Below are 65,950 nucleotides of genomic sequence, written 5' to 3'. Positions count from 1 at the left end.
TATATTCACACCAATTTGTGTCTTCATATATGTATTTTGGATAATGATGTATATCATATTCCACCACCCTTGTTAATTCCCTGCCCCATCCCTTTCCCTCCCACCCCCTGCCCTATCTAGAATTCATCAATTCCTCTGATGCTCCCCCTCCTTACTCCACTACGAGTCAGCCTCCTTATATCAGAGAAAACATTCAGCATTTTTTTTTGATTGGCTAACTTCCCTTAGCATTATCTTCTTCAATGCCATCCATTTACCTGAAAATGCCATGATTTTATTCTCTTTTATTGCTGAGTAAAATTCCATTGTGTATATATGCCACATTTTTTTATCCATTTATCCACTGAAGGACATCTATTTTGGCTCCACAGCTTAGCTATTGTGAATTGTGCTTCTATAAACATTGATGTGGCTGTGTCCCTGTAGTATGCTGTTTTTAAGTCTTTGGGGTATAGACTGAGAAGAGGGATAACTGGGTCAAATGGTTGCTCCATTCTCAGATTTCTAAGGTATCTCCATACCGCTTTCCATATTGGCTGCACCAATTTGCAGTTCCACCAGCAATGTATGAGTGTACCTTTTTTCCCACATCCTCATGAACATAAATAAGGTAATTTATTATGACATCAAAGAATGAATAATAGGTATTACAAGCTCATAGAGAAGGCCATAATATGCACATTTTCATGTGGTGAACAGGAGATATTTAAAAAACATGCCTCAGACACAAAAGTGATTCATGGATTTAAATGTTTTAAAAAAAATCTTAATGGCTTATTTTCTCAGGGTTAGCAGTGGAACCCAGTGCTTCATGAAGGATAAGCAAGCACTCTACCACTGTGATACACTCCTAGTTCTTGGGTTGAAATTTAATTGGGAAATAAGAACCATAGAATTATTTTGGTGAAATGATAATTTTAGAGATTGTAAAGGGTGACATGACTAAAAACATCTCAATAGAAACACTACAATTATAAAATGCTCCTACTTTTCTTTCCAGAAACGTTTTTTTCAACATCCACATGAATATGAATCAACGTGTCAATGTTATTGATGTAAAAATACCTTTTTTCACAGGCTTGCATTGAGATTTCAGCAAACACCTTTCTATTTTTGCCTCCAGACTTCCACTTGTGGGCACCAAGCCCAAGCTCACCGACCTCCCCATCACCCACTTGGCTCAACACACATCCTCATGCTCCTCCACAAAGGACTTCTGATGGTGACAAACATTTGGGAAATGCAGGATATTCCAAGTGACTTCAAATGCAAGGTACTTATCTTTCTGTAAAAGCTAATAAGAGGATGCTCCATTTGCACCATCTGCGTCCTGAGTGTGTTTCAGGAAGTCACCATCAACTCCAATGGCTCTGGAAAGGCCAACTTTACATTTACACCCACATATCCCATCCTAGGTTATTCCTCACTTTATGGGTCCTCACCATGTCCACCTACAGCAACCATTTTTTTTTGTTGTTGTTCTGTGGCCACAACAAATAAGACCCAGCCTGGTCATCTCTTCATCACTGAACACTGTTCTTTCTGCCCATTAGTTACATCTACAGGGGGACTCTTATTCACCCTGATGGCATGTAGAGATATCTTCTTTGTATGCATCGTGGTTCTTTCAATTGGATACATGGTGATTTTCTTGTATAGAAATAAAGAGTTGTCCATGTCTCTTCATAGTTTCAGGTTCTCCCCAAGCAGCTCCCCAGAACAAAAGGCCACTCACACTATTCTGAAGCTGATCTGCTGCTTTGCCATCCTGTACTCTGTAGACTTTATGCTTTCACTGGCCAGAGACATGACATGGAGAAATGTCCCCATCCTGGTGTGTCTCCAGATGCTTGTGGCCACTGGCTACAAGCAAGTGATAATTAGTGTTGACACTCAAAAAAATGATTTAAACCATATGGGGTAAGAAGCATCAGTTTGTGAGAAAACTTATCTAAAGCATTTTTCTACTCTAATTAGAACAATTCTACCTACTTTGCCAATTTTGATCTATGAAAGAAATTGTTAGTTTTAGGGTTTCTGTGATTGGGATTGGGGTCTCTGATAAACTTCATGATTATGGCATGTTTTCTTGCTAGGAAGTGTCTGTGCAAAGGCACAGAGTGCCTGGCTGCTAGGAAGTTTCTGTACAAAGATGCAGAATGCTTGGATGCTGACAAACATTTGTGTAAAGACATGGGATGCCTAGCCACTGTAGCAATGTCCTTCACAAGGAAGCTCTGTGAATCTTATCAGCCTCAACCTTGATTTTAGGCATATAACTCCTAGGAATAAAGAAACTTGCCTACTAGATAACTACAGTGTTTCACCAAGTTTCAGTGCTAGTGGATGTGCCTGCTTAATAGTAACTTTAGTCAATGGACTTTTTGAAGAGCTACACAAAGCTCCTGACATTGCATATTGTAACTGTGAATGTAACTGCAGAATAAGGAATCTTAATGATAGTCTAAACAGTAATGTAGTTATGGTACTAATGACTAATTTAATCCATTGGTATAAATAAACATGACCACTTGGACAAGCAGCCACTTTTTTCCTGCCTCTGCATCTTGTCTCTATGTCTCTTTTATAATTTTCCTTACAATTAGTTTGAAAATATTCTGTCATAACAAAGTAACTATTGAGCTAGAAAGAACCTTCTGGATAATTTTGTATTATATTTATGTCAAGGTCTTCATTTGCATGCTTATGAATTCTTCACTTCCTTTGTTTTTTATCTCACATCTTTATTCTTAGATTCTTCCTTTGTGCATTACATTTTTTGACAATAGTTTCACTGAAGTTCTATTACAGGTAGATTGTCGTTTTTTGTCTAAAAATGTTAATATTGTACTCTTTGTTAAAAAATTATTATAGTCATACATTTAGTCATTATTTAGTCATACATGGTGTCAGTCACTTGCAGTCCACAATTCTTGGGACTTTACGATAAGTTGATGGCAACTTTGAGGCCGAAAAAAAGAAGCTTAGTGAAACTCAAAAAAAAAAAAAAAAAAAAAAAAAACTAAAAAGGGCTGGGGGATCAAGCGTAGTAGTAGATTGTCTCAATTCAACTCACTATACCAAAAATTTAACTCAAAACTCCATGTAATAGGGTGGAAAAAGTAAAAAACAAAACAAGGAAAATAACAACTATACAAGATATAAATTGAAATTCTCATACATTTCTGGGAAGCTTGACTTTTAATTGACAGATGTGGGCTTTTTTCTTTGAGACTTTGTAGCCAGTTTTACATAAAAGAGTGAAAACCAATTGTGTCCCCTTCATGCAGTCTTTTCGGTTTTCCCCAGCCAACAGTAGATATCTACATATTGGAGCAATGGGTATCAACATCAGAGACCAGCATCATCATTTTGTAGAAAAGACTCTCAAATCAGAAGCCAGCACAGTTCTGAAGATTTTTGGTGAATTTTTGAAGCTCTGGGGCAGCCTTGTTCAGGAAAACTGGACTTCAGTTGGGGGCATTCATACTTCTAGTGGTCCCCTTGGTGGTAGTAGACATATTGACTTAGTCTCAGACTTGTCCCTAGATAAGGTGGTCCTTCCATATAGATATTCCTTTGGCCCTGCATCTGGCCCCAATTTTGATATTCGTTTTGATTTTGTCCTTGTGGGAACATCCTTTGGGTGACTTATGTGTTTGTAGCAAGGGCAGTTGAAAGAATATTCATTCTCTTCTTCACTTTTTGGTCTGCTTCTAACTGAGCCTTTTGGTTTCTGTTAATAAAAAATGTGGTGGCCACCTCAAGTCGCTAAGTGGCATTCATTTCAGCAAAGTCCATCAAAGTTTTTCCAGTTTTAGGTCAATGTTCCCCTGGATTGTTTCACCTTCTTGTTTTCTTGTGCTTCAGGATCAAAGAAAGTGAAGAATTGGAAGATTTGGCATAGTCATTTCTAGCTGGGGCTTTACTGCAGCTTTTGGAATACTTTTGATATCTTCTTCATGTTTAAGGCTCTCATCCCCACCCCCCCCCCCCCCCCCGTTTTTAGGCCACATATGAAGGCCTCTTGATATCTCTTTGTCTTTGGGAGGTCTTCCTTTTTTGTTGGGGGTCCCACCCTGGGTCTGTATTGGGGAACTGGGCCTGGGCATTGGCTTTAATGTTGCTTGGTGCATACGGAACATGTTTCTCTAGTAATTTTCAAGCTGCTTTGGTCATTTTTCTACATTCCTCCATCAACCCAATTTTTATAATTTTTATTCACTTTGTATCTTAGACATTTATATTGAGTCTATTTTTTTGTCTTCTTGCATTACAGTTCCTGATATTTCTTTTAGTGGATTTCTATTAGAGGAATATTGATGCTTTTTGTTCTTTTTTGTCTATTAATATAAGAATGCTCATATCAAAACTATTCAGGAGTCTGCAGGAGTATTGCAAGTTTGTGGAAACCTTGGGTGACTTAGTGAGATCCTGTGAACAAAACAGGTAGGAGATGTATCTCATTCTTGGACCACCTTAGTGTTCACTTTCCTTTACCAAAACTAGTACAACAACCACCTGAACAACAGAAATCCAACAAATACCATGAAAGAGTACTTCATGAACAAGAGAATGCCTGCATTTTTTAAAAAATAGAGTATTGGGCACCATATGAGAATTCAACTCAATAACACCAATAAGGAAAAAGTCTTGAAAACACTGAAGTCTATAGAATTATAGCTAGAGATGACAGAAACAATTGGAAGCCACACACACTTCTATTAAGAATATAAAATGGTAGAGTAGGTATAGAAAAGGATTTGATGATTGCTAAAATTTTAAACATAGAATTACCACATAACTTACCAATTTTATTAGCTATATTTCCAAATGAACTTAAAATACATATTCAAACACTTGAACATGAATATCAATGGCATCACCATTTACACTAGGAGATATATGAAAATCCAAATTTTCATCAGGAATAATAAACAAATGTGTCTATATATTTATATGTATCCATGTCTGAGTTAGCACATGTACATATAGATATATTCATGCAAACAAATATATATCTATATATAGCATCCATATATATGTTTGAATATTACTCTGCAATAAAAATGAAGTATTAATACAGGCCACCATGTAGACAAATGTCAAAAATATTAAGAAAAGTAAGCAAAATCAGACATGAAATTTAACCTGTGTTATAACTACATTTATATCAAATATCCAAAAATTGGAAATCATGGAGTTAGAAAGGAGAGAGTTAGTTGCTAGGGGCTTGGAAGCCATTTAAGTGAGTGGTTGCTTAACAGATTACATGGCTTATTTTCAGTAATTAAAATGTTTAAAACAAGGTGATTCTTGTAATTATACCACAACATTGTAAATGTCACTACATAACTCATTTTTGATGGGCACTTTTATGAGAATTCAACTCAATAACACCAATAAGGAAAAAGTCTTGAAAACACTGAAGTCTATAGAATTATAGCTAGAGATGACAGAAATGAACTATGGAATTGAACATAACTTTCTTATCCTTGTATTGAACACATGACAAGGGTAACTGCATTATGTAGAGCCACAAAAATAGAATCCTAAATACAATGAGTTATACTCCTTGTATGTATAATATGCCAAAATATATTCTATCATCATGCATATCTAAAAAGCACAAATAAATTAAAATTAAAAAAAGAAACATGGAGTTATAGTCTCACACATGTACTATGTATCACCAGCTAAATCACGGATGGTAACACTGGATACCAGAATTCAAGAGCCTTCTCTGTGTCAGGCAGTACTCTTGATTCATTATTTACTTTGTCCATATCTCTCCAGTATCTTGAGTCCTGATTGGAAGACTTCTGATCTTACAGATGAGTACACTAAGTTTGAGGTCACCATCACTGCAGACTAAGTCTCTGACAATTAATTTGTGTGATTTCCAATTTACTGAATCATGTATCACAATTAAAAGTCAGTCTTGTTCCCCCAACCCCCCACTCTCCCCCCCCCCATGGGAGGAGGAAGCAAGAGGTAGAAATTACAATAGGGCAACAAAGCCATCTGCATAAACTATTAATGTTAAAAACTTGATTGTGGTCATTGTTACACTGGTAAATATATATGTCCAAACATGAAAAAGTATGATATATATATATATATATACACACACACACATGCACATATATAGTTTATTGTATTTCAGTATTACCCTAATACAATTGTTTTAAGTTTGAATGAAAGAAATACATATATTCCTCAGAAAAACAAAGTATATATTTGGAAAGTATAGGAAAAGATGCTAAACATTATATGTCATAATAAATTACAAATTAAACACACCTATAAAAATTTACAAAATTTTAAACCTGACAATATCAAGAGCTGGCAAAGATGGGGAACAAGAAGAACTCTCATAAATTGCTGTAGGGATAACAAAATTGAACAGCCACTCTGAAAGACAGTTTGGTAGCTTCTTAAAAATTAAATATACACTTAGTATGACCCACTAATTGTATTTCTCAGGTTAATTTAATGAAATTGAAAGCTATGTCCACAGAAAACCCACATACAAATGTGCACAGATTCTTCATTCATGATTGCTAAGAGCAGGAAGCAGCTAAGAGAGACTTCAGTAGCTATTTACCTGTTATTAATGTAATTACTATGATATATCCATACACTGGAGGGTCATTCAGAAATTTTTAAAAAATGAAATTTACTATTAAACATGAAAACACTTGGAGGCATCATAGATAAATATTGTTGGAAAGAATATATTGTCTGAAATGCACACTTTTTGTGATTCCAAATCTGTGACATTCTGGAAAAGTCAAAAAATTAAAAATGTTTACCATTGCCAAGAAATCAGGGGGAGTAGAAGATGCTAAAGAGGGGAAGAACAGGGATTTCTGGTATGGTGAATCTACTCTATAAGACACCATCATGGTGAAAATTGACATTATTCTTTGCCAATGCTTAAAAAATTGTAAAATTAGTGTTTTAGTAAATAACTAAACTATGTATTAGCATTAATAATTATTGAATACCATCACTATTGACAAAAATATTTTGATTTTGTGCTTACATTAAATATTTCTCAGTAATATGCAAAACAAAAAATAGTGAAAACTCTGAATAAGGGAAGGCATATGGGAACATGGTACTATGTGCTTCATTTTCTTGTAAATCAACAACTCTCTTTAAATAAAGTCTGTTCATGTAAACAATCACAGAAGGCTTGGTAATCTTTCTAGCCTCAAACATGGCCTGCCCTAGGATTGGCCCTCAACAATAAAATTTGTACTGAGAATAAATAATTTTCAAATACCTTGTTTTTCTTCTTTCTTTCTTTCTTTTCTATTTTTACAATTTTCATTATCTTTTTAGAGAACAGTGAACATAAGACCTTAGTGAATAAACTAGTACCTTACATACAAAAGATGTTTATACATCAATAAAAAAGATTATTTATCACTCTGCTCCATAGTTAGTAATTCTTTAAATACTAAGGAAAAGATGTTCTAAACTTATTTCACTACACTCATATTCATGAGAAAATTTTCTGAGATTTTTTTTTTAATATTTATTTTTTAGTTTTCGGCGGATACAACATCTTTGTTTCTATGTGATGCTGAGGATCCAACCCAGGCCGCACGCATGCCAGGCGAGCACTCTACCGCTTGAGCCACATCCCTAGCCCCTCTGAGATTTTTTTAAGTCCATCTCACTTCCAATATGCTACCTATAAAATGAGAGTACTCTCTTTTACTCACTCAACAAATATCTGGTTGAAATAAATGAAGATAGTCCAAGTAAAGAGGTATGCTGATAGACATTAAGGGACAGATAAATTGTGGGTGATATTACTGAGAAACACGGTCCTATTGATCAGATAAATAGTAGGCATTTGGTGATACTTAGAGCTCTATATTCTTCTTCTTCTTTTTTTTAATATAATTTAACCCTTTCCACATGGGTCTTGTATTTCTGAGCTGTGGTAGTTACTAACACTAACCTACCAGAAACAGATAACAGGGTCTGTGAGCCATTTCTGTCCAGATCAAGTTCCATTATGCTCACAATGTTTAGTAGAGTTGGACATGACCAGGGCCAGTCAGGAGCTTCCCTTACATTTCTCAGCCAAGGTTAACAGAAAAGAGGTTCTTATTTTGGTTCCTAGAATGGGAAAGAGAAAATCCTGCATGATTGGCATCCACAGTTCTTTTTTTTTTTTTTTTTCCAGTTCTTAAACTACCTGCCATGACTAAGCTGGACTGTACAGTAGCTGAAGAAATTATCTTCAAGCACAAATTGGTTCATAATGACAATGTATATCTGCTAAATATTCAATATGATGAGGGTGAGAGAATGAGAAGATGGACTCCAATGGGAAGGGGTAATTGGAAGGAAAACTGGCTCCCTCAGGAAGAAGGTGCTTTAACCTGTCTTCATTCCCAAATGAGAAAAATCATTAGTAAAATTCGTTCCTTTCTTTCTCTCTTCTCTACTTTCTTCCTTCCTCATTTCATTGGTTATTTCCTTCTTATCTCTCACTCTCCATTCCTTCCTTGATTTCTTTCTAAGAGAAGATGTCTCAGTTCATTCTCCATATTTACTTCTCAGAAACTAGTCATTTGGAAAATAAAGGTCTATGGGAGGCATATCCATTTATACTGGGTGTCATTACTCTGAATTGTTGTCAATTGAAAAACCTGAAAAATATATTTTAAGAGTATACACATTCACATCAAACATTAGTTTGGATTATTTATTTGTTTATTTATTTTCTTACACAACAAGCTATACATATCTGGGGTCTAGTGAGAGGCCCTACATTGTTTTGCTAGGAAGAGAAGCAGAAAAAAAACACAACAGCAATAAAAACCAGATTATTTTTATCATATTATTGACTTTTCTATAATAAAAGAAGTTTATAATAATTTAGAGAAAGTTACTTTATCTTTTCCTGAAAAATATTTAAACTTTCAAAGGTATTTTCACTGATTTTTCACCAAAATATCAAAGGATAATTTTATTCCCTGAAAACTTTAAAGAAAAAATGTTTTTCAAAGGCAATTTAAATTCACTCAATGAATGACAATGGACTTTGGGTGTTCAGGTAAAGTAAGCATTTTCTATAGAAAATTTTGTAATTTTAAAGGAGAAAGGTAATTGGATCATCAGAGTACAGCTTTGCCCCAAATATCTGAATCCACATATTGATGTCAGGATGGTCAAAGCTTGGGAAAAAAGGACATTTTTATTGAAGAAGACCCAAAGCCCTAGGTACCTACTTCTTTTTACCCATGAGTCTTTCAGGCACTGAGTGACTATGAAGCCAGATTTAAAGTTAGGTCGTTAGTGTAGTTAGGTAAATCCAGTCTCATATCCAGTAAGATAAATGAAATGGAGGCCATTATAGAGAATGGAGTCCTGGAAACCAGAGCAGCCCTTGGGGAAACTGAAATGTCAATGTCCCCTAGGCCTGGAGCCCATCCTACGGAAAGGTTAATGAAACAGCTCCCAGCAAACAGCGGGGTGCTAATCCCAAAGCTGCCCCAAGCCCTTCCTGCCCAGATCACTCCTCCAGCCCACCTATCTCCCACCTTTTGGGCCTTTCCACCTGGGAAACAAAAGACGTGAGTGTGGGAAAACTGAAAGAAGACTTTAGCAATAAAAAAGGGATGACCTTGCCCTTCTACGGATTCCACCTTTTGGGTCCCCTTCTTTTCTACTTAATAAAGCTTCCACTTTCCACTCTACCCTTGCCTGGGCGTGCTTCTCTGGTGTTATACTTCAGCAACGGGGAAGCAAGGACTCCAGGTAATCAGCAGTAACGACTTTTCTGTGAGAGGCACCAGAGTTAACAAACATTGCAGCATTATTCAAAGTGTAGCCTGAGAAGACTTTCTGTTATTACTGAATTTATTCATGGGAAATAGTCATTTTTCCTTCTTGATCATAGATGTGTCACAAGTTGAACTTGACAGTTCCTTCTACCACAGCCTGGTGTATTCCTTTTCCTTGAAATGAAGCATTTTATTGAATTTATTAAAAATATGTGTGTAAATTATTGCCTTCTACTCTGTCCTCAGTAGCAAGAGAACTGATGATCTATATGCTTAACTTTGTTGCTTTCTACAAAACATCTCTAGGCTTTACATTTGGGTTTCCAGCTAAATTCAGCATGATGTTTATGATAGAGCTCCTCTTATTTCCCTGTTTCTTAACACTGTAACAGTATCTTATATTCTCCTACTCTACAAAAACCTAAGTATCTTAGTGTAGTAATTATCCCAGTACACACACATGAAAAATGTTGATTCCACCTTTCATGAAACTTACCTTTTAATTCAGAAGTGTAAGACGCCGCACCGCACTACGAATGGGAGACACCACATGACACAGATCACCGGAGAGGTTCCACTTTATTACAAAAGGCTGTGTGTTTATATAGATCTAAGGAGAGGTAGCAGGGCTGAGGTAGATAACGGGTCGCCCGTTTTTTGGCAAGCTCTTCCATATGTCAGTTCCGGAGCCCAAGAAGTTAATTCTTATTGGGGCTAAGGTCTCCCACCTGCAGGATTTGAACATTGGCGCCAGTGGGAACGTTTCGCGCCAGTGAAAGAAAAAAAAAGAGGAGAAAGAGGGTCGTTGGGCGCCATGTTGGGGTTTTTCTCTGGGGTGCTGCTGCCGTTATATGTTTTCCCAACAAGAAGTGTTTCATAATCTTCATCCTGCTCTCAGGGGTCTGTCACTTCCTTTGACTGATCCTCTTGAGTTTTATTTATTTCAAAGGTTTTTACATTTATTTAAGGAGCATTATGTCAAGAGTATGAATAACATTGAATTCCATTAGAAATAAATTTGATAATATTGGAGAGTTAGAGTGTTAAAATATTTTATCCCATCATTTCATACTTCCATATAGAGACTCTGATAGAAATCATAGCTACTTTAAGCGTTTTATAGATCAAAAATTTAAGATGTGAGCTAAAAAGCTTGAATAAAGTACCCAAAATGGAGTCATGGTTGTGTTATTTAATGCAATTTTACCAAGTGACCACAAAACTCTGGATACACACACACACACAAACGTTTAAAAAAAAGGAGTCTTGAAGGTGTTGATCCTCTCCTGGGGAAAACAAAAAAAAAAATTTTAAAAAATATTGTTATTTGAGGACTAACATTTGTCAAAGCAGGCTAATGTTAGGGTAGTCATTTCTCCTCTAAAGTATGAAGTCTTGAATGTACTACATTAATTCTCCCAAGCCAGGATTTATCACAAGCCCAACAACTAAGAAAAACCCAGTATCAGAGGAATTCTCCGCCCAGTTCTACAAGAAGTTGAAAAAAGAATGAACACCAATTCTTCTAAAATTAATTTATAAAATAGAAAATAGCAAAACCTTCTAACCTCATTCTATGAAAACTAATATCAACCGAATGCAAAAACCAGACAGACACATCGAGGAAAGAACATTTCAGGCCAGTATTCCTGATGAACAGAGATGTAATAATTCTCAATAAAATCATGACAAGCAGCATACAAAATCATGTTAAAAAGATAGTGCAATATGATCAGTGGGGTTTGTCCCAGGGATGCAGGGTTGGTTCAACACATGAAAATCAATAAACTTTTTTTAAGTAAATAGATGTAAAGATAAGAATCAGAAAATTATCTAAAAAAATGCAGGAAAATCATTTGACTACATAGATGATCAAAACACTAGAAAACTATGTATAGTAGAAATATATCTTAACACTACAAAAGCTGTCAAAGGTAAACACAAGGGAAACATTACTTTTTCTTTTCTTTGTATTATTATTTATTTATTATTTTTTTTGGCGTAAGGAGACTGTGAAAGCAGAAAACAGGGCGAACAAAGGATTACAAACAGGAATGTGGACTCCTGGCAAAACAAAAATAAAGACAAAAACAAAAGAACAAAAAAGGAGTGGTGGTCGGAAGGACAGAAGAGGGTAGCCAGAGCTAGGAAAAGGCGTAGTTTTTTTTTTTTTTTTTCCCATTTCTTTTTTTTTTTTTAATTTTTTATTGTTGGTTGTTCAAAACATTACAAATTTCTTGACATATCATATTCCACACTTTGATTCAAGTGGGTTATGAACTCCCACCTTCACCCCATACACAGATTGCAGAATCACATCAGTTACACATCCATTGATTTACATATTGCCATACTAGTGTCTGTTGTGCTCCGCTGCCTTTCCCATCCTCCACCATCCCCCCTCCCCTCCTCTCCCCTCCCCTCCCCTCCTCTCTCTCTACCCCCTCCACTGTATAACCCTGAGGGTCTCCTTCCATTTCCATGCAATTTCCCTTCTCTCTCCCTTTCCCTCCCACCTCTCATCCCTGTTTAATGTTAATCTTCTTCTCATGCTCTTTGTCCCTACTCTGTTCTTAGTTACTCTCCTTATATCAAAGAAGACATTTGGCATTTGTTTTTTAGGGATTGGCTAGCTTCACTTAGCATAATCTGCTCTAATGCCATCCATTTCCCTGCAAATTCTATGATTTTGTCATTTTTTAATGCAGAGTAATACTCCATTGTGTATAAATGCCACATTTTTTTTTATCCATACTATTGAAGGGCATCTAGGTTGGTTCCACAGTCTAGCTATTGTGAATTGTGCTGCTATGAACATCAATGTAGCAGTGTCCCTGTAGCATGCTCATTTTAGGTCTTTAGGGAATAGACCAAGAAGGGGAATAGCTGGGTCAAATGGTGGCTCCATTCCCAGCTTTCCAAGAAATCTCCATACTGCTTTCCAAACTGGCTGCACCAATTTGCAGTCCCACCAGCAATGTACAAGTGTACCCTTTTCCCCACATCCTCACCAGCACTTGTTGTTGTTTGACTTCATAATGGCTGCCAATCTTACTGAAGTGAGATGGTATCTTAGGGTGGTTTTGATTTGCATTTCTCTGACAGCTAGAGATGGTGAGCATTTTTTCATGTACTTGTTGATTGACTGTATGTCCTCCTCTGAGAAGTGTCTGTTCAGGTCCTTGGCCCATTTGTTGATTGGGTTGTTTGTTCTCTTATTGTCTAATTTTTTGAGTTCTTTGTATACTCTGGATATTAGGGCTCTATCTGAAGTGTGAGGAGTAAAGATTTGTTCCCAGGGTGTAGGCTCCCTATTTACCTCTCTTATTGTTTCTTTTGCTGAGAAAAAACTTTTTAGTTTGAGTAAGTCCCATTTGTTGATTCTAGTTATTAACTTTTGTGCTATGGGTGTCCTATTGAGGAATTTGGAGCCCGACCCCACCGAATGTAGATCGTAGCCAACTTTTTCTTCTATCAGACAGCGTGTCTCTGATTTGATATCAAGCTCCTTGATCCATTTTGAATTCACTTTTGTGCATGGCGAGAGAAAGGGATTCAGTTTCATTTTGTTGCATATGGATTTCCAGTTTTCCCAGCACCATTTGTTGAAGATGCTATCCTTCCTCCATTGCATGCTTTTAGCCCCTTTATCAAATATAAGATAGTTGTAGTTTTGTGGATTGGTTTCTGTGTCCTCTATTCTGTACCATTGGTCCACCCGCCTGTTTTGGTACCAGTACCATGCTGTTTTTGTTACTATTGCTCTGTAGTATAGTTTGAAGTCTGGTATCGCTATACCACCTGATTCACACTTCCTGCTTAGCATTGTTTTTGCTATTCTGGGTCTTTTATTTTTCCATATGAATTTCATGATTGCTTTCTCTATTTCTACAAGAAATGCAGTTGGGATTTTGATTGGCATTGCATTAAACCTATAGAGAACTTTTGGTAATATCACCATTTTGATGATGTTAGTTCTGCCTATCCATGAACAGGGTATATTTTTCCATCTTCTAAGATCTTCTTCTATTTCTCTCTTTAGGGTTCTGTAGTTTTCATTGTATAAGTCTTTCACCTCTTTTGTTAGGTTGATTCCCAAGTATTTTTTTTTTTTTTGAAGATATTGTGAATGGAGTGGTTGCCCTCATTTCCATTTCAGAGGATTTGTCGCTGATATACAGGAATGCCTTTGATTTATGCGTGTTGATTTTATATCCTGCCATTTTGCTGAATTCATTTATTAGCGCTAATAGTTTCTTTGTAGACCCTTTTGGGTCTGCTAGGTATAGAATCATGTCAACTGCAAATAGTGATAATTTAAGTTCTTCTTTTCCTATTTTTATGCCTTTAATTTCTTTCGTCTGTCTAATTGCTCTGGCCAGTGTTTCGAGAACTACGTTGAACAGAAGTGGAGAGAGAGGGCATCCCTGTCTTGTTCCAGATTTTAGAGGGAATGCCTTCAATTTTTCTCCATTCAGAATGATGCTAGCCTGAGGCTTAGCATAGATTGCTTTTACAATATTGAGGTATGTTCCTGTTATCCCTAGTTTTTCTAGAGTTTTGAACATAAAGGGATGCTGTACTTTGTCGAATGCTTTTTCCGCATCTATCGAGATGATCATATGGTTCTTATTTTTAAGTCTATTGATGTGGTGAATAACATTTATTGATTTCCGTATATTGAACCAGCCTTGCATCCCAGGGATGAATCCTACTTGATCATGGTGCACAATTTTTTTGATATGTTTTTGTATCCGATTCGCCAGAATTTTATTGAGGATTTCTGCATCTAGGTTCATTAGAGATATTGGTCTGTAGTTTTCTTTCTTTGAAGTGTCTTTGTCTGGTTTAGGTATCAGGGTGATGTTGGCCTCATAGAATGAATTTGGAAGTTCTCCCTCCTTTTCTATTTCCTGAAGTAGCTTGAAAAGTATTGGTATTAGTTCTTCTTTAAAGGTTTTGTAAAATTCTGCTGTATACCCATCCGGTCCTGGGCTTTTCTTAGTTGGTAGTCTTTTGATGGTTTCTTCTATTTCCTCAATTGATATTGGTCTGTTTAGGTTGTCTATATCCTCCTGACCCAATCTGGGCAGATCATATGACTTCAGAAATTTATCTATGCCTTCACTACCTTCTAATTTATTGGAGTATAAGGATTCAAAATAGTTTTTGATTATCTTCTGTATTTCTGTAGTGTCTGTTGTGATATTGCCTTTTTCATCCCGTATGCTAGTAATTTGAGTTCTCTCTCTTCTTCTCTTCGCTAGCATCGCTAAGGGTCTGTCGATTTTGTTTATTTTTTCAAAGAACCAACTTTTAGTTTTGTCAATTTTTTCAATTGTTTCTTTTGTTTCAATTTCATTAATTTCAGCTCTGATTTTAATTATTTCTTGCCTTCTACTTCTTTTGCTGTTGTTTTGCTCTTCTTTTTCTAGGATTTTGAGATGAAGTATGAGATCATTTATTTGTTGTTTTTTTCTTTTTTTAAGGAATGAACTCCAAGCAATGAATTTTCCTCTTAGAACTGCTTTCAATGTGTCCCATAGATTCCGATATGTTGTGTCTGTGTTTTCATTTATCTCTAAGATTTTTTTAATTTCCTCCTTGATGTCTTCTATAACCCATTGATCATTCAGTAACCTATTGTTCATTCTCCAAGTGATGTATGCTTTTTCCTTCCTTCTTTTATCGTTGATTTTCAGTTTCATTCCATTATGATCAGATAAGATGCATGGTATTATCTCTACTCCTTTATATTGTCTAAGAGTTGCCCTGTGACATAATATATGATCTATTTTTGAGAAGGATCCATGTGCTGCTGAGAAAAAAGTGTAACTGCTTGATGTTGGGTGGTATATTCTATATATGTCAATTAGGTCTAGGTTATTAATAGTGTTATTGAGTTCTATAGTTTCCTTATTCAACTTTTGTTTGGAAGATCTGTCCAGTGGTGAGAGAGGTGTGTTGAAGTCTCCCATGATTATTGTATGGTGGTCTATTAGACTCTTGAACTTGAGAAGAGTTTGTTTGATGAACATAGCTGCACCATTGTTTGGGGCATAAATATTTATGATTGTTATGTCTTGTTGGTGTATGGTTCCCTTAAGCAGTATGTAGTGTCCCTCTTTATCCCTTTTGATTAACTTTGGCTTGAAATCTATTTTATTTGAGATGAGTATGGACACTCCTGCTTGTTTCCGAAGTCCATATGAGTGATATGATTTTTCCCAACCTTTCACCTTCAGCCTATGTATGTCTTTTCCTATCAAATGCGTCTCCTGTAGGCAGCATATTGTTGGGTCTTGTTTTGTGATCCATTCTACTAGCCTGTGTCTCTTAATTGGTGAGTTTAAGCCACTAACATTTAGGGTTATTATTGAGATATGGGTTGTTCTTCCAGCCATATTTGTTTATTTCTGTTATTAAACATGTCCTCTTTGATTATTTTCCCCCCCTTTACTGTCCTACCTCCCACTGTTGGTTTTCATTGTTATTTTCCATTTCCTCTTCCTGTAATGTTTTGCCGAGGATGTTTTGAAGAGATGGTTTTCTAGCTGTGAATTCTTTAAACTTTTGTTTATCGTGGAAGGTTTTAATTTCATCTTCCATCCTGAAGCTTAATTTTGCTGGATACACAATTCTTGGTTGGAACCCATTTTCTTTCAGTGTTTGAAATATGTTATTCCAGGATCTTCTAGCTTTCAGAGTCTGTGTTGAAAGATCAGCTGTTATCCTGATTGGCTTACCCCTAAATGTAATCTGCTTCCTTTCTTTTGTAGCTTTTAAAATTCTGTCCTTATTCTGTATGTTGGGCATCTTCATTATAATGTGTCTAGGTGTGGATCTCTTAAAAAAAAAAAAAAAAAAAACAAGGAAACACACACGCACACACAACCATTTGTTCCCGAGTAGAAACATAAATAGGGCAGAATCGAACACTTTGTTCTTCTTTCTTCCAATGGCAAAAAAATAAGTAAAAGAAAAGGCAGGCTGGTGGTTGGTGGCTGCGCCCCACAGAGCCCCTTCCACAGTGGTGTGTACAAAGGGACAGCCCGGGCTCTGGGGTTTGTGCAACACGGGGGGGGGGGGGGGGGGGGCAGACAGAGGCAGCTCGAGGAAGGGCGGGGGTGTCATGCGCCCAGGGAGCAGGGGGTCCAGCTTATTGAAGTCCAGGGCGCCCTCTCTGAGTTCTGGGTACCCCCAGGGATATACCTGGGCACCCCCGGGGATATACCTGGGCACCCTCGGGGAGGGGGTCGCCAGGACCGCACGCTCTCCAAGTCTGGGGCACCCAGGCCCAGGTCCTCGTGAGCCCGCTCCTCAAGGAGGGAGGCGGCGCCCGAGCTCGGGCTCAGTATGTGGGCACCTGGTGCTGGGGCAGCAGCTGGCAGCCGCTGTTGACGTGGCTGATAACTTTCTGCTTGAGCTGCACCACTTGCTCGCTCAGCAGGCTCCTGATCTGGCTCTTGAGTGTCTTCAGTTTCTCCTCCACGTGCGAGATGCGCTCCAGCTTGCGCTTGTGTCACTTGGAAGCTGCCATGCATTTGGCCAGCCTCTTGTGATCTGGCTCCTGCGTGTCCACCTCGATGGGCCACAGGGTTGGGCTCTCGCAGAAGCTTGGCACATCGGCCACCATCTGTGGCTCGTCCTTGAGCGCTGCCAGGTGCAGTGGCCCCAGTGCTACGGGGGCAGCTGCAGTGGGAAGGGAATGGGATCGGCGGTGACGGCCACAGCACCCAGCACCCCTGCGAGCCACCCGCTAGCTGCTCAGGTTAGCTTAGAGCGGTGCCTCCTTGTGGCCAGCTCGCCGAGGTGGGGTGAATGGGGGGGCCAGGCGCTGGATGCCGTGCCAGAGGGTCTTCCTTCAGTGCCGCAGCAGAGGCTGCCCTACCTACCGGCGCCAAGCTGGTTCTGCTTGTGCAGATCTTCCAGGGCCTTCACAAAGCCCTCGGTGAACTCCTGCTCCTCCCTGGCTGTCACCCTGGGGTAGAGGAACTGCGTGCTTGTCCTGTGGTGGCGGCCAGCCCCTTGGAGTGGATTATGGGGCGCGCGAGCTCAGGAGAGGCGACCTTGAGCAGCTCCAGGCCGGTGAGGGTGAGGAGGGCAGAGGCCGGGCGCCACCGCACTGGGGGCGCCCATCCCACCAGGGAGGCTGAGGTGGCGCAGCTGCTGTCTGGAGCCGCAACACCTGCTTGCTCAGGCTCAGTGTCAGCGCCTGCTTCTGGGGCGCCCAGAGAACAAGCAGCCCTGGGACGCTAAGTTGTGGCCATGGCCACTGGTGCTACCGCCCGGGCTCCGGGCCTCATTGCCTTAGAGGGGTGTTTCCATCCTCTGGCTCCCCCCACCTCAAAGCACCGGTAGGAGGTGGGGGAGTGGCTGGGCCGCTGGGCCTGGCCCTCCTACAGCAGCTCCTCAGAAACCTTGTTCTTAAGGGAGAAAAATTTAAAGCATTCCCTCTAAAATTTAAAAAAAAAAAAAAAATGCCCTTTTTTTGCCACTTTTTTTTTTTTTTTGCCACTTCTATTCAACAACATCCTTGAAACTCTATTCAAAACAATTAGAAGAAAGAATTAAAGATAAACGAGTAGGAAAAGAGGAACTCAAACTATCACTATTTGCTAATGACATGCTTCTATATTTAGAAAATCCAAAAAATTCACCTGAAAACTTTCTTGACTAATAAATAAATTCAGCAAAATAAACACCCACAAACCAAATGCATTTCTATACTTTAACAATGAATCCATTGTAAAAAAAAAAAAAAAAAATCAGGAAAACCACCCCACTAACAATGGCCTCAAAAAAAAAAAAAGAATAAAACAAGATACTTGGGAATCAATCTAAAAAAGAGTTAAAATACCTCTACAATGAGAACTACAGAACACTAAAGATACAGATTGAAGATCTTAGAAGATGTAAAGATGTTCCAGGCACTTGGATAGGCAGAATGATCATAGTCAAAACAGCCATACTAACAAAGTAGTTATACAGATTCAATGCACTTCCTTTTAAACTTCCAATGACATTCTTCATAAAACTAGAAAAAGCAATCATTAACTTAATTTGAAAAAAAATAGGAGAGCCACAATAGCCAAAGCAATTCTCAACAAAATGAGTGAATCAGTAGGCATCACAATACTAGACCTAAAACTATACTACAGAGAAATAGTTTTAAAGAATTTTTAAAAAGGTACCAAGAGACATGTAGACCAATCTCCTACTAGAAAAAGATGCCAAAAACATAAATTGGAGAAAAGATAGCCTCTTCAACAATTGGTGCTGGGAAAACTGGAAATCCATATGTGGAAAGATGAAATTAAATCTCTATCTCTCACTGTGCTCAAAAATAAACTCAAAGTAGATCAAAGACTTAGACATGAGAATGGAAACCCTGTGACTAACAGAAAAAAAGAAGGTCCACATCCTCATCATGTTAGCTTAGGACCTGACTTCTTGAACAAGATTCCTAAAGCACAAACAATATAATTAGGAATCAATAAATGGGATGGATTCAAAGAAAGAAGCTTATTCTTCACAAAGGAAACAATCTATAACATGAAGAGAGAGCCTACAGAATGAGAAAATAAGTGTTACCACCACACCACAAATCTCCAAGATATATAAAGAACTCAACAAACAATGCCAAAAAAAAGATACATAACCCATCAGTAAATGGACTAAGAAACTGAACAGACACTTCACAGAAGAAGAAATATAATTGATCAACAAACACATAAAACAGACCATAATCTTTAGCAATTATAGAAATGAAAATCAAAGCTATTTCAATATTTAATTTCACTGTAGTCATAGTGGCAATTATCAAGAATACAAGCAATAATTCTTTTCATGAGGATGGGGAAGAAAAGGTACATTCATACATTGCTGGTGGCCACATCAATGTAGAGTAGGTCAATTCACAATAGCTAAACTATGGAAACAACCTAGGTACCCTTCAACAGATGAATGAATAAATAAAATGTGATATATATGTTTGTGTGTGTGTGTGTGTGTGTGTGTGTGTGTGTGTGATATTACTCAACCCTAAAAAGAATAAAGTTATGCCACTTGCTGGCAAATGGATGGAACTTGAGAATACCATGCTAAGCTAAATAAACCAATAGCAAACTTCCAAAGGCTGAATATTTTATCTCATGTGCAGATGCTAATTCACAATGGAAGGCACTAGGGAAGAATAAATGCACTTTGGATTAGAGAGAGGGAAGTGAAGGGAGGGAAAGAGGTATGAGATTTTGAAGGATTATGAAATGGATCAGATATTATTACCCTGCATGCTTATACAATTACATGACTGGTGCAATTCTACATCAAGAAAATTCTACAACAAGAAAAATGTGAAGGTATACTTCATTTATATATGCTGTGTCAATGCATTATACTGTTATATATAGCTAATTGTAACAAATGCAAAAAAAGATAGAATAAAACAAATTACAAACTATAAGAACTAAAAAACACTGTTGTACTGAAATAGAAGGCAACATACAAACCAATGCACAGAAAACAGAAGAAGGATACGCCCACACATTCACTTCACACTCATCTTTGAGAAGGGGGCCAATAATACAGAATGGATAAAGGATAGTCTCTTTAACAGATGGTGGTGAAGGATACTTAATATTTACATGGGGAAGAAAGAAAATACTGGGGTCCCATTTACCAATCTCTTCCCATCCTACTAAGGTGACAGATATGATCTTTCTCTGATTTGATCACTACACAGTGTTACATGTATTAAAATATCATGCTATACCACACAAGTAGATGAAGTCGCTATTTTTCAATCTAAAATTTAAAAAAAGAAAGAAGAGCATAAGTTTGTGAGCAATAAAAACAAAACACAGAAGAAACACTTTACAACATTGCTTTAGGAAATGGTCCTTTGGCTATGACAGTAAAAGGACAGGGGACAGAACCATAAACAGACAAATATAATTTCATTAAACCAAAAGCTTCTGCACAGCACAGTAAAGCACGAACAAGAAAAAAGACTCAACTGTTGGAATGAGAGAAATTACTTACACATCACCTGAGAAAAGTGTAAAGTCTAAAACACACAAGAAAATCCCTATGACTCTATTAAAATAAAAAACTTGAGAAAAAACCAGTCAGCGAGCTAGGCACAATGGGACATACTTTAATACCAGTGGTTTCAGAAGCTGGGGTGGGAGGATCACAAGTTAAAAACCAGCCTCATTAAATTAGCCAGGCCAAAAGAAACTGAGTCAAACCCTGTCTCTAAATTTAAAATAAATGAATAAATAAAACTCTGGGGATGTGGCTCAGTGGTTAAGTACTGTGGATTCAATCTCTAGTGGCAAAAAAAAATGTAAACAGAGAGTAGCATGTTGTTTTCAAAGAAATGTGGCTAGGGTAAAATGGGGTGCTGATCTTCAATGGATATAAAATTTCAATTGCATAAGATATACAACTTCTAGATATTTGCAGAATAATTCTGTACTTAAACTTTACAATACTATAATGTTCACTTATGTTTTCAGAGTACATATATCCTACTTAGTATTCTTACTATTGTGCAAGGGAGGAAGGAAGGAAGAAAGGGATGAAGGGAGAGAAGGATGATGGAGAGAGAGGAGGAGGCAGAAGGCAGGGAAAGGTGGACTAGCCCCATGATGCTCTTCCTACACAGTCAGGATTCCTGCTCAAAGTGGACCTGTTCTTGAATAAATATTCTGCTGTTGCTATCATAATTTTTATTGGTTTTATCTTACTACTTATTTTTCATAAGTAAATTCCAAGAAGGCAATGGACTACTGGTATGAACCCAGCACATAAATGTAACCTGCAGGTGTACTGCATTTGACCACCTCATGCACATTGAGTTTTCATTCCCATAATCACAGAAGTCCAGTGGGCCAAGGAAATATGGGAGCTATGAGAGAGTTCGGTAAAATATGACCATGTTCTAACCACAAATAAGTAAAAAAAGGGAGGGTGATGAAACCCAGGGAGGCCACACAGTAATGTCCACCAGAATTAGATTAAAATACAGAAAGAAGACAGCTTTGTCACTCAAGGTACTTCTCTGTGTTAGCCCACCTCTCCAGCTGAGGATGTGAAGGGAAAGGGAAAGCAGGGTGATCCACAGTCACTTTTCTTCCAGTTCTTTCAAACTCATTTACAAACCAGTTGGAGAAACTGTCCACAGTTTTCAAAGTGTAGTAAAAACTATTGCACTGATTCTGTGTAACATATTCACTGCTTTGGCATTAATGAAAACAACATGGATGTGCAAGCGCTACAATATGACTTACTTGTAAGTTTGCATTTAGAATTGATATGGCGATATCAATAAATGTTAGGAATATTGCTAATGATTTAAAATGCTGTAATAAGAAGGACAATTAAAAGACAGATAAAGTGTACCATGACATGTGAAGAGATCACAGAAGAAAGAAATAGATTTCTGTGGCATGCTATCAATGGCACAGGTCACCTGCTTTTAGACAGGGACTCTAAGTTTTCATTTTGCATTGGGCCTGACAAATTACACAAGTTGTCCTAACAGTACCAGTAAAAAGGAGCATATTTCACTGCAGAAGGTGCTGATTCTCTGATCTGGTAAGATAAACTAAAATATGAGCCTGAGCATAGAAGGAGGAAGAGAAGAAAGAGTAGGAGGAGAGTCTCCCAAGGTGTCCCACATGTGGATGCCTGACAAATGACATAAGAACTAAAGTAAAAGATCCTGAAAGAGTGAAAGCTGAAAAAAAAAGATGAGCAATAAAATAAAAACCTTTAACAGTAAAATATCAGTGAAAGCAACAAACTCATATGTATTTAGTGATAAAAATAATTGACTTCATAGACAAAAAGTGATGGGAACAGACAAATCTTTCATATAGAAGAGTTCAAAACAATACAGGAGAATAGCATCCCCTCCTTCATGTGGAGCTTAGCATCCTTGTCTTTTTAGGAGTGGGCAGACTCAGTGACTTAAATGCAACAAATAGTTAAGGAATAAGGGGAAAGTATTACATTCCCAAAGGATGAACCTGGCACAAACTACCTTGACAATGGATGGACTATAGCGCTTCAAATATTTCAGTGACCATCAGGTAACCTCATCATGCTGTGACAACAAGGCATTTCAAATCCATGCTATTCCTTCAAAAATTATTTAATCAGTTCTTTTTACAGGTAACTGACAATGACCATTTTCACATGCAGGGAACAAACCATAAGACTACGCTCTCCCTCAGTGTTGAGTGCCTACCTTTCAGTAATCAAACAGAATAATTAGTTTTAATTTGTTTATAATTAACAAATATTTATTGCACATGTTAATAGAATCAAGCATAATATTTCCAAATGCATGGTACACAGTGATTGTATCTAATTATCTATCTTCTACTTTTATCCCTTGTCCTGCCCCAGCACCCTTCCTACTCTCAAAAAACTACTATTGGGCTTCCATATTACTTTTAAAAAATCAACTCTAGGTTGTAGGTGGCAAACACGGTAATAGAAAAATTATTTCTGCAGCCACAAACAAGCATTTGCAGAAATGAACTCTCCCCACATCTCAGAGACTATAATTGTTAACATCTGGCTGAGTCTCCCTTTATCTCATTGTACACAATCCAAAAAACAATCTCCAGCTACTGCTTTCACTATGCTGACCTTAATTTTTCCATAAATCATCCAATTGTCTTCAGTTCTCACCACATGAGAACAGGGGCTCCACTGAGATCATCAGAAACCACTAGGGCACTACATCTCAAGGTCCCTCCTTTGTCACCCTGTAGTTCACTTTTTAGTGGTTTTTAGAACAAGAGGTTCTGCCTTACTTTTTACAATCATCTCTTCCAGAAATCCACGTCATTACATTTCCCTGGTTTTCTATCTCCTTAACTGGATGCCCTCACTCTCTGTCTCCTTCATAGACTTCTCTTTTCCATTGCTAAATATAGGTGTGTCCCCAGCTCAGAGAAATGCTCCCTGTACTTCTATGTCTTCACCCACACCCAGGATTATGCTAAGTCTCATGGCAGTATTTTCCACATTCCCCTGCCTCCAAATATCCATTTTCTTCCCACTCCTCTCCTCTCACCTTCAGACATGTTCATGTGGATATCTAAGAGAAATCACAAACATCAACGCAAAAGCCTTCCTCAAGACTAGCCTCATGCGGTCTTTCTGCCCCATACAGGATTGGGTATCAGCAAGTACCCTAGAGTGCTTAAGTTCAGCAATCGTCCTTGGTCCTTTCACCATTACACTCACCCCAATCCATCCCCCAAACCTGCTTATTCTAAAGACAATATTATAAACATATGTGTGAGTGAGTGTGTGTGTGTGTGTGAGAGAGAGAGAGAGAGAGAGAGAGACATATATTTAAAATTATAAATATATAAGTATACAATTATATGTATATTAAATATCTATAAAATATATAATTATAAATAAATCAATCAGATTAAACCACTTTTATTCCTGTTACCAAGTTATGCCATCATGCTATATAATGCATATTCTATTGAAAATCATATCCATGAAGACAAGTTCTGCTAAACGGCCACAAATCCTCTTCATATCAAGAGACTTAAAAGCTGCTTTTGCCAAAAAGCACCGATTAGTCTCTGATGCCTACAGATGCTCAATGGACAACCACAAATGAGATGACACTTGACATCTCTGAAATATATTTATTCTATTTATTGGCTTATAATAATCACAGCATAGAAAAGAGAAAGAAATATCTGCAATATTAGTAAGGACTCCTGAAACATCCCAGGCACAACAGGAGTAGGAAGAGGCCATGACTGAATTGAAACTCTTACCCCACTTCTGAATAAAATTTTGAAAAAAAAATGTATATAAATATATATGTTCACACACACACACACGCACGCACGCACGCACGCACACTGGATGGTGAGTGTAATCCTCCCTTCCATAGCTGGATGATTAATTTCATACATACAATTAATGAAGATTTGTATGAAAAAATTAAAAAGCTGCTTGTAAAACAAGTACTGGAGGGCTTTCTAAAATTATTAGTAACCAAGTCAGCCAATGAGTAGGCAGATACTCTGGTGGATGCCAGAAAAAAGTCAAAAGTATAGTTCGGGTGCCATCTAGTGTCTAATAAGGAGTTAGCACTTCTAACAATGAAAGTACCCACGTTAAGCAGAACCCTAAGTACAAGTAGAGATGAGACAGGAATTGTTGAAACCTAAATAAGGGGTGGGGAAATTCAACTGGAGAAGCAAGAAATGGAAGGCTTCCTAAGGAGGCCTTTATCTCACAGGTAGAAAAGGATTGGGGCAGGTAAATGACATGGCGAGGGGTGTCTTAGAATAATTGAGAAGGTAAAACATTCATGGATGGTAACCTTACATCAGATGCCTAAAAGAGGTCAGGACTCCATGTTTCCTTAGTGCTTGAATTCTTGGGTCAGACCAGGGGAATGGTAGTCCCCACAAGAATAGGAGTAGAGGTTCCTTGCTGTTTTGTTGATGCCTATGTCCTCTTTGCCTAGAACAAAGCCTGGTGTTAATAGTTTTATTTTAAAATGCAAGGGGTTCTGTTTCCAAATAAGGGTTGTGGTTATGCCTAGAGGTAGAGTGTTCACCTATTATGCATGAGGCACTGGGTTCAAGCCTCACCACCACATAAAAATAAAATAAATGTATTGTGTTCATCTACAACTAAAAAATAAATGTTTAAAAGAAAAAAAACCTAAATGATAACACTGTCAAAAACAGATCCCCTGCCCCATCCATGCCAAACTGCCTTTTAGAGAATCACGAAGCTGGGGCTTGGCCTTCCTCCAGTGTCCTACTTTACAGATGTAGGGAGTTTCCCAAAGTCGCTTCTGGAAAGGGTCGAGGCCTCCTCCCCCATCAATCTTTTTTTCATTGCCCAGGTGCTAGGAAACCCCTACCTGTGAGCCAGTGGAGTGGACTGTGCAATCCAGACCAGGCTCCAGCAAGTGGTGGCTGCATCACAGGCTTACCCTCTGGGGACCTCCAGGTCTCAGTATGTACACAGCAGGCACCAAGAGAAGTCTCTGTGAACATTCTGGAAAAAATGCTGTTCTCCCAAAACAAAGTGTCTCAGGCAATATCACCAGGAATCCTTCCAGAAACCCCATGGAACCCAACCAACCTGAAAATATGGAAAGTGCACAGCATCCCGTGAGAGGGAGGAGCCAAGAGAGGCTGTGCTGTGGCTTTTTCAGCCTCCCTCCATTGCCTCAGTATGTAGGTGGGAAAACTGAGGCCCCCTGTGGAGCAGACCCTGAGGTCACATTTCTATCTCAGAGCACAAAGACCCTTCTTCCTCACTGGGTCAACAGTGACTCCTGACAGAATTAACGGATGCCTCTCCCGACTCCCTTGGCCTCCTGTGGACGCACCCACCATGCCCTCTGCTCCCGCGCCACTGCACCTCCTGGTTCCTAGGCTTCACATAAGGGGTCCTGAGTGGGCTGCCTCCCACGTGCTTCCCCTGTCTTCTCGGCCCACTGTTCTTATGGGTTGGGCTCCACTCACTCAGCCTGACTCTGCCTCATCAGCTCTGCCAAACAATTAAGCCCCACTAGGTCCTCTCCACTTTTTTTCATAGGCTCCACCCAGCATCTGGCCTCTTACCTGCACTGTTCTGCAGAGCCACGCCCACTCTACCTATTTGATCCTCTGCATTCTGTCCACGTGGCTCATCCTCCGCTGACCTATTTAACTCTCTGGGATTGCAGGTTTTTTCCTCTAGCTGTGGAACCTTTGCTGTCTGGCTTGGCTCAATTCCACCAACATCCACTAGCATACCAAATGGCTCTGATTTTCTTCCTTAGCTATGCTTTTCCATCAAGTTCACTCCCACACCAGCCACCTGGGTCACCTGGCCTTTCCACTGCTCCTCGAAAACTTCACCTGAAATGAATGAAAGGAATCTTGCAGAGATGCCAATGATTGTGACACCACTGAGTCTAAGGGACAATTACATTTGGGCTCTGGTCACGTTTGGACCCCACATCTCCAATGGTTGACCTTGAACCACTTTGCTAACCTGAGTCAGACTATCTCCATTTACAAAATTTAGCTGATGATAATACTTTATTTGCATAAATGTGAGCATGTTTTCAGCACTGTCTGTGTATTATGGATGCAGAAGAGACACTGGCAAGCAACTAGCAAGGTCCCTGCCCTTTATGTGGAAGAGCCCAGCCAGAATTTAAAAAGCATGTTTGCAAAGGACATGGCCTTCTGCTTTTCTTTAGCTCTGTGGCCTTCAGCACCTTCTCTTACCCTTTCAGCCCAGGACGGGCACAGGTACTTGGCAAACAAGAGTCATCTGTGCTCTCTTCTCCAGCCAGCCTGGGGCATGTCAGAATGAGGTGTCTGATCATGGCCATCTTTCTCAAGGTTCAGTCTCAGAAGAAAAAGCCTCTTTGTAATGACTTATGTATAACTATGGTTTATTCTGACAGCCTGACTCAGTGCTGTAGAGACAGGGCAGCAGTTGGGGACTTGGGTTTCAAGCTGCAGAAACTGAACTGGGTGCTTTCAAAAATGCACCAGATGACACTGGGGAGGTCAAGGGAACCTGATGGCAAAGTTCAATAAAACTAGGGGCTGGGTTTTGCCAGGTGATCTCAGTGCCCCAAACCCCTATATAGTCCTTCCTGGAGCCTGCTGCTATATGAGCACACTGTAAGTCTTTCTGCTGTCACTTTGTCGCTGCTCAGATTCTAAATCTTCAGAGAAGGGGTCCGGTTGGCTGGGTATAGGTACTGGCTGGGAATATGAATTCTTGACATTCAACTAGGTATTGAAGGATGAGTAGAAATTTGCTAAAGAGCAAAGGAAAGGACATTTTAGGTAAGAACACCATTTGTGACCTCATAAAGAAATTTGTGTCCTCTCAGAATCACAAAACCACACTATGCCAGATGCTTTTCTCATCCTGTCATTCCCCCAACCTTTCAAAAATAGTGCCGTATGTTGGGAAACTGATTGCATTGTTTTATGAAAATGCTACAGGCTCTTATAAAGAATTCAAAGTATACAGAAGGATACTGCAAAACTGAGCAAGGGGTGGGAATCTTGCCAAAACCAAGTGCCTCAAACACCAGAATTAACATTAGGCAGTATCATTTTCTAGGCCTTTCTAGTCACATAGATTGGAGGGTGAATAAAAGGGGGGGGATGGGTAGAAAGAAAGAAAAAACTTTTATTAAAATAAGATTAAATGTGGGCTGGCTTTGTGGCTCAATGGGAAAATACTTGCCTAGCACATGCGAGGTGCTGGGTTATATTATCAATACCACATAGAAATAAAGAAATAGTCCAGCCCTGGGGGGCTCAGGGCCAGGGTCTATACCCGTACAGCCTCACTTAGCTGGCCCTCACTCTGGATACCAGTGGGAAGAACCTGACAGAGCAGAACAACTACAGCAGCATTCCTCACGAGGGGAAGCACACGCAGCTGTATGAGCGGTCCTCGCCCATCAATCCAGCCCAGAGTGGCAGCCCCAATCACGTGGATTCCACCTACTTCCCTGGCTCTTCTACATCATCATCGTCAGACAACGACGAGGGTAATGCAAAGGTAGAAGGTTCCCCCACTGCCTTTTCAGGAAGCCAGCTAGTAGAAGGCTAAGGGAGCCAGATAGGCACAGTCCAGCCAATCCCCTGCCTCCTGTCGATGCCCACCAGGAACCACATGGACATCACCACACCTCCCCTGCCCCCCCTCTGTCACACCTGAGGTGCTAAGAGTGGCAGAGCACAGGCACAAGAAGGGGCTTACATCTTGTTTTATTTCTTTATTTTTTATACTAAAAATAAAGAAATAAAACATCTTCCACATCCTGATGAAGGGTGAAATCAAAATTGCTGTTTCTATTGAAGATGAAGCCAACAAAGACCTGCTTCTGGCCGCCATGCTCTATAGGCCAGTCCGTCAGTATGTTTAGAGAGTCCTGTTTAGTTTGGCAGAAAGCAGAAAGAAAACAGAGAGACTTGCTTTTAGGGGGAAAAAAAAAAAAAAGACTTCCACCAGAATTCTCACCAGTGATCATGAAGGAATGGGCAGCTTACAAGGGGACATCTCCTCCAACCCGTCTCAGGGCAAGGGCAGAGGCTTGGCAGGAGTCTTGGCTTTGGGCCCTATGAGGAAAGGGTCGCAACAGGCCCTTCGGTGCCTTCTGGACGGCGGCAGCATCGGGACACTGTGGAGACTTCTCAGGCAGTGACAGCAGCAGGACTAGGAAGTCCCAGGGCAGAGTCCAGCCTATTCCTTCTCAGGGAGAGAAACTAGAAATCGCTGGCACTCTGGTGCCCACTGGGTGGGAAGCAGGCAGGGCATGGGGGCCGAGGGCCTTTCCCATTGCAAGTGGTCTCTGTGGGAGGACCAGCAAGAGGGCGTCCAAGAGGAGTTCTTTCCACCCCAGGGATGCGGAGGTTTGGTAGAGGTGGAAGGCACTATGCCCGAGGTCACAAAAGCCAGGGAGCAATTCAGGGCAGACCTCCTTATGCTGCTTCAGCGGAAGAAGTGGCCAAAGAGCTGAAGTCAAAATCCGGGGAACCAAACTCCTCTGCCGTCTTCACACGGGTTCCTGGCTGAAAACAGAGTGATGGCCTAGGAGAAGCCAGTGCCCCAGATGAATGGGAGTGCAGTGGACAACAGGGCCCCCAGCCATTCTGAGAGTGCCTTGAACAATGACTAAAATGTGCAATACAAATCCTCATTAAATGCACTAAGTACAGACAGCGCCTGCCGCAGTGAGGCTGCTCTGGAGTCCGCTGTCCTAAATAAAGAAGAGTCAACTTATTCTTTATAGAGAGTAAAGATTTAGGAATATCTGCAGAGAAAGAGAGCCTGCAGTTATGTACATTTTGTATTTTAGCATAAAAGAAAAATGAGGACTTTGGAAATTCAGATCCCTCTTTGATTTCAGAGATTTAAACAACACATTTTGTGTCTTAACCAGTTTTAATCAAAATGCTACAATAAAACAAAAAAGAGAGAACAAAAATGAAGAGCATTTGACTCCCCCATTTAAAATGAAGTACACACAATGTTTAAACTGGTTATGACAAAAGCCTATAGTTGTATTTCTTGAACTATAAAGAAAACAAATTTTGGCAGTCTTTATATATAGCTTAAAATATAATTTTTAGCATTTGGCACCATATGTATGCCATTATATTTGATTTTGCATTACTGTTTCACAATGAAGCTTTGTTTAAGGCTTTGATTTTCATGATTATGAAAGAAATAAGACACAACCACAGTTTTTCTTTCTTACTTAAATTTTATCATTGTTGATGTGGTTCTTTTGTGTTTAAAAAAAAGTGCAACTATGGAAACTAAAAAATTATAAAGTAATATTGCCATTCTGCTGATTTTAAATACACAGTACATCATAATACTTTACAAGCAAGTTAAATGGAGATAAAGTGTTGAGGGCCACAGCCGAGTCAGGATGATGCATGGCATTTTGCCAGAAGTAGTGGTTGAGAGGTGACGCCAGCGAGCCATTGAGATGATGATGGTTAAGTTAAGCTGTGTATTGAGTTGTATATAGACCTTTGCTGTCCAGCAATAGGGCGGCTCTTGCTGCCTCCGGTGCCTGCTACTTTGGAGTTCCTGTTGAGTTCTTGCGGGGTTTCAAGAGAGTGCGTGCGGAGCCTGGTGGAGGGGGAGAGTGTTCCCGGGGAGCATGTGTGGAGTGTGCTGATGGAGTTCGGGAATAAAGAGTTGCTGTTTGAACCTACAAGTGGCGGCTCGTTATTTGTGCCCAGCCAGACTGCGGCATTTGGTGGCCCATGTGGGGAACACCTGAAGCTTGGGGGTAAGTGAAATTGCTCACCCCTGAAGGAGAGCGAAAGAATGGGTGACCATTTCAAAAAACAATGTGTTTTTGTTTTGATTTGTTTTGTTTTTATTTCAAGTTGCCTGTCCCTAGAACTTTCTCAGGCAAACTGGGGAAAATGATTGGCTCAGGGTTTGAAGTTGTTCGGACCTGAGGAAGAGATAGAAGTAAACCATGGATACACATATCAAGAAAATAGAAAAACTGATACAATGAATTTTTGTTTTTTCCATTTTTGTTTCATTCTGTTTCGGTTTTGTTTTGTGTTATCTTGTTGGGTTGCATTATCTTTATAGTAGATCAGAAATTAGTAAAAAACAAACTGAAAGAGTGTTAAGTAAATTGTGCTCTAGATTTCAGAACAGTGAAGCAGCTAAAAGAGGCTGTAACAACCTATGGCCCTCAAGCACCCTTCACCATAAGCATGGTCGAATCCATTACCAACTTGGACATAATGCCAGAAGATTGGACTAGCATGTGTAAAGCTGTGCTAAATGGAGGTCAATACCTGTTATGGAAGGTTGCCAATCAGGAATTTTGCACGGAGACGGCTAGGAGAAAGACAGCAGCCGGTTATCCTCAGAGAAATCTAGATATATTGTTAGGAAAGGGACCTTATGATGATCAGCAGCAACAAATTAGATATGATCCTGCTATATACTCACAAATTGCTGTAGATGCAGTAAGGGCATGGAAGACTTTACAAGGACATGGAGATTTACAAGATCAATTATCTAAGGTAATACAAGGAGCTAATGAACCTTACACTGAAATTGTAGATAGGCTTATTCAAACAGCTACCAGAGTTTTGGGGGATACAGAACAAGCAATGCCATTAATAAAACAACTGGCTTATGAGCAAGCAAATAAATGGTGCAGGGAGGTCATTAGACCATGAAAACATGAAGATTTAAACACATATATTAAATTATGTAGAGACATTAATGAACAAGGGCAAGTCTAGGCAGCTGCAGTACAGCAGGCTTTGAATGCCAGGCCAAAAACATGTTACAATTGTGAACAAACAGGACATTTTAAAAGGAATTGCCCCATAGGAGGAGGGTTTAACAAAACTAGGTATCAAAGGGGTAGAATACCGGGTATTTGCCCACTATGCCATAAAGGGAGACATTGGGCTAATGAATGCCATTCTCAAACCACCATAGAGGGTGCTCTGTTATCAAAAAACAGACAAGGACCAGGCGTTTACCCATGATATCATGGAGAAAGGCATCGGGCTCCATTGCCAAAAAACGGACAGGGGGGCCTAATGCTCCGGGGCCCATGACCACAAATATACGGGGCACTAGAGGAACCCAGCAACACCATCAGGGTAGTGCCCAGGACACATTATCCATTAGATCTCTCATCAGACAAACCAGAGGGAACGCAGGGTTGGACATATGCGCCTCCGCCAGAACAGTACTAACTCCAGAGATGGGAGTTCAAATCATTCCCACAGGGGTAAAAGGACCTCTTCCCCAAGGAACAGTAGGCTTATTATTGGGACGCAGTTCTTCTACTCTAAAAGGACTTATGATAAGTCCTGGGGTAATTGATCTCGATTATGAAGGTGAAATAAAAATTATAGCCAGTTCTCCAAGGGGTATATCAGTAATTTCACCAGGAGATAGAATAGCACAGTTATTAATAATACCCAACCTACATGATAAATTTTCCAGTAGTACTATAGAAATAGGTTCCAGGGGATTAGGCTCCACAGGTGTAGATTGAGCTATTCTGTCTTTAAATTTAGATTCTCGCCCCATGCTAAAATTAAATATTCAAGGACATAAATTTAATGGGATACTGGACACAGGTGCAGACCTTAGCATCATCTCTCGTCAAGAATGGCCAAAACATTGGCCATTACAACAGGCCACTCAAACGCTTTGAGGCCTAGGAGTGGTGACTAATCCTCCTTGTAGAAGTGCAATGGTATTAGATTGGAAGGATCCTGAAGGATGTGAAGGAACTATACAGCCATATGTATTGGATCATCTTCCTATAAATTTATGGGGACGAGATGTCCTAGATCAATTAGGTTTGACATTAAGAAATAACATCAATCCAAATGTGCCCACTATTATGGCTAGACAAAGTTTTAGGAAAGAAAAAAGATTAGGAGAACAAGAACAAGGTATAGCAGCACCAATAAAAATACATCAAGGAACAGACAGACATGGATTGGGTTTTCAGAAGGGGTCACTGAGACAATAAAAATTACTTGGAAATCAGAAAGACCAGTATGGGTTCCTCAGTGGCCCCTGACTAAAGAAAAGATACAAGCAGCCCATGACCTGGTCAAACAACAATTAGCGGAGGGACATATACAACCTTCCGTATCTCCCCATAATACTCCCATTTTTATCATCAAAAAGAAATCTGGTAAATGGAGATTATTGCAAGATTTAAAAGCCATTAATCATGAGATGGTTATTATGGGACCTGCTCAATCGGGGATTCCTCAATTGTCTGCTTTGCCAAAAACCTGGTATGTTTTAGCTATAGATATTAAAGATTTTTTTTTCAATTCCAATTCATCCTAAGGATAGTCCACGTTTTGCATTTACTATCCCTGCACTAAATCATGAAGGTCCTGATCAGAGATATGAATGGAAATTACTCCCTCAAGGGATGGCTAACAGCCCAACTATGTGTCAAATTTATGTTAACAAAGCAATCCAGCCACTTAGAAATCAAAATCCTGAACTACAAATATTTTACTATATGGATGATGTATTATTAGCACACAAAGATAAAAACACATTGCTAGAATGTTATGCCACACTTACAAACTTATTAAAAAATTATAATCTAGAGATAGCAATAGATAAAGTACAATTAAATTTTCCAATTAATTATTTAGGAGTTCTATTATCCTCAACCATGGTCCGTCCACCAAAAACTCAAATACGAGTAGATCAACTCAAATCACTTAATGACTTTCAAAAGTTATTAGGAGACATAAATTGGGTAAGGCCTTATCTAGGCATACCAACAGGAGAGTTGGGACCTTTATTTGATATCCTAAAAGGTCCATCAGATCCAAATTCACCCCTAATGTTAACGCCTGAAGCAAGAAAGGCATTAAAAATTATTGAAACATATATGGAAAATATGCATTTGGATAGAATTGATATAAGTTTGCCTTTATTATTTATTGTACTACCAACAAAAAATATTCCTACAGGAGTATTTTGTCAAGAAGGTCCATTACTGTGGATACATTTATCTTATTCTCCTAACACTATTCTTACTAGGTATCCTGAGGCTGTAGGACAATTAATACTCAAAGGAATAAAAGCAGCAAAGGGAGTGTTTGGAATTTCTCCCAATAAAATTATTACTCCATATACTATGGATCAAATTGATGAGTTAGCTAATGAGTTAAATACTTGGGCAATAATCATGTGTAAATCTAATGTTTCATTTGATAACCACTTACCATCTAATCCTTTGCTGTCTTTTTGGTCTTCGCATCCTGTAGTTTTTCCAAAAATGACAAGAAAAACCCCTATCATGAATGCTCCAAATGTATTCACTGATGGGTCAAATAATGGTACAGCAGCAGTAGTTATACCTGATCAAACTTTTACATTTTTAGTACCCAAGCAATCAGCTCAAAAGGTAGAGCTTAATGCAGTATTACAAGCTTTTATGATGTTTAAAGATTCTGTATTTAATTTATTTTCCGATAGTCAGTATATAGTTAATGCTATAGTATCCCTTGAAGATGCTGGTAGGATTTCCCCTTCCTCTACTGTTTTCTCTTTGATTTCCACTATATAAAGTCTAATCTGGGACAGAAAAGATCCATTCTTTATAGGACATATCAGGGCACATACAGGATTGCCTGGAGCCCTTATTTTGGGCAATGATTTAGCAGATAAAACTACACATGACATACATAATGTCTCTACACTAGAAGAAGCTACAAATTTTCATAAAAGGTTCCATGTCAATGCTAATACTTTACAAAAGCATTTTAAAATAACTAAGGAACAAGCTAGACAAATAATAAAACAATGTCAAAATTGGGTGACCTTTTTACCACAAGTTAATCTTGGAGTCAATCCTAGAGGACTGATACCTAACCATATTTGGCAGATGGACGTCACACACTTGCCAGACTTTGGAAAATTAAAATATTTGCATGTTATAGTTGATACTTCTTCCAGATTTTTGATGGGCTCCCTTCATGCTGGAGAAAAATCTAAAGATATTATAGCTCATTGCTTACAAAATTTTGCCACTGTGGGCATTCCAAAACAGTTAAAAACAGATAATGGTCCTGGCTATACTTCTACCTCTTTTAAACAATTTTGCTCATCATTTGGCATTACTCATATAACAGGAATCCCAGACAATCCACAGGGACAAGGCATAGTTGAAAGAGCTCATCTAACTATTAAAATGTACTTATTAAAGCAAAAAGAAGGAATTGGGAAGGGGTATATATCCCCCAAAGATAAACTTAAAATAATCCTTTTTACTCTAAACTTTTAAAATTTGGATTCTTCAGGGCTTAGTGCTGTGGAAAGGCATATGTGCCCCAAAAATGTACATAAGCCCAAGGTACTTTGGAAGGATATTCTAACAGGACAATGGAAAGGTCCTGACCCAGTGATTGTCTGGAGTCGGGGGTCTGTTTGTGTGTTTCCACAGGGAGAACAGCAGCCAATTTGGATTCCAGAGAGATTAACTAAAGTGATTTCTACAGACCAAAAAGAAGATGACTTGGCTCAAATCCATAACAGCTGATATCCTTATATCTGCAACAGTGGTTCTCCCACACCTGGAGGCTAATGAATAATGAACACTATTAAGGCTTATTTCAAATGTAAAAAAAAAAAATAACCTTGGGGCTTGCTTGTGGGAATACCTTCAGACCCATTATGCAAGTTACAGGAAGAAGGATGGAATATCATAAGAAGAGTCAAACCTAGGTGGTAACCAAGATGCTTTTTTTCAATATCTATTTTATTATTGCCCTTTCTCACATCATGAAGTTCTATTTTATTTTTTGAGCTCATACAGACCTAGGTTAATGTTTTTCTGATCAGTTCTGTTTTTTGACTGTGGAGTTTTTAAACATTGCAATGGAGATTTCACCTGTGAAAAGCTACAAGGCCTTTACTATTATGTTATGTGTTGTATGTATTGTATTATGTGTGCACACTTGTATTTTGTGTTGTATGTCTGTATGTGCGTATGTCCATATATCATATATGAGGAGCGCTCATGAAAAAATGGATCCAAATATTTTTATTATTCATGTGATTTAAATGGTTTAATTTAAATTGGGTAAACTGCTGTTGAGCATTGTTTTAAAATGTGAACAAAAAAAGGAGATTAACAGATCTATTTGTTTACTTTCACCTTTTCTTTTCATTATATTTAATAATTCTGTTCAGGATAATGTAAATTGTTCAGAAAATTGTTTTCTTAGTGCCTGTTGGTATTTTACATAATTTTTTTTTTAGCCATCATTGCCAGAATTCCTATCTTCATCCCAGTGCCGGTGAAGACAAAGATAAAACCAAACTACAGCTTCTGCGATAGCTATCACAACAAATTGTATAAACTGATGCATCAATGAATAATGTAACTCAACAAGTGATGCTCGATCAAGGAGTTGATTTACTTTGGGAGGAAATGGACATATTAATGGATTCCTCTGCTTTGAACTGCTTGCAGAACTTGCCTGGACTATGTATCACTTGTATGCATTGTGAACTATCTGTTGGTGCAGCAAATTGTGGTAGTGCTGGGGTATCTTTGCTGATGGTGTCATCGGTGGCACAATTTTTCCAAAAAGAGCCGTCAATTGGCTTGGTGTTGTGGCATTTTGCATCCTCCTCCCTTCTGCTAGCAAAGGCCAAATTTAGGGGCCAACAGAGGTGAGGCAAAGAACCTCACCTACACACACACACTGGTATTTGGGGGCCAGCAGAGGTGAGGCAAAGAACCTCACCCCCCACTGGTATTTGGGGGCCAACAGAGGTGAGACAAAGAACCTCAATCCCCCACACACTGGTGCAAAGGCCTATCCACAAGTATGGCTGTATGCTGGACCGGTAGTCAATGACGAGTATGATCCAATTGCAATGGTACCAACCTAAGACAGGAGGCTGATGCCTGAAGGTCAGCTCATCTGATGACGGGTAAGGACTATATGTAGTATTGGACAACCTAAGACAGGCACGGTCCCTAAGCCACATGCTTGTTGTTTAATTAAACAGAAGGGAGGAGATGTTGAGGGCCACAGCCAAGTTCGGATGATGCATGGCATTTTGCCAGAAGGGAGTGGTTGAGAGGTGATGCCTGTGAGCCATTGAGATGATGATGGTTAAGTTAAGCTGTGTATTGAGTTGTATATAGACCTTTGCTGTCTGGCAATAGGGTGGCTCTTGCTGCCTTGGGCACCCACTACTTTGGAGTTCCCAACTGTGCCACACCAGATGCTGTGGTGCAGCTGAGCACCTCTGGGCTGGGCTCATTTGCCGCACAGGTGCTGTTGCAGGAATACTGGTACAAGCAGCAGCATCACTTCTTTGCAGATTTCCTCCAGACCCAACTTTGCAACATGGACTCAGAGCACCATGCCATCTTCACAGAGGTGACTGCTTCCACAGCCTTTCCCTCTTCTCTTTTACCCAAGAGCCCTGATTCCTGGGGCCAGGCGGTCTCGACTCTGTTCAAGCCAGTGTGCAGTCTGGGAAATGGGTGTGTCCCCTCCATGTTAGGCACAAGGAAGATAAGTTCAGTTAGGCTTCTCTTGCCTGTTTGTGAACAGAGCTCATTCTGAGAGCAGCACTGAGCACAATGTTCACTTCCCCAGAGTGCTAGTGGGCCCCAGGTGTAAGTGAATTGGCCTGCTTCTCATCCTTGGACGACATAAGAGTAATGGATGAGGATGCCTTCCAAGCAGGTGCCCTTAGTGTCACAGGCAAAAGCTGTACAGCCAGGTAGGGGCACCAATCACAGGTGGTGTTAGCACAAAAGAACCTGGCTGGTTGCAAACTTTGCAGATCAGATCACCTCTTTATTCTGGAATAAAGTTTCATGCAGGAACCGGGCAATGCCTCTGATGGATCCACTCTCCTGGTGGAAAATGAGCCTCCAGCCAAAGAGGAAGCTTGTGCTTATATAGGTTATAATGAGAGGTAACCTAATTATTGCCAGAATGTGCCTAATGGAGGGTCCAGGGTTTGCAGTCAGTGGACCGGATGGAGGGTTGGATGTGAGTGGTCAGTATTTATCTCTTTCCCTCTGTGGTCTCATTGTACTATCCCTGAGGAAAGACTTATTTTGGGCAGGGTCAGTACTTTGGCCTCTTCCCAGAGACTACCAGTCTAGGCTTGGATGAATATATTCTCCCCAGGGCTTGTCTTGTCACTGGGAAAGAATGTATTGGGAACATATCAGTGCTATCAATGTATGGCTTTCTTTTTTATTCCCTTTTCCCAGGCCACACTATTTTGAGGTTTTTAATTTTCCATATCCAACAGGCAGTTCTTCTTAAGAGAGGCCCCTTGGGCTAGATGTGAGGGCTAGCTGGATAGGCATCAGAGCAGAGGGCTTCATGGGGCACAGGTGTTGAGTCTGAATCTGAATCTGTGCAGGAGACCAGAAGGGGACCACTGACAGAGTGTGAAGTTCAGGCTGTGAGTGCTGGGTTGTGGGGATGGCATACGTGGAGAGACATGTGGAGGGCCTTGTCATCAGCCTTGAGCTTGGTCTTGCTTGCACAGAGAGGACCAATGGAGGACAGTGTATGTGGACATTCCCCACTGCACGGGCAGTAGAAAGATAGTGGAGCAAGAGACTGACATTGAGAGGATAGACCTGTCAGGAAGCTGCTGACATGGTGCAAACTGCAAATGGTTACAGGCAGTATGGCTGGGCAGACTACTGACTCCATGGAGGGTGTCAGGAGGTGGAGGACAGCCTTTCTGAGCTCACTGCAACTTTGTGCAATCATTAGGGAGACCCCAGCAATGGGTTTGGGGTCCAGTGGTGACATCTGTTTGGGATAGGTCTGGATGTCTGCTGTGTGGTCGGATGTGAGAATTGGAAGCTTGTCAGTAAGGACAAGCCCAGAGAAGTGGTCTGGAGCCAAGCGTAGTGATACAAGCCCATAATCCCAGTGACTGGGGAGATTGAGGCAGGAGGACTGAGAGTTTAAAGCCAGACTCAGCAACTTATGAAGGCCTTAAGTAACTTAGTGAGACCCTGTCTCAAAATAAAAGTTAAAAGGACTGGGGATGTCGCTCAGTGGTTACACACCTCTGCATTCAGTCCCTGGTGAAGAAGAAGAAGAAGAAGAAGAAGAAGGAGGAGGAGGAGGAGGAGGAGGAGGAGGAGGAGGAGGAGGAGGAGGAGGAGGAGGGGAAAGAAGAAAGAAGAAATAAGATGATGATGATGATTTCTGGAGACCTGAGATCCTACATATCCTACATGCCTGGAACATCTGTGTTTGCACTGTGGGATGTGGTCCATAGCAGAGAATGGAGAACTCCTGAGGGGAGGGAGAGTTGCCAGTGGCTAACTATATCTGATAGCATAAAGCCATATTATGAGAAGAAATGGCATTTGTGCTGAGTCTTAAAGGATCAGCAGGCTCTCAGGTAGAAACCAAAGCAGGAAGACAGACATTGGCATCTCAGAAGGAGTCTGAGGCATCTTCAGATCAGGGCAAGTCTTCTCTCTGCCATCTGATGACCCTGGAGGTTCTGCTTACCTCAGCCACTCTATGTAAAGCTGTCCAAGTGCCCACTAACCCTGAGTACTAATTAGTGCTCGTGCCCTTGCTTGTGTAACCATGTTGCAGGTCACCACCTTCTCCAGACTGCTAAAAAGCCATGACTTCAGGTGCAGAGGTGAAGGGCTTGGCCCTGAAGCCTGTGAACCTGTCACTGCAGCAGTTCAACACTGAGTACTCATTCCTCAAATAAGTCCGGTGAGGTGCCCTGCCTGTCCATCACCCTCAGCCCCCAACCTGGGTGCATGGTGTCACATCCTGGGGCATGGTAACCACTTGTAAGGAACTCTGAGCACTGCGAGAGGGTCAGCTCAACCTCCTGGTATGCCCCTCTGGCACCAGTTGTAAGTGGCCTTCTCCACATCCATATCCATCTGTCCTGAGAATTGCATGGCCCTTTCCTTCTCCAGTGGATTACCTCCTCATCTTGTGGATGCTGGGTTCCACATGGCCTTTGTTTCCTTTCACTTTGTGGAATGTTGTTATCCACATTTTGTTTCATTTGTGGGGATTGAACCCAGAGCTGCTCTACCACTGAGCCACATCCCCAGCCCTAATTTTTATTATTATTAATTTTGAGACAGGGTCTTGCTGAGTTGCTGAGACTAGCCTGGCACTTGCAGCTCTCCTACCATAGCCTCCTGAGCTGTGGCTGCCCATGTTTTAGGACAGCAGACTCAGTTGGGTGATTCCCTTTTTCTTTCAGAAGCAGCTTAATGAAGACAGTCAGATGTAAAATCCTAATTGTCCAGATGGATTTTGATGATGGTGCTCATAGCACTTGACTCATTGCATCAGCTAAATATGTTCTTATTTTCTCAGAAAAAAAACATAGGAAGCCAAAGCTACAGGACATCTGAAGAATTTCCTCTCTGAAAACAGTGAAAATAAGAAAGACTCTCCCTCCCAGCTCCTGACATGTGCTAGAGAAACTAGAGAGGAAAAGATGAAGGAAAAGGCTAATAATGGCACAGAAGTTATGAAATGCAAGAAGTGTCAATAATGGAATATTTTTAGCATTTTAGAAGAACGCGTTAAAGCTTGTGTTTGCAGTCATCTTTTTGGTCATTTTGACTGTGAATTGCACAATTAGAATGAAAGTTCAGTCTGGGGTGTAGCCTGGTGGTAGAGCACTCACCTAGCATGTCTGAGGCCCTGGGTTTGATTCCCAGCACTGCATAAAAAGAAAATCACTTATAGATTTAAGGGCAGTAAGACAATATAAATAAATTAATATTTATTGGACATTTTTGTGGTGTCTATAAATCTGATAGTTTCAGAATTAGCTATGTTCTGTTACCTCATGTAATGTAATGTACCTCATATGCCCCTTTAAAGCACTGGGAGGTGATCTTCGATCACTGGGTGTGCAAAGGGCACTATACCACACCACCCTCTCTTAAAATGGGAAGGCCAGCAAGCCCCACCCTCCAACAGGGCCCCTGATAAGTGCAGGGTAGTGGAGGGACAGATGAAGCAAATCACTGAAAAGGGAAACAGGAAGCAGGTTTATTTATTTGTTGGTTGGAACCAGGTTCACAGGGGAAAGCTTTCACTGTAATCAATCAATCAATCCCCCCTGAACTCCAAGTTCAGAAAGTTCTAGAACTTTATATCCAGTGTATAGCGGGAGGAACTCAGAGGTTCACAGCCTACAGAGGTTCCCACACAACAGGTTTTTCTTTCACAGATCTGGGCAAATTAACCACTGGGGCTGTTTCCATGGAACCCAATTAGCAACATCTCCTCTTATCTTTGAAATGTAAATATCCCCGTGAAGCTTGCTGATCTAAGGACAGAGACCTGGTAAAAAGAATCTGTCTTCCTTATCACACTCTGCAATTGTAAACACACTTTTGGCTCAAAAACCTTTACAAACTATCATGTATGTTTTGGACTGGAGAATCTACAACACTAGATAGCCCATAAATGTTGTGAAAAACTAAAGGGGTGCTTAGTGTTCATCTGCTTCAGGCCAATTTTAGTTATTGTAAGATAGAGCAACAGGAAATAGGAAGCTTAACTACATTGAACTCTTTTGCACGGATTCTTTTGCTGATAGCTTAGGATCAATTATGGTGAGGATTTCTGGAGAAGCTTGATTAAGGTTTTCAGTGGAAGAGGAGGTGCCACTATAGTAGGGATTCTGGTAAGCAGTGAGAGGTAGAAACTGAGCCTGCCAACAGGAAGCCACCCTCCTCCTCTCACAAGAAATGTGGTGGCCCCTGGCATTATGTGGACAGCCATTTCATGCCTTGGCTTTTGATCAGTTGCTTGCTTTGTTTTGCTTTTTGTTTTATCAAAAGGTATTCTGCTATCAATGAAATCAACAAAATACAAGGAACTCAGGACTGTTTCTTTGTCTATTTCATCACAAAACTGTCCCAGATGAGGAGTGGAGCATCCTATGTGGGATTCCATGGAGGTAGGGCCAAAAGATGAGTGACCATCTTTAAGTATGTCTGGGCTGCTTCTCGGGGTTCCCTGCTGCCATGTCTAGGTCAGTCACCAACCCCAGTTGTCTCTGGGCTCACCGTTTACAGCCTGGGGTTTGCTGCTGTGTCCAGCATGGCCTGGCCTCTCTCAGGAGTGCACAGGATGTGCTCCCGCTCCCACTATTCATTGTACAAAGGACTCAGAGCTCTTCCCCTTGCACACCAGCCCTAGTGCTGACATCTTGTGCCTGTTCCTCGGGGAAATGCTATCTTCAAATCAGTCCAACTCTTTTTCTGTGGAATGGTCACCAGCTGGATTATGAAATAAAATTGGTATTCTAGAAAGAGGGAAATAAGTTTAATAATTTCACAGATGGAAAGTCAACCTGTTCGCATCTTCAGCACTTTTAGTCAGGATCCATGTGGCCTTTTCACGCCAGTTAATCAGCCTTAACACCCACATTGATGGTGAGCGTGCTGATGTGATATAGTGGGTCTGATGGGTTTTGGTGTGTTCAGGGGTGTAGACTTTGAAGAACTGATCATCCCTCGGACAGTAGTATGATTAAACATCTGGACAAAGGTGTGTTCCTGCTCATGAGTGACAAGAAGAAAGCAGAAAAGACTTGAGAAGACTTGGTAGCTTTGTTCTTCACAGGGCTGTGGCGGACTCTGCACATTGATGACCTCCAGAAGTCCACAATCATGTCCTCTGATGTGACTAAGCTGCAGAGTGTCACCATCAGCCAGCTTTTTATGCCAGGAAACAGCCCTGAGAATGAGTTGTGAGGTGGCAGTCTGGGAATGTTCGGGCACAGAGGCAGGTGGAAGATGCTGACTTAGGCAGCCTCCTATGGGGCTAGAGTCAGGGCTGCCACACTTGAGTCACCTTTATGTCTCAGCACCTGCCCTCAGCAGGAACTCAGGATATGGCACTGAATGCCTGGGTCATGGTCAAGATCACCAGGGCCATGGGAAGACCAAGGAGCAGCACCCAGTGTATCAGCTGGTATGCTGTGGGTCATGTGCCATCCCTCAGCCCAGGCTGTGGGGGCACCTGACCAGTGGATTTTGTGCTGATTTGGATGACAGATGTCCTCTTGACTGGAACTGCCCCTGAAGCTTGGGACAGGAAACCCTGGCAAGATACAGATTAGGCACAGACCTGGTGCCACTCACCCCTTTCTTCTCCAAGTGTTTCCTTTCTTTCAGCGAAAGACAACCAGGAGGAGGCATTGAAGGCAGAGACCAGCAAGTCGGGGGAGATGGCCAAAGCAGAATTGGAAGAGGAAGGTCCCTAGGAGATGGAGCAGGAGGCCATGGTCCTGAGGGTAGTGATGTGAGTCCCCTGCTCTCTCGTTGGCTGCAGGTGGCTGAGCTGGAGGAGGCCAGGCAGCTGTGCCAGGGTCAGGCTGAGCCCTGCCTTCTCTCTATGCTGGAAGTGTGAGGGATTTACCAGAACAAGATCTGCCATTTCCTTCTTTATGAAGGCTCCTAATTAGTTCTTCCCCTTCCCTTGACCACTGGCCAGATCCCTGTTGTAAACCACCACCATGCCAGTGGTCGACTGGGGGTTGGACAGCACACAGGGACCAGCCGGGGGAGGTCAGTAGGTCAGCTTCACCATGGAGACTGGCCACTGTTGCTTTGTGCATGTAGACCTGAGGTCATCTTCTCCTATATGTAATGTAGCTTTTACCCACCCTAGACATGGCAGCAGCAGATGACGTGCTGTCTCCCTTGGCAGGCACAAGTTCTGGACACCACCAGACTGCTGAGGAGCTGTGTGCAAAGTGCCGTGGGGATGCTCAGGGACCAGGAGAGCAGCTCACGCACCATGAGGAGAGTCACCATCCTCCTCAGCCTCTTGAATGGGGACAGAGTGTGTAGTGGTATGAGTCATGTCCCTGCTTCTCATCCTACCCCAGAAGGCCCGTCCTGAGCAGTGGGAATCAGGTGGCTGAGTGTGGCGAACTGCCCTTCTGGGTTTCTGTGGCTTGGCAGATGCAGCTGGCATAGCGGGAATCTATGGACATCTCTTGAGAGTTGGCCTGGCCAGAGGACCTGTGGCTTCCCTCTGTGTGGGAACTGGTCAAGCAGCACAGCAGAGCCTCCAAATTGGTGCCCACAGGTGGACCAAATTATGTCCCTTCTGCCTTTTCAGAGCCTCATTCTTGTGAATATCCAAGATGCACCTTTCTGTCCTTCTAAAGAAGCAAGAGACCAGCTCTGCAGTCTGAAGGAGTGGGTGGGTGAGAAGCTGTGAACCAGGATGTGCTCCGGGAGGCCGGCACCTTCAGGTACTGCCAGCAGTGTAGGGACCTACCACACCGTCCCAGAGGAAGGAGCACACCAGGCGTTTCTTTCTCCACCTCTGAGGAGGGCAGAGCCAAGTTTTTGCTCCAGGAGCCCAAAACAGACCTGGATGGTGATTGTGTGTGGTTGTTGGCCATGCGGGTGGTGGTCCGGGGGTGTTTATTGGCCACCTGGATGTTGGTCACAGGGGTTAGCCAACTGAATGGTGGTCATGGGGATTGTTGGCTTCTTTTCTCTGCTTTTGTGTGCTTAACTTTTTTATAATAGAAAACTTTTTAAAAATTGTTCTTGTAGGATGTTTGCCAGCATGTCATAAACCACAGCCAGGGTTGCCATTCAGGGTTATTAAAATTGAGATGGTGATGTGCAGGGAAGTGACAAATTATCTTCCCAGGCCTACTGTTCGAAGTAACAGCAAGTACAAAAATAAGATCCAGGAGTGTCATTCATTATCTGTGATCATTTTTCTACAAAACCCTAACCATTTTCTTTAGACTTGAGACAACCTTTGAAGAGTGTGTGCTATGGGAACAGGAGAGGGTCTGAGATGGCCTGTTGACAGGTTGATCTCAGGCCCCTGAGGTCATCCATGGTCCCTCCAAGTCTGCCCTTCTCCTGACTCCATGGCTGAAGGCCTACTGCCCTGTGTGGTCCACAGGGGGAATATGGGTGATGGCAGATTCCTGGGGTACCAGGGACTGTGGGTACTGGCTTCCTTGCTGCCATAGCTTTTCTCTTTCAAGTTGTCTCTCCCATGCTCCTTGAATTCTTTCCTATTCACACCTTCTGAAGGGAGTTTGCTGGACCAGAAGTTGAACATGCTTTTGTTTCTCTGGATGGTCCCATTTCCTAGCACAAGTCCAAGCCATGTTCCGATGCTCCTTTGCCACTGGTTTTCTGGCCTTGCTGGGCTTGCTGGCCTCCCTTTTCACTATCCCATTACCTCCACAGCACGTGGGGCCGGCTTCTTCCCCATGGTCACCAACAAAGTTCAGGAGCAACTGGACCTGCTGCTTGCCCGTTTCTGGGGCTGTCAGGACCTCAGGAGCCTGCTGGCCTGTCACAGGATGTCGTGCCACTTCCCCAGTTCTGTTTTGCTGGAACTTGACATCACATCCCCTTAGGGTAGATAGCCGGCCTCCTGGGAGTTCTGTACATCAGGAGTCCTCTGCTTGTTTTCTTTTCCCACTGCGTTAAGTAGCCTGTTGACTCTGATGTTCTTTTTGATTCTCAATCTGTTTCAGATTCGGTCTCCTGGAGGCCCTCTGAGGTGACGGCATTGGTCATGAGCACTTCCCAGGCTCTCAGCTGCCCCTGGCCCAGGCCCCTTTCACGTCCCTGCTCCCACCCTCTCTGCGTGTTCTAGTGTGAGGTCTGAAGTCAGTGGTGTCCTGGTCTAAGGGGATGTTTGCTTTCTCAGTAGGTGTTTTTGAATTCTCTCTAGAATCCTGTGTATATATAATTTAAATATATATATATACACTTCACTTTTCTTCCCGACACAATTACTTAGGTTAGCCCATCCCCCCCTCAAAAAAAATGCCGAATGTTTTCTCTGATATAAGGAGGCTGACTCATCGTGGGGTAGGGAGGGGAAGCCTGGGAGGATTAGATGGATTCTAGATAGGGCAGAGGGGTGGGAGGGGAAGGGAGGGGGCAGGGGGTTAGCAAGGGTGGTGGAATGTGATGGACATCATTATCCAAAGTACGTGTATGAAGACTTGAATTGAATGTCAACAGACTTTATATATAAATAGAGATATGAAAAATGTGATATATATGTGGTATATAATAAGAACTGTAATGCAAAAAAAGTACATGTATAAAGGCATGAATTGGCATGAACATACTCTATATACAATGATATGAAAAATTGTACTCTATATGTGTAATAAGAATTGTAATGCATTCCACCGTCGTGTATTTAAAAAAAATAAAAATCAATAGAACTAAAAAAAAAATTACTTAGCAATTTTTGTCCTTTGCCACAAGAAATTGTAGAATGTTGTTATTATATAAACATATATCATTTTAACATGAAAGTGAGATGTAGTTAATTCAACCAATTAACCACTGTCAGCCTAAAGTTCTCAGGGTTACTTACAGAAACACCAACAACAAAAGCTGAACTCTAGATAGACATGTGATTTTTTTTAGCAGATGCAATACTTTTTATACCTTTATTTTACTTATTCCTTTTTATGTGGTGCCAAGTATGGAACCCAGTGCCTTGCACATGCTATGCAAGTGCTTGACCACTGAGCCAAAACCACAGCCCCATAAATAAACATGATTTTTTATTTAACTTCATCTAGATCCAATTTACTTTTGTCTCTTCATCTTTATTATATTGTATCTACAGCTGATTTTTTTTCTTGCAATATTTATTTATTTATTTACTTATTTATTTATTTTAGTGAAGTTTTGGTCATTATTTGATTTGTTCCTAGAATCTAGATGGCTTTTTCTGAAAAGAAAAAAAAAACATTTATATACAAAACAGTAAATATTTCTTCACCTTTTCAAGGCACTAGTTACTGTTACTAGATGTAGAATTAAGTTCCATCCATTCCCGCTAACTGATCTTATGACAATTGCATTTGTGAGTCTCTTGTACTTAAAAGTGATGGAAACTTCAATTGACAGCACTGGCTGGTAGGCTAGAAGGCTCTTTGACACAGAGGAAGGAGGTGTCGAGATCTTGGGGTACTGGCTATCGTGCTGAGCCACTGTCTTCTGTCCCCTGTTCCTTGTCCCACCCCTTGTCCCGTCCGGCAGGACACATCAACGTGGGCAGCGAACCTAGATGGGGAGGAATGAAGGGACAAGAGACACGAAAGGTGACAGCAAGACAAAAATTCTGATCAAGCTGCCAACTTTTATTGTTCACACAGGGGTATTTATATGCTGGGGATGGGGAAGCTCTCTAATCAACAACTGCTGGATGTGGGTGGTAAAACTGCCAGGTGCAAGATGTCTGATGATCCTGATAACCGCAGGATGTTCCAGGGAGATAGGTAGCTGCAGGATGCCTCCCAGGCAGGATGTCTCCCAGGGGGCTGTCAGGCTAATCTTTGAAGGAGAATTTCCTTCTAGTCCCTGACAACCCCTGCTTCAGGCACACTATTTGGAAGCAGGTCCAAGGTGCTGTCACCCCTCTGCTGGCCAGCATGATATCTCTCATGGATAGAGATGGCAACCTTGAGCTTCTGATCAGACCAGACTCACCAGCCTGGGCCCAGGACATGTCAATATTTATTTTCAGTGACACCAAGTTGGTGAACATTCCACTTGTGATGAATAACCTAAGGTAAATGAAAATCCACACGGCACCCTTAGTACCTCTCCTGTGCTTGAGAAATAGACTCTCTGCTTTCCAAGGAATGTTTGCGCCACCTCCTTCTATAGCCTAGAGGACATGGCATCCTGGCAGGTCTTTGTTCTGCCTCCTTTCTCCTCATTTCCTTCTCTCAGGGCATCTGTTATAGTTCAGAAAGCCAGGTTGGACTCCATGTGCAGTGGGAACACTGCCCTTTGGAGAGAACATGTCCTTAAGCATTCTCAGATTCCCTGATGCTGTTCCCAGTTCTGTGGGGGCCTCCCCAGGCTTCCTGGGCAGATTGAGGGACTTCAATTCTGGAACATAGGCCAATAAGGGGCAGGTGCGAGCACTGGACACTTGGTTCTGTGTAAGACTTTGGGCCCTCCAGTTCTTATACAGGAGCCCTAGCCAGGAAGGCAGACAGCAGCTGACTGCAGCCTCAGCACCTTGTCTTCATCCTTTTTTTCTTTGTTCTAATCAGTTATGCATGACAACAGATTGCTCTTCTATTCATTGTACACAATGGAGCACAATTTTTCCACTTCTCTGGTTGTACACAAAGTAGGGTCACACCATTCATGTAATCATACATTTATCTAGGGTAATGAAGTACATCTCATTCCACCATCTTTCCTACTCCCAAGCCCCCTGCCCTCTCCTCCTTCTCCTTTGCCCAATCCAAAGTTCCTCCACTCATTCTATGCCCCTGCATTATGGATTAGCATCCACTTATCAGAGAGAACTTTCAGCCTTTGGTTTTTTTGGCTGAGCTTACTTCACTTAGCATAACATTCTCCAACTCCATCCATCTACAAATGCCATAATTTTACTCTCTTTTAATGCTGTGTAGTATTCCGTTGTGTACATGTACCACAGTTTCTTTATGATTTCATCTATTGAAGGGCATCTAAGTTGCTTCCACAGTTTGGCTATTGTGAATTGTGCTGCTATAAACACTGATGTGGTGCAGGTGATGGAACCCAGGGCCTCACACAAGTCAGGCAAGCACCCTACTGCAGAGCCACTCCTGGCCCACAGCACCTTCTAAGCACATGTTCTCTGGTTTCAGAGCACCATATCAGGAACTGATTCTCAGTTCACCTCACCTCACTTCAGATCCAAGAGTGAGATGTCCTCCATCATGGTGAAGAACCATATGAGCCTTCCTGAGGGTGCTTACAACAGTGTCCCCTTCATCTGGAGAATCAGGGACTATGTGGAAGAGCTCTGGGTCCATGCCCAGTACATCACAAATACAAAAGGTGAGCCCTGCTCAAGATAGGCCTGATGCAGCCCTGGTGAAGCAGCCTTTACCCACAAAGACACCGCATACCATCAGTGGGCTGAAAGCAGCTAGCACCTGGTAAATTCTGGGACTTGTAGTTTTTACACTTTGCTGTGAATAAGCTCAAACCATATCCTGCCTTCATTTTGAAATTTCCACTGAAGAAGTGATAATCTCCAGTAGGTCAGAAGCCTTTAAGTTACACCATGAAGGGAGCCTATGAGGTGATTTCTGGTGTCACACTGGCCAGCAGGCTGGTGAACTGGAGCATATTCCAGGAGGGACAGAGATTGCTATCTGCTGCAAGTTGACCATTCATATCCTGAGGCTCACACCCAGGAAACATCCCCTTTAAGCTTTCTCAGCAAATGCTAGCAATGAAAGGAGCATGTCCCCTTTTTCCACACTGAGCTGTTGGTCCCTCCTGAGTCACACAAGCTAGACAGTGTGTGCTCTGCTGTCATATGCTAGGGGTGGGGTTTAGACATAGTCATTCCAGAAAAGCTAGTGGCAGTGCTGTGTTTTGGAAGTCATCTTTCACATACATGTGGAATCATCCATTAAACAATTACTTAGAGAACCAGTATGTTCAAAGTAAACCTGCTTTCCTGGCTCTGCTTTCTGCCACTTGTCCTAAACCAAAGTGAAGCAGTCTGTCTCCTGCTGAGAGGGTGTTTCTTCACCCTGCCAGGCCTGCTTGTCCAGCAGAATATGCAGCTAGGAGCCAACTCCCCATCTGCGGGTAGGTGAATCTCTCTGGTTGACGTAGTCTCTGACCCCAGCCCTAAAGAGCAGCCCACTCAGTCCTGACTCCCTGGGAACCCAGGGTTATATATATAGTATAGCACAAAACTCATGCTACCTTACAAGTTTTTTCCTTTTGGGTGAGTGTGGCTTTTGTGACCTAAATTGAATGCTGATCCTGTCTTCCTTTCTGTGTCCACTAGTCTATACATCCACCATTCTCTATTCCCATAAGGCAGCCAATGGCGTTTTGTCTCGGAGTCACCCTAGCGTGCTGCACTAGCCTATGGCTCCTTCCAAAGAAGTGAGCTTCTTTCAGTTTGGCTTCACAGGTCTCAAGCCACTCTGGCTTATTCCCTGCAGGATGGTCAGAGAAGTTAGTGCTCATCTTCCAGCAAACTCCCCTGGGCTCTTCCCAGCTCCCTGGAGATCAGCAGCATGAGCTGGTTCAGTGCTACTTGAGGGAATTCCTGCTCTTGACCATGAAAGTGTCCACCTGGGAGGAGCTGAAAGTAGGTTTCCACTCAAGGTCAAATGTGGAAATTGCCCAGTATGAACTGGGGGCAAACATGGGAACTCAGGTTCAAAGAGCTGGTGCTGCTGTGGGGAACAGAATGAGGCCACAAAAGACACTAGGCTGAGAACATCCTCCAAGCTGCTTAGAACACAGGGCCAATCCTCTGTACTCCCCAGGGCCTCCTTGAGTGGGACATTTCTACTATCTTGAGAAGCTCTCCATGTTCCTTGTAGCACCCTCTAAGTTGTTGAGTTTCTCTTGACAACATTAAGGTAAATATGTAACTGACCTCTTAAGGTAAGAATAATAAGTGAAATTCAGTGGAAAGGTTGATACTTTTTGTTTCTGGAGCTGGGGAGAAAACCAAGAGTCTCAGGCACCCTAGGCTAGTATTGTCAATAGAGCTGCAGCCCAGCCCAAGATGGAAACTCACCTGCCCAGTAGTCAAACACGGCACAGAAAAAGAAGGTGAAAATGTGTGAGAACATGCTCTAGCCAGCATAATGGAAGGTTAGAGAAGTGTTTTTAGAAAAGAGCAGAATTTACCCTGAGTTTTAAAGTGAGTAGAAATTATAAGCCAGCTACACAGGGCATAATTGTGTGGGCATCTAGAAAACTTTGCTCACATGCTCAGCGCCCCCAGTAAGTCAAGAGAATGTAAACAGTCTTCAGATGCCACTTGTATCTGCTCATCTGGCAAAACCAAGTTTTCAAAAAGAAGGGCAGGCTCATAGGCTTCCTGGGCAGGTGTTGAGCAGCGGTCACATGGCAGGGTGGTTGAAGAGCCTGCCCCCATAGCTGCTGACCATACTATGAGTGCTGGGCAGATGCTCACAGCAAGGCTTTCCAGCTTTGATCCTGATCATAAAGAATTAGAAACAATTTAAGTGTCCAAATAAATGAAGAAGGGACAAAGTATGACTATTTTAAAATGGTTGTTTGCAACCATTGAAAACAATATTTTCACAGATAATGAGTGATAAAGGAATATTCATAATCTAATCTTGAGTGGAAAAAATCAGGAACACAGTGATCCTGATTTGAGGATGATTCTGAGGAAAGGCATGGCTAGGAAAATGTCTAGAGGCTCTACTGAAAAGCAGTTGGGAGATGTGAAGTCTAATTTGTATTTTTTTGTGAGTGGTTTTTGAATAGTTTTGAATTCCCATAGGAAAAAAATCTCTTTATGATTCAAAAATACAAACTGAAAACCCCAGTTTCTGCAGATGGCCCTGTGGTCCTGTATCTGAGCTGCAAGCAGCCTCAGGGAGCCCTGAGGATGGGCTCTGCTTGCCGTGGGTGCACCTGGCCTATCAGCATTTCAGGACCAGCTGCAAACTTCGCCAGAATCTTGACCATCCACCTGCAGTTTCTGCAGAGCCTCACCGAAGCTTTACAGAAGCATGACATGGCTGGCAGTGAGATGGTACAGCCCTTTGGGAGGCCCAGGCCCTGGTCTGCCCCCAGAGGAGAGACCCTTCAGGGGGATGGGAGCCAGCATAGCCCAGAGGTATTGGGAACAGCTGGCTAGTGTTTCCTATATCCCAAGACCCAAAGGAGCAGGTTACATGCCCGGAATAAAAGGACACCGTGCCTCTGCCAGGGCCTCTGGCCTAAGGGAGCCATAGCCAATGAAGAGGTTGGGTGGAAGGGCAGAGAACCTATGGGGTTCACTCTCCCATCCCCAGATACTAGATGTGTTGGCTGCAATGGCCTGTGCTGAAATGCTGACAAGAGACAACCTGAAGCCAAGTCCTCAGGCCTGGCTGCAGCTGGTTAACAAGCTGTGTATACCACTGGAGCTTGTATGCTCAGATGGGTACTTGCAAGATAGCAGGAGCACAGTCAGAGCTGTCTGCAGAGGTCAGATGAGGCCCAGAGCCTGGCTCTCCCTGGCATGCTCGGCTTGTGCTCATCAGTGGACTATGGGTCGTGGCACACCTGGCAGCAGGACAAGCAGCTGCTCCTGCCATGGGAGGGGCTCTTTGTGCACTCACTCTGCACTTGATGAACCCTGTCAAGTGCCAGGCAACTCATTAGATGCGGGAGAAAGAGGAAAACCACATGCAGGGAGGCCATGGTGCCCCAGGGCCACAGAAAGGCAGGCAGCACCATGAGAATCACTGTGGTGGCATGGAGCCACTAGAAAGGATGGGCGTGGTCAGAGAAAGCAGGCCTTCAGGATTGGGGAGGCTATGAGAGTCAAGAGGGACTCTCTGTGTGCAGGACTGTGAGAGTGGGCACAGCGGCAGAGTGGGCACAGCGGCTGAGGTAGCAAAGTAAGACCCTGAGTCCTACCTGCATGGAGAGCTGGGGGAGTGCCGAGGGCAGAGCTGGTGGATAACTCCTTCTGTCACCTCACCTTCCCATGCTGCCTTGCACATGCCCTCTTCATCCCCTCTTCCTGTCTCAGACTCCTCTGTCAAAACTAAGTTCCTGACACCCTCTTTTGACAGAATCCAGTGGAATTGTTTTTTTTCCATTGCGTTCTTTATGGAGCACGTATTCCTGGGGACCAAGAGCCAGAATCTTGAGCTGTGCCAGCTGGTGACCAAGTACGTCTTCTCACTAGACAAGATAAGCACTGGGACGCAGAGTCCAGGAGCCCAGTCCACCCTCACCTGCAGGTCAGTGCTGGGCTTTCACAGAGTCACACAGGGAGATGTGGCTCATTGGCCAGCCATAGCATGGATAAGCTCAGTTGTTTAAGCGTTGGCCCTCCCTGATTGCTAAGTCAGGGCATGTCACTTAGGGATAGTAATGACTGTGCACAACAAGACTTCTGCAGGGAACTTGCTTATGGATGCTTTTCAAGGGCTGGAGGAGTGGGCTCCACCCACCTCCAGGATGACCTAGAACAGGCCTAGCCTAGCCCTCAGAGGCAAAGTCACCTCCACCCTAGGCAGGATGGTAGTGATGCAGGAGAGTGCCATTGAAGCTGGGGACTTCAAAATACATGCTGTAGCAGGACCACAGGAACAGAAAACCACTGAGCCTCTGCTGTCAACACCAGATAAAGCTGATGACAGTGCTACTAGTCCCCTCAGAGAAAGCCACTATCTCTGTGGCCAGGCTGTCCAGCAAAAATAACCACTCAGCACAACACCATTCCCACCCATTTTACCCTGTGATCTTGGGCTAGCGTGACTATCACATAAGCACATCCCATGGGTAGAAGGCCATTGGCCTCCAAAGTGCCCACTGTCAGGGTATCTGAGAAAGGCCACTGTAGACAGGTGTGCAGCCTTTGAAATGCAGGCAGGAACACCAGACAGAGATTAGCATAGATACCAGATGCCAGTGTATCCAGACTTGACTAGAATATCAGAGGCCTTGTGCAGGATGGTCTATACAGGCCAGGGCTTGCTCACAGCTCCCAGGTGCCTGGTACCCATACTGCTTCTCACTTGACCTTCTGTCCTCTTCAACAACCACCTTCCAGCTACTTGTCTTCCCTGCTGTCACAAACTATGGAGCAAAAGAAGGGGGTGGCAGTGCCAGGGATCGACCCCAGGGCCTCATGCATGCTAGGCTGGCACTCTGCCATTGAGCCACACCTCAGCCCCTGCATACAATACCTTTAAGAACACATCCCAGGCTGGTGGCACTTGCCTGTAATCCCAGTAGCTTGAGAGGCTGAGGCAGAAGGATTGCAAATGTAAAATCAGCCTCAATAATAGCAAAGCACTGAGCAACTCAGTGAGACCCTGTCACTAAATAAAATACAAAATAGGGTTGGGGATTAGGCTTAGTGGTTGAATGCTCGTGAGTTCAGTTCCTAGTACAAAAAAAAAGAACATAGCCCCCCCCCCACACACACACACACGCACCAGCTCATATTTCATTGCCCTAAACTAAGTCCCTTGACCTCATCTAATTGAAAGGCAGTGGGAAAACTTTCACAGAGTGTGCTTATGTGCCATGGAACTTAAGAAAGGTTTTGTTGTTGTTGTTTAGAAAAGGGAAAACGAAGTTTTTTGCTTTGCTAGCAAAAGAGAAACACAAGGGACTCTGTCCCAGAGGCTGTGATTCCCCTATAAAGGGGGAACAGAGGGGTTTTTAAGGAGGCAATTCAGGGGAATACTATTTTCCCAGAGATTAGGAAGGAGAGATCAGGGAGATCAGGGAGGAGAGAAAAACAGGTCTGCTTTAGAGCAGCAAAGCTATGTTCAAAGCATGAAGTGAACTGCTGCTACAGAGGTTCTCTAAGGAAAAGTAGAGAGAAAATGGTGGAAAGTAGTGTGTGTCTGTCCCTGTGGCCACAGGCATCCTGGACCATCTTCCCACATGGCCTGGACACAGCTCTCTCCAAGTCTTTCCTGTCCCATCCAGGACCCTCAGACCTCTGGGGATACACTGGCCACTCAGCCAGGTCCAGTGTGGCCTCCAGTGGTCAAGTAGCTTGCTAGCTGAGAGATGGGTTTTCTAGCCCTGCAAGATGTCATGGGCATATTTGTAGGTGGTGGGAGACTTTCCTCAATCTAATGACCTCAAAACTTTACAGGTTTCTGGTTCATTTCCTTTTAATCAGATCCCTGTGAAAGTAGCCACAGCCATAGATGCTACCCAGTTAGTTCCCAGACTTGAAGCCTGTGCTGTACACTGGTCTCTGTTCTGTGCGCCCCTTCCAGCTCCAGAGAGCCCCAGGGCCATTCATTGGCTATGTGATGCCTGGGAAGGTTGCTGCCCTACATTGATCTTTGCTGCTCTCCTCCTGTGGTTGGGAGCTTAAGTGCAACTTTAGGGGATGCCAGGGACCTCAAGTCTTACCTCCTGCAGGCTGCCACTTCAGAGCTGCCTTCTACAGTTAGCCTACACTCCCTGGATATTGGTAAAAGATGAAAGTAGTCAGTACATGATGGGTATTCAAGTCTTCTTGTCAGGTCTGACAGGAGGGTTAGACATGGCAACCAGAGGTGTTAAGCAGGTAGAGAAGCTACAGAGAAAGATGCTAGGGAGGCCAATTCTTTTGGCTCATATCTGTCATGCATGTTTTTCCACAGGTCACAGGGAATTGGCTTTCCTTTCTGTCCTATCCCTAATGTCCCCAACCAGCACCCCACTACTGGCCCACTGCTGCTTTTTTTAAAATGTGCTAAAATATACATAACACAAAATGCACTGTGTAACCACTTTTAAGTGTGTAGTTTTCGCCATCAAACACTGGGTGTTGCGCCACCACCAGATCCTGCTCCAGAGTGTCCTCACCTTCCCCACCTAACACAGACTCCCCAGCCCCTCCTCAGCTCTGGGAGACCCCCACTCTACTTTCTGTCTGTCACCATGACTGCCACAGGTACCTCACATAAGTGGAATTGTTCAGCATTTGTCTTTGTTTTCTGGCTTGTGTAGATTTGACCCACATAAACAAAAAGGTCTCTTCAGTTCTCAATAAGTTTTAAGCCTGCTAATAGGTCCTGAAACCAAAATGTTTGAGAACAGCTGGTCTGTAATATGGAATTTCATATTCCTCCAAGATTATGCAAACATAGTTTTAATGAAAAGTGTTGAATCTATATACCTACATATGTTTGTATTATACCTTATTACACACAGAGGAATATATGTGCAGATGATTGGTTAATAGATGTTCTTTTGTGTAGGGTGATTCTGCCATCCTGACATCACCAGGAATAATATTTCTCTTTCCACAGCTTCCATGCAGTGAAAGATTACATCCAGGCCTACTTGTCCCTGTTAGAGAAGAAGGTGTTCATCATTAAAGATAAGACCAAACTCTACATGCTCTTCATCAATTGCCTAGAAGTAAGCTGGCTGCCTCTTTGTTGATTTCTTCTGCAAACCATCGGAACCATAAGGTTTAGGCAGTGGCAGAGTTTCTGAAAACTGACAGAATGCAGCTTTATTCAGTAAAATTAACAGATGCTTCTTTTCCATGTGGAAAATAAAGAAGTTTCAAAGACATTGCTTTGCCCTTATATGTCACACACACACAGTCACAAGCCACTTGGTGATGTTTCCATCACTGCGTGTCTGGTGGTGGTCTCATGGATACTCACCTAGCATCCGAAGCTGCCTGATATTTGCATGAAAGTGAAATTCCCTAAGGATGCATTCTTGCAGGAGTCCCTGTTGTTAAGCAGTGTGTGACTATCTTGACAGTCATGTGCATGTACGTGCAAAGCATAAAAACCCACAGCCTGGATGAGCACACCACAGGCTTAGCAATGGTCATTCCCAGCTGGCAAGATGATGAATCCTTTTTATTTTCAATGTCTTCATATTTTTACTTCAAAAAATGTTAAGGTTATACCCATTTTTTCCTTATAGGTTTGTTTTTTCCAGTTGTTTTCTATGATTCAAAAAATTTATAATCAGATCTACAATGATGGCCTTTATTTTCCCTTTAATTCTCACTGGAAATTTTAGAAGGTCGGGGATTTGTTACAAACAATAATATTCTTTTCTTTCTTGTTCTTTGTTCCTTAGGATTCAATTCATGAGAAGACCAGTGCTTATTGCACAAGGAGTGAACTCGACTGCCTCAGGGAGGAAGGCCATTTCCTACAGACCTGCTCCCCAGGAAGTCGAGGCCCAGGACCTGGCCAGGACCCACCTGTGTCTTGACAGAGCTTCTGACCTCCTCTTGGAGCTTCAGGAGGGCTCAGGCAGGTCTTCTCTACCTTGGAGAAGTCAGCTGCAGGTTCAGAAGGACAGGAACTGTCATGGGTCTTGCTGGCCCTTACCGTGTCCCCCTCTTGTGGATGTTCTTTACTGAGTCCCCCAGAAGCAGGCCCTCAGTCCCCAGTCACTGACCAGCTTTCTCCTGCACTCTCAGAGCTGCGATGCGTAGAGCAGTTCTGCACCCAGGCAGGGATGGACTGGCACCGTGTGGACCTGGTCCAGAGGCTCGCGAAACTGCACAGGATGGGGATTTGTGCCGAGCCTCTCCAAGCAGGGCCATTGGTGTCAGTGGGTGTTTCCCAAGGGGATCACTGCACAGGTGAGATGCAAGTCCCTGGAAGAGCAGGCAAGCAGGGGGCACCACTCCTCACCCTCCCAGCCCTCACAACAGGCAGGACACAGGCAGGCATCTGGTCCTTGGTCTCTGCTTAGGGTAGGGTTTGGCCACCTGCTGTAGGGCAAAGGTAGGCATGGACACATGTGTGTGCACACTCACATGTGTTTCTGGTTTGTTGTTTACCTGCATTTTATTTAGGCTTCACTTCTAATTGACTTGGATACAGGGAAAGTGAATGAGTATTATTTCTTTCAATATTTGCTTCCAGCAAAGTAAATGGTAACAGTCTGCAGGCTGTGTCTTGGTGTCTCTGCCAGGCAGAGGGGGGTAAGAATTGAGACAAGTGCAATGAGTTTGGCTTTCAGGCTTCTAGATTCCCAGTACCCTGAAACTGGTAAATTCTTACTGTCCTGAAGTTTAGAAAATGGCACTGAAAATCCTGGCATTTTTAAGATGACCAACTGGGACTCAGAGATGACATGCTTTTGTCTCCTTGCATGGTATGGCACCATGTGTAGAGAAAGCAAGCAAATCCAGGGTCGGCCTCCCTCCTCCTCGGGCTCTCCATCCCTGTTGAGGCCATATTCCTGAAGGCCCCCAGGATTGTCATGCCTGGGCCCCACAGGGAGTCCCAGCTCAGTTGCCTCTAGTCTTCAATGGTGCCTGCCATCTTTCTTCACCTATGGAGAAGGGTCTTTGCAGAACACCCCACCTCACCCCACTAACCCTCTTCTCCTGGGCTGCAGAAGGACCACACAGGCCAGATGGACTGATACCTGGTGCATGGGGACAAGAACAAGGCACTTTGTGATGCAGTGGGCAAAGCCATGCTCCAGTGAAAGGCCTCTAGCCTCGAGACTGCTCTGATGGTAGAATGGGCTCAAAGATTCTCCCTGATGCCAGGTGGTGCCCCTCACATCTGTATCTTCCCTGATGTGTCAAAGGATGCAGGTATTGTGGAGAAAGCCTCTGAACAGCTCCTAGAGTGACACTATGTGCCAGGAGGCAGATGCCCATGGCCTCCCTAGTGAATGAAATATGACAGCACAATTAGCAAAATTCATAGCTATGTAATTCACAATCCACATATATGCTTATGAGTCTATTTTGATGCTGATACACAGTTTTAGGATTCTAATCTTTTTAAAAAATATTTTTAGTTGTAGAGGGACATAATACCTTAATTTAATTAATTACTTTTTATGTGGTTCTGAGGATCAAACCCAGTGCCTCACATATGCTAGGCAAGCACTCTACCACTGAGCTACAGCCCCAGCCCCAGGATTCTAATCTTTAAATTGTACTGGTCTTGCTTCCTTTTTGAGTCCCTATTTATCTTGCCCTTATGCCAGGAAGAGAAAATAGAAAATCCTGTCTCTTCTCAGGAAACATTTCCAAGACCAGTGAAGTAGTCAGAGGAGAACAGGTGCTGACTTCTGTTCCCCCATCATGGCTGCATGGCCCCTGTGCACTGAGGTTAACCTGAGCATGTCTCATGAACTCCTAGCCCCAGTCATGTGCGTGGAGGCCCATGGTGCATGGCTCAGGGAAGGTTGCTCTGGTAGTGCTGTGTAGCCTCTGAATGCCCACTCCATGCCCTGCCCATTTTTCACAAAGGGACTTGATCTGTGTTTCTTTGAATCTGTGTGTCCAAGAGGGAAAGAAAGGCCAAAGCTTCTCATACCCTTTCTCTGAGGTTTCCTCCCAGTTTTTCTTTCTGCTTGGCTTTCTTTGCTTTCCTTCTGCCTTCTCCCTGTGGAGCTGTGTTTCCTCCCAACACTGACATGTTACTGAACTAGTTTGCCTAGCCTATTGCATCCAGCATAATCAAATCTCATGTAGATCTGTCACAGGCTCATATTCATGTACATGTTTATAAATACTCATCTATATGAATTTGGCAGTATTTACAAATATGCTTTTCTGCATTTTCTGACTCAATAACACATTGTGGGAATTTTTTTGAGTTACCAAGTATGGTTCTATCATATAGTGGCTATGTAACATTCCATTATGAAAGTGCACCATTATTTTCTTCTTTTTCCTACTGAAGGTAATTACCTTATCTCTACTTTTCCCCAGTACAGACATTTGCATAAGTGTTTGCAGATACTGAGGCTTTTATTTTGATGGGAATTTTCAGGAGTGGAATTTCTTAGCCAAAAGGTTTTCCACCACTCCACTTTCCTAATATCCTCCTTTACTCTATTTGCAGGGAAATGTGTTATTCTCCTGTTCATATCCTCAAATAGTCCCTGTGACTTTTCTGAGCTCCAGGAGTTATTTGGCTGAACACCTCTAGAGAGGATTCAGTGGTCATCAGTTTCCAGTTTCGAACGTGTTGCTGACAAGTCAGTTTCTACCTTGGGCAGGGGCTCTTGTCCTTGTTCTTACTGATGGGAAACTCAAGCTGAGCCTGTGCCCACCTGGCCATCCAGTTAGAGCCGTCACAGCAGGTGAGAAATCACAGGTGCCTTTGTATAGTCATCAGTGTCCTTACTCACAAGTCTAAAAGCAGTCATCTTTGAAATAAATAAAAAAATGAATCAATGAGATATAAAATTTATAATACCACTAGAACTAACTATAGATTCTGTTTCTTTTTAGATAAGAAGTTCTAGGTTGCTTGTGGTGAGTCAGCATGCATAAGTCTGTCTACATGAAAGTATGGTTGTCACAGAATTTAAAGTGTGACTCTTATCTGAAGTTGAGGGTTGGTAACCGAGGTAAACTTGAAACACTAGAAGACATCAGCCTAATCCTGGGTAGTCTTGAGAAAACAGATGTGTCTCTTTTTAACTGTCTTTCAAACCTACATACTCACATACAGACAGTCTGGGACTTAGAATAGTTTGACCTATGATTTTTTCAGCTTTATGATCATGCAAAAACCGTATACATTTGGTAGAAATCATACTTTGGAATGTTGATGCTGACCTCCTCCTTGCCAGGCAGGTTTACGGCAGATGCTCTCTCAGTCCTAGACAGCAGCAGCCAGCTTTGTCTCCTAGTCAGCCCTGTGATCAGGAGGGAAACAACCAACACTAACACCCTGTGGTGTTCTGTGAGTTCAGTGGGTTTTTGGATATAGGCATTTGATAAATTAAATGAGATATTCAATGCTTTATTATAAAATGGGTTTTATACTATAGGCTAAGGTACGTGTTCTGAGCATGTTTGACTTAGGTGAGGGTAAGTTATAATGTTCTGTAGATAAATTAGGTTTGTTAAACAAATTTTCAACTGTGATATTTTCAACTTATGACGGGTTTATTGGGAGGTTATATCATTGTAATTTGAGGAATTCCTATAATTTAAGTTATATTTCTCCCCCTTATGTCAGAGAAAGTACCTCAGATGAAGGCTACTTGTTTTGGATGCAACCTCCTCTAATTGTAGAGTATGATATCTTTGAACATTGGGGACAATTTTGCATTTGAGCATTAATGACAATTTAAACTCAACCTGAACCAGGGCATGTCACTCCATGAATGTTGAATATGGAAGGAATGTCTTGCTTATTGGTATGAAAAGCTGGGAGTAAAAATAAATTTTTTCTTTCCTTTTATAAACCAAAAGTTTTGGACCACGAGCATGCTGAGTTCCCTTGTTAACTGAACTGAGGGAACTAATTCAGTCAGTGTTTTGCCTAAATCTTGGTTCATTTAGCATTACAATCTGTATGCAATATTAGCTGAAACTGTTTACAGTTGTTTTCACATGGATACAGGTTACCATGTGGGGGTGGGTGTGTGTGTGTATGTGTGTGCGCACACTCATGTGTATATGTATACACACATATTTATATATGTGTGTATACATATGAAAAAAATACATATATTATATATATAATATATATAATATGTTTTATATATATATATATATATATAGAGAGAGAGAGAGAGAGAGAGAGAGAGCGCTTTTTTGGTAGCCATCACTATTATAAAACACTTTTTTTCTTTCTTTTTGGGAGCGTGATGCTGTAGACTGTGAACCCAGGGCCTTGCACATGCCAAGCAAGTGCTGTGTACTGAGCTACACTTCCATCCAGGTTGAATGGCTTTTTAAACTTCTACAATGCAATATGTACTATTTTCTCCCCTTAAACAAAATAAAGGTAAATTTCTCCTGATATTTGATGCTTAAATTTGATATAGATGAAAAATAAGACTGATTACAATTTTTTACCACAGTTTTTAAGTTAGAAGCATTACATGGAAAGATTAAAAGAGATTTTATTTTTTCATTTAGAGTTGTTCTCCTAGCTCTAGGGTTACACAGTTTCTTTCTCAACTCTATTTCAGAGTTAATGTCATCAAATATATTTTAAGCATCTAACCTAAATAGTCTTATTCTTGTTTTAGCTCTTCTAACTCTCCAGAGCAGGATCTATGATTTTTTTGGGGGGCGGGGGGTCACATTAGAAATATGACCCACATAAGAGAATTATGAATCCCTAAAACCAAGTCACTAGTGAGAGATCAAGCAGAAAGGAGAAAACTGGTTTGAAAATCACTTGTAGGACTTTATGTGCTCATTGGACAACAAATACTAAAATATGATAATTAGATGTAAACTGAACTCAACAGGAAGTAAGACCATATTTTATTTGGAGATTATGTCTCCACTGGGTTATTAAATGACTTCTGGCTGGGCACTGTGGTGCATGCCCATAATCCTAGCAACTTGGGAGGCTGAGGTAGGAGGACATGAATTCAAAGCCAGCTTCAGAAAAAGTAAAGTGCTAAGGAACTCAATGACAGCATAAATCTAAATAAAAATAATACAAAATAAGGCTGGGATGTGCCTCAGTGGTTGAGTGCCACTGAGTCAATCCCTAACTCCCTTCCCCCAAAAATAAAAAAAAATAAAAGATAAATAACTTCAGTTTCTATCCTTATAAAACTTTAACCAAGGAGTGGGATAGCTGGGTCAAATGGTGGTTTCATTCCAAATTTTGTAAGGAGTTTCCATATTGCTTTCCAAAGTGGTTGCACCCATTTGCAGTCAGTCCCACCAGCAATGTATGAGTGTACCTTTTCCCCACATCCTCACCAAAACTTATTGTTTGTATTCTTGATAACTGCCATTCTGAATAAGTGAGATGAAATCTTAGAGTAGTTTTGATTTGCATTTCTCTAGCTATGACAGATGTTGAATATTTTTTCATATATTTGTTGATTGACTGTATATCAGCTCCTTAGCCCATTTATTGTTGGGTTATTTATTTATTTTGTTGTTGTTGTTGTTGAGTTCTTTATATATCTTTATATATCCTGGAGATTAGTGCTCTATCTCGTGTGTGTGGCAGAGACTTTCTCCCACTCTGTAGGCTTTCTCTTCATATTATTGATTGTTTCCTTTGCTGAGAAGAAGCTTTATAGTTTGACTCTGTCCCATGTATTGATTCTTGATTTACATTATTGTGCTTTTAGGCCAAAAACCTTCATTTTTCGTACATACCAGAAACATATTTGAGGTTTAAAAAAGAGAACTGTCCTTTTTTGTGCCTGATTACTAAATATTGTGCTGTTATTAAAATGTCCTTTGGCCAAAGTTGGTCACATGCTCAACTCAGATTCAAGGCCAAGATGTAGTCTGTGCCTGTGTATGAAAACATCTGCAGCGTCACATCACAAGGGTGTGAAAGGATGGAGTGGAAATGTGTATCTGTCTATGGTCATTGTAAGCAGCTTATATCCTGATCATGTATGAAATCAATATTATGATTTTGTGAGAAGCAGAACATTTTTCTGACAAAGAGAAGCATTGAAAATGTACCTGTCACAAATGCATGAGAATTGGTAGCATGTACTGCACTTACTGACTTGTGGTTGAAAGTTAGTTGACCTTGAGAATAGACTCCACAGTCATTGGTCCTGTTGAAATGTTTCTGTTGACTGTTGTCCTTCATCTTTTCCTTTACTATACTAGTGTGAGATGGACATTTTATTATGACTGAATGTGGAAACAGAAGTGTGTCTATACTTCTTTAGGTGTTTGCCCAGCTACTGTGAACATGGGGGTAAATGTTCCCAGTCTTGGGACACTTTCTCTTGCACCTACACTCACATTGGCTATGTGGGAACCACATGCAATTCCTGTAAGTTCCACTACCCACTGCCTCTCCTTTCTGTTCTGATATCCCATTCATTATTTGGTGCATATGTGTTTGTGTCTACGCACCTATGTACCAGAAAACAGGAAGCAATAGTCTTTCACAAACTCATTTTTGGCTGGTTTAATTTTGATCAATTTTATTTCTCAATAATTTTAAAGTAGCCTTAAAAATTAATAGTATCAAATACAACAGCATAGGGGAAAAAGTGAAAAAAGAACCAGCAAATGGAAGTGTAGTAAAATAAAATATAACGGGAAGTTAAAAATAAATAAACTGCAACCAGAAAACACAGTGTGCTATCTTTTCTGTTCCTCAATCTGAGCACACATATAGCTCTCAGTTCTTGTCTTCCAAAGACAAGGTGTGGCCAGGATGTCAACATGAAGTTGAATGAGGACACCTCAGAAGTACCAGATAGGGTGCAAATGTGGCAGTAGCTCTCGATGATGAAGAGAAAACAGGTAAACTTACAGGTCCTGTCCAGTCTTGCTCTTGTTTGATGGTGAAGGAGATGGAAAGAATTAACTCATCTGCAGAATTTACCATATGCCTGCCCAATTTTAGTCCTCTGCATGTTTTAACTCCTTGAATCCTCAAAACAAGCACAGGAGGTAAAGTCATTATTATCTATACTTTGCACATGAGGGAGGAAGGAGGCTGAGGAGATTGACAGCAACTCACAGCTCTGAGCCTGGAGCCAGGACTGTTAACTGCACCCATCTTCTTCCTCAAGAATTATTCTGTCAGTTTTCAAGCTAACTTTATTGACCACTAATTATTAGCTTCTAGTATGACAGAGCCCCTGGAATTCTCATGTTTTTCTAATTATTAACTTTTATTTCTGTTCATCTTAGAATTTTTGTTTATTTCTTTGTTTTAAATTTGTGTATCACTCCTGATGTTTGGTGTCCTGTCTCCACAGCACTTTCCCTCTTCCTTGGTCTTTACAGGAGGAGCAAGACATTTCAAGACTGCCTCCTTCAGTCCCTCCTGCTGGGGAAATACTACCATTGTACCATTAAAAACCCTTCCATGGACCTGGTGCATTAGTACATACCTGTGAGAAAATGAGACAAGATGACAGTAAGTTCAACCAAACAAGAGCCGCAGCAACTTAGTGAGACCTTGACTCAAAATAAAAACTACACAGGACTGGGGATATAGCTTAGTGGTGGAACACTTTCCTAGTATGTGTAAGGCCCTGGGTTTAATACCCAGGACTCGCGGGGGAAACCCAACTATTCCGTGTGAATGAATTCTATTCCCATATAAACTGTGAGACGTAATGCAGAGAATGGATTGTCATAAATCTAACTTTGTAGGAAATGAATCCCAGGGATCTAGTGTCAGTTTGGAATTACACCCCTGGGTTCCAGATGTGGGAGTTCCATGGAGAAGCAAAAGAAGGTGACCTACCCCATTACATATCCAGTGATCGGTTTCATTTGTGTGTCCACTTACTTTTACTTTGCTAGATAAGAATTTGCTAAGGAAATCCTCATTTAAAAGGGACTGGAAATCTGATCTCGGAAACTTTGGGCTAAGGATGTGGCCACAATCGTAGAGTTAGAACTGAGATAGTTTCTTTTACTCACAACCTCTCCCATCACAGTAGAAAAGTATCTTAGACAAAGCAGATACCTACTAAATGTGTTTGTTATCAGTAGCTGATCTAAACATAATTCCATGTAACACTGAGGAAAAAAAATTGACTGATAAATGTGAAGGATCTTCCCCCTATGGCCCATGATTTGGTTTGTTAACTGATTCAATTTTATTGTCATTCTTCTAATGGTATTCCAAAATAAGCTTGGATAATGCCAAATCAAAACCAAGTGATCATGGGGCCATTATTTTTTGGTAGAGTACAGGACAGGGATTGGAGTTCCAAGTATAAAATTAATGCATACATACATTCCCATTTAGATTAATTTTTTTCCACAATCATTCTTCCTCTCCCTTTGTTCTTATAGGCAATTTGAACACCAGCCCAAATGTGTGCATGCATCACTCTGGGCTATTTTCCTAGGTGGTTATTAGCATGTTTATTTTTTCATAGAATGTAAGTGGCCAAAATTCAAGCATGATGGGGAAGGATCCATGTTTTCTGTACTTCCATCAGTTGGTGATGGTATTAGTTGGACTCTTGATTTGGAGTTCTCTGATTTGACACATTGGACCCTTGCCCCTCTCTCTCTCTCTCTCTCTCTCTCTCTCTCTCTCTCCATATGTGTATATATATATATATATATATATATATATATATATATATATATATATTCTTTTGTAATATCCTTAAACTGAACAGACATTCCTTTGTCCTCCTTATTCTGTAAGATGAGAGAAAAGTAATTTCTATACACATCCCTTGGTCATTCTTAACTATTTGAAATGAGGGGAATATATAATGTTAAACTATATATATGTCATATATGTGTACATATATAATATATGCAGATACATATATAAATACACAGTATTTATATAAATAAATACTATATAAATGCATACTGTGTATGTGGATATATATTTATATGTGTATATATACACATCAACATATACATACAGAGAGGCAGGGAGAGCAGTCACTGTGGAATGGCCTAAGTTTGTATCCTCAGTCCTACTAGGATCTCTTGTCTTTATGTCACTTGCATAACCACTGCCCAAGTCTGTCTGTGTGGACACCTCATCTGATGCTTTTATATTTCTTTCCTGGCAGCTGTGGCCTGTATTTGAGGTTTTCCAATCAAGGCAATGTTTGACCCACACAGGAAATGTCATAG

General features: G+C 41.6%; 1 pseudogene; it reads left to right on the top strand.

Annotated features, from left to right (window-relative positions):
- The first annotated feature begins 27,500 nt into the window (after window positions 1-27,500).
- On the top strand, window positions 27,501-40,230 carry LOC114083653 (constitutive coactivator of PPAR-gamma-like protein 1; annotated as a pseudogene).
- The last annotated feature ends 25,720 nt before the right edge of the window (window positions 40,231-65,950 follow it).

The sequence above is a fragment of the Marmota flaviventris genome, chromosome 13, assembly GCF_047511675.1.
Source record: "Marmota flaviventris isolate mMarFla1 chromosome 13, mMarFla1.hap1, whole genome shotgun sequence".
NCBI lineage: Eukaryota > Metazoa > Chordata > Mammalia > Rodentia > Sciuridae > Marmota > Marmota flaviventris.
Note: the sequence above shows the minus strand (reverse complement) of the source record. Positions and strands in the feature narration are given on the sequence as shown.